This window comes from Anopheles nili, chromosome 2 (genome assembly GCF_943737925.1).
Source record: "Anopheles nili chromosome 2, idAnoNiliSN_F5_01, whole genome shotgun sequence".
Classification (NCBI taxonomy): Eukaryota; Metazoa; Arthropoda; class Insecta; order Diptera; family Culicidae; genus Anopheles; species Anopheles nili.
The window spans coordinates 65,142,000-65,211,312 of record NC_071291.1 but is presented as its reverse complement, the minus strand read 5'-3'; the positions used below and the strand labels follow the sequence as shown (position 1 = coordinate 65,211,312).

Here is a 69,313-nt window from a genome sequence, read left to right as displayed (position 1 = left end):
TATAGAACACGATAGGATCACAGTCACCGTGGCATTGAAGAATCTGCAATACAATTGAACTTGCTTCAGTCGTAATCGTAACGCTGTGGTAGAAGAATTGTTACAAACCGGCACGATATCCGGGCACTTCCGCACTCCCGGGAAGCTCTTGTGCATCGGTAACCAACAGGAGAGTGCCATCACACCGGCCAGTGGTTCCGAAAATGTCAACCCCGCGTAAAGAGCGAGCGCACCACCCTGAGAGAAGCCACCGAGCATGATCCGGTTCGACGCAATGCCAGCTTTCATTTCACTCTGTATGAGCTCGTGAACCGTTCGCGTTGCCCGCTTGATACCCTCTTCATCCTCGGGGTCACTGATCGAGATCGATTTCAGATCGAACCATGAGTTCAACCGAAAACCGCCATTCATCGTGACCGGCATGTTCGGTGCGGTCGGGCAGATCACCTTCATGTCCGGCGTCCGGAGTGATCCCATCGAATTAGCCCACCCATGGCTGATTTGAATAGAAAAATAAAGAGATAATTAAATTTTAAAGGTAAACCCATCAACAAATAATGCTATATTACAAATTCCCATAGGACTGATAAAATATGCGCTGTGAACGGTCTTACGGACAAGCCCACAACAAACCAAACTACCAAATGGGGGTTCCCACACGTCGCACTCGCTGGGGTGACAACTAAATTACATAATTAAATCAATGTGTCCACACACAGCACCACGAAGCCTGTTAGAAAGCGCGCCACCTAAACAAGGACTCTGTTCTGCCGCACACCATCACCGATATTCTGAAGGTCACTTGGTTCAAGGGGAACGACAGAAAACATGTCCAAGCACCAGAATGACCGTAAGGAGGGAAGGAGACAAACTGTATGCATTTTCCATGCATGTGGGCCGCGGCCAGCAAAACAGGTGACTAAAAATCACTGGAGGATAGGAGGGATGTAACGTTGAAAAATTGATTTTTCCTTCCTTCACGCCAGTTGTCACCATTGTAGTTTCAACTGTTTTTTTTTCAACTTAATGTTTACAAGGATAAAGCAGGATAAAGCGATGATAAAGATGCTGGGAATACTTGGAAATGAAAACATGTTGATTTTATCGTGCTATGTTTAGATTATGCCTAACACATACCCGGTATCGCCTAGACCGTGAAGAAAAATTAGCTGCAATGAAAAACAAAAAAAACATGATAAGAACAAGTTTCAAAACAGCACTCGTTTGTGAAAAAGTAATCACGAAAAATAGAGAGATAAGTAGCTTTTTATAGTAACTAACACACCCGGAAGCAACGGAAGCCCTAGAATCTCGTGATTAGACTTTGCTCTCACTTACCGTTGATGTATGTTTTGCGATGGATGGAATGATAACAGGTGCAGCAGCCATTCCGAGATGTTTAACACGTTGTTTAGAGCCTGATTATTGGGTTGAACGCGGTATGCTGGCTCTGCAGATACTTTGCGTACACGACCGTTGTCGTGCTTAGAAGCGAAATGTAACGCACAACTTTTAATACCAGCAAATTATGCTTGGCATATGCTGCACCGAGCCGGGTTTATGTTTTTCACGACACGCAAACTCCTCGTTCGGCGGACAAGGTGTTCTTATTTCATGCTCATAGACTTACTCTTCTTTTACTTCACTCCGCGATTACACCGCGATTGAAAGCAAAAAGTTTACTTTCCTTTTGCCTATGACTTCTGGTTATATTTAATACAATTTACACATCAAACCGTGAGTGGATAATTGCTTTTAAATTCCTTTTTTGCTTGAAAACTTACGAAATCTTGCACTGAGAAAATTACCGACGAACACAATAGCACAGATGAACGCACTATGACATTACAAACGTCAGATGTTTCTGAATAACAAATCATTTCAATTCATCTGACGTCAAATGCATAAACGTTGGAATATTGTTTATTAAATTAGTATTTAGTAATAGTATTATTTAATTAGCATAAATTATGCTAATATTATACAGCTATTTCAGTATATGTTAATTTTTTACAATCCATGATAAAAGTGTAATGAATGGAAGCATGCAAAATTGCATATTGATCTCATGAACCAATGCTGATGTTTTGTTTGCAAAACAAACATTATTCTATTTTAAACGTATTTTTACTAGCATGAGTTATTGCAAATGCTTTAATAAAGTTTCACCTACGTGAACTGACACTTTTATTAATTTTGCTGGTAATGAAAACGCATTAAAACTATTTTTAAACACCATGCATAGCGCATAACATACCACCACGTGGTAAATTAACAAACCCAATCATTCGTATGTTTTGTGTATAACTTCTGTATCACAGCTGTTGGAGATCAAGTAAATTAATTTAAAGCTATTGTACATTATTGTTTTTCTAATTAAGTTGAATGAATGCATAAATTAACTACCCCTTTCAAATTATGCCATTCAGTAAGCGTGAATGAAAGATGCACTTGAATGAGTTCCGTTGCACATGATGCATTCCATTAAAGTACAGTCTGCGTTCGTTAATCTCCGCACGATTCGCATGTGTGGTAAATCACATCGCAATGAGCTCACCGCAGAAACAGCGGACTGTGTGTTGAATGAAACCAAGTCCTTATTGCTAGGATTCTCAGTATTCTTAACGCGAACGAAACGGCTGCATAACCATTCGTTGGCACATGATGCCGTGACAAACGACACGCAACTGCACGCGCTGGAAACAAGCTAGCCGGTGTTGATGTCTAAAATAGGAAAATCCACAGCTGCCGGCCGGTACGTCGTTCTTCGTCTTATAACAGCTGAACGAAATAGTTTCGCATTCGCATGAAATCACTCGACGGTACGGTGCATTAGCGTCGGGTGCCAATCATGAGCAAAAGATGGTGCAGATGTTGGGCATCGTAATCTCGTGCGTTTCATTTATTCTGAGAGTGAACCGTGTCCTGAAAATATGAAAAGAAGTATGCTAACATGACATTGCGAATGGGTCACCACCGTGGGACCTTTATGCTGCGCAATTGCAGCTTGAAATTGCAAACGCGTGCTTGCAGCTAAATCCGTTGATTAGAAAATTGTTCCCCCGTTTGAATGAGACGCCAGACGACACATCAAGAAAATTTAAATGGCTGCTCGTGGGAAGAGATTACATAAAAGCTGCCACGAGAGTGTGGCGCATTGACTTCACGACACCCGGTGGATAAATTTGTCCACTGGACAGCAGGGTTGATAAGAAAATTGGTCACCAGGCGCTCGCTAATTTAATTTTCATGCAAAACCGTGGAGTCGATCGTTTGCATTGATTGTGTTGAATTTTCCAGTGTCTATTGTCGAATGGTTTCGGTTTCATTGAAGTTGATTTATAGCATCTATAGAACTGCTTAGAATGCACCTTCCAGATGCGCTCGGGAAGAGGAGATACTGCATATCACTTCACACGACAACGACAGCAACAAATTCGGAAGCCTGCCAATTAGTAGGAAACAGATGCACATCTGGACGTTGGATACTACCGAGCGGAACCCTCTTGATGTCGGTTTAAGTTAATTGATTTAAAATTAATTCATCCGAAACAGCAGCACTTCCGATGCCCGAGAAGCGCTAATTGAGGGCAATACGTCGACCACTCAGGAACAGCCTCTAACAGTGGGGGCAATAAATGTGACACCATGTGGCAGATAAATTAGCTTAAAATCTTACTGCCGATCGAGATAAGAAAGTTTCGTATTTTAAAAATCCAAATCCATCATCAGTTTTATGCCCACAAATCGATGCACCTATAATTATGACCCACCTCGTGATCGTCGAAGAAGTTCGACGATGATTTCGACGTTGTAACGGTTTCGCGCGAAAGTCGCGTGCAGTAAAATTAGAATCGGAAGTGCGGTAAAGACAAAAAGCGACAGGGAGAAGGAAGTGAAATAAAGGGGGCCCTTCCCTTGGGCTTCTTCGACGTAAAAAAAAATCCTTCCAACATCTCGTTAGAGCTCGGAAGCTGCCAACTACGGGTAAGAAAAAGACGGCAGCTGCAACACGGTTGACTCTGTCGGCGTTGAGAAATGTTGAGAAGCATGTGAGCGTTTCTGCCCCAGACGGAGCATAAACATAAAATATATGCACTGGTAGGCGAATCAAGGAAACGGGAGGTGACGACTAACCCCCCCAAAAAAAACCAAAAAAAGAAACCTTGCACACGCCATCAGAACGGTGCTGTCCGATTTTTCTTTCGCTCGGGGAGGATCGCTGCGAAAGATCATCCCAGACAGCGGTGGGGTTGTTTCATCCCCCATGCGATTGGACGAAACCGTCCGCGATGGTGTGTGTGTTTGCGATCGCAATCTTACGATATATGTGGCCCGCTCAAGGATCCTCGCGTACGTGCGTTTGTTTTGATTCTAGACGGTACCCGCTCTTGGCCGGTGTCGGTGACTGCCAGTTGTGCCCGGAGTGTCGTTAACGGTGACGGTTCTTTACCGATCGTGAAATCTTCCTGAACGTTTTTGGGGAGACACTTTTTGAGGTTAATCCTACACCATATGTGATCCTCCTGTTGCAGAGAAAACGTGTGCACTAGTTGTGTTCAGTTGATGTTTAATTAAAAGTGAATTGAAGCATACGATCCATGCAAAAACCTGTACCGTGTAGATCCATTTTACCGTTCGGTGATGGGAAAAAAGACGCAAATATTTTCTAACGATAACAGGAAGTAGGCAATTTGTTGCGAGAAAAACAAAATCCACTGTGTGTAACTAGCTCTAAAGAAGTGCAAAAATAATAAACACCCACACGTACGCCCACACGGTTGTGTGGGGGTGGAAAAACTAGCTTAAGAGCGATCATAACACACTCTCCGACACCGCTGATGGTTACAAGATGCCAAATGGTCGTCACGTGCACTGCGGAGTCGTAAATTCGGATCATTTACCGTCATCTTTCTTTCCTTGCAGGTCGTGTTCGTTCAAACGCGACTCGAGAAAGGGTAGCGTAGTTGCGTTTCAATTTGAATTTTCATGCCTGATGCTTGTATTAAATCCTGCCCCGAATCTTCGTGTTCGTGTGGATGACAAAATTGGCAACAATCAAGATTTTACCATAAATTTCAATTACCAGTGTGGCAGCTCTTTGCCGGCTGAAATCTGTGCCCCAAGCCTGGCCATCGCCCGGCTGCTGTTGGGTTGACGATTCTATGAATGAATGCTGCCGTCATCTGGCGGTCGAAGGGCGACGTCAAGCAAAAACACTCACAAAAAAATACGAGTCCCCTCGAAAGGCGGTTTGCGTTTGCGTCCACCAGAAGGGGGATTTAATTGACGACACCAAACCACGGCGATCGTTTCGTTGCGCGATCCTCTTCCATTCGGGGTTTGCCTCATCCGGAAATCCTCGCAGCGTGTTGTCAAGCGGGTGAGATGATTTATGCATACCGAGCCGCGGTTTCGCCGTCACGGTATTAATTCCAACCGACCTGGCAGGCCTTAGCGCTTCTTGGCGGCAGAATAATCATAAAGGCTTGGGCCCGAGGAGGGCCATTTCCTTTCGAAGTCTTGTTGCGTTGTTTCGGCGAGGGTTTGAAAGGGGAAGATTTGCATCCGATCTGGAAAATGCGTTTCAAATTTTAGCACAACATTATTGTAAAGTGTAAACAAGAATACTTTGTGTGACAAAAGCTGTGTTGTATCTTATTTAATTAAATAATTAAAGGAGTCATATTTATAGATGAGCAGACGCAATAGAAGAACAATCTGTAGTAAATATGCAGTAAATCGAATGGAAATTTGAATTTAAGTAATTCTCATAATTCCGTAACATCTCCCTAACAACGCTCCTTGACGATCGTGTTCAATTTCCAAGTGAATGGGGGTTCTACGTTAATACTTATAGTCTAGCAGGCTGTGACGCCAATGATCGAGAGTGCATCATTTCGTACTGAGAATATTTCACACGCACGTACACACACACACACACACACACACACACACAAATACACATCCAGTGGGATGTCTCGCGGCTCAGAAAGCGGCCGTTTTAGAGCGAGGAGGCGGAATTTAATTTTTACTGAGCGAAAAAATATATTTTTAGCTGACGTATGTGTCTTTTTGGTGGAGCTGCTGCTGTTTTTTTTGCTGCTCCTCTTTGGGCAGCTTGTTGCGGTGTTGTTTTTTTTAGTTCATGCTGTTGTTGTCATCTTGTTTTCACCGTACGTATCCCGGCGAAAAGATGAAAATCTTGAATGCACGTGGCGGCGCGCGGTTTGTTGTGGCGGATAAACAGATTGTTTGTTTCCCTCTTTATTGCATGGCTCGTTGGGTGCGTGAGGAAGCGGCAGGGATCTTGTTTTTATTTGCCTCCCTTTTGCGGGTCGTTTATCTGCAAGAATGATCGATGCATCTGACCGTGCCATCGTGTAACAAATTCGTCCGATCATCGAACAAATGGCAAACGGAGAGTGGAAAAAAAATTGGCATCTTTTTATCGCTCTTAAGATGTCGAAAATTACTTTACGCTAATTCGCATATGAGTTGCATCATTTAAATTCACTTCTTGGATTACGAGAAAATAGCGACAGTAAAATATGAACCGACATATTTGCTCCTATAGCGTCACCAACCATGCGCCTCCATCACGGTTGTTGCCCCTTGTTTTATTGTGCGCTTTTTTTTTTGTTCGAAACGGCTTGTTTTCCATGCACTGATAAGAGATGTGCGAAAGAGAATCGGCTTCTCTTATCAGTAAATTCGAATAACGAAAGCAAAAGAGAGCCATCGAACGAGAGCACGAGAGAGAAAGAGAGTGGAAAAGTCGAGCAAAATGACATTACCTGGCCTTTACCGGGGAAGGGAAAGATTGCGCAACACAAACAATCCGGAATCGGATTCCGATTTGGAGCTTCCACTTGGGGGTTATTTTTAATGCTGCGTCCCTGCCCCCACCAGCGAGCTAAGGGGAAACTTCAATTGGTACAAAACCGATCGGTATGCGCATGAAACATGATATTGAAATAATTTACCGCATGGCGAGAAATGCCTTCAAACCGGGTTACGTTGTGCTGTAACTGTACAAAAGGCGTATCATTTTCTCGACCATAAAACTCTCCCCCAAAACCGTAACAGACGCGTAACACCTGCTTGCTGGCTGTTTTCTGTACTTTTTTTTTATTTCTTTTGCTTGCTTTCTCTCAATTGCCTTCTGCGCTCTTCCCGTGCACTTGAATGCACCCTCGGCTGGAGTCGCTTTTGTTGTGCGTTTTTCCACGAACTACGCAGACTTTTCCACCAAATTCCAAGGCACTCCCGGACGCGGCCAACCGGGAGGCTACCACCGGTGCGGCACTCACCTGCGAGCCACTTTCGGATGCTGTGGATGCTGCGCTCGTGAGTGCCTCGTCGCGAGCTTTCGTGTGGCGAGCTTTCGTAGACCGTGCGCTCTCCGGCGTTCTCTCCCAAGGGGTCTGCTCCGTTCGGGGTTTGGTTGCTGAGGAAGAAAAATAGGTATCCTTGCCCGAGTGAACGCCGTGTGCTCTCGTGGAGCGTAGCCGGTTTTTCTCCATCCCTTGGAATGCGTCCTAGCGGCCGTTTAGAAAGCTCACCGAAAGCCGCACAACACATCTCACAGCAGCCATGTTGGGGTGCGTTCTCTCTCTCTCTCACGGACAGTCAGGATAGATGTTGTATGGGAAAAAGAAAAAAATGAACAAAAACTCAACCCCCGGAGAGCGCCGTATGCTCCGGTCCGGCGTCCGGAGAAGCAACACACTCCAGCGCCACCGAAAGCTCGCGCAGGACGTAGTGCAAAAGTCGGTGTGGGAACCATTGCAGGCACAGAAGAAGTTTTTCCTGCCCACAAGGCACAGGCCACATCGCACAGGGCCCAGCTGCGCCATTCGTCGGCAGGTGTGAAACACAATAAAAGGGGCCGACCACCGGACGCGTGAAGAAGGGTGTGTGTGTGTGTGTGTGTGTGTGGGGAGGGATGGCCAGGGAGTTTTGTGACGGTGGCCTAAAGTTTCAGTATCCATCCGCGTCAGCAGCATCCAATGGAACCGATTTTGTAGCCGAGTGCCGTTTTTGCAGTGACGCAGCAGGAAAGCGAAACCGGGCAGGACCGGGTTGTGGGTGATGAAAAGTGATACGTGGTGGGTGGGTGGGCAGCTTCCGTTTCGGGTGTGGGCGAAAGGACAAAAGTCTCCGATGAAGTGGCCAGAACAGCCTGGAGAAAGCGAACGTGACATGGGCGCTCCAGCGCCATTACGGGAGCATTAGCGCGCGCGTGTGCGAGTGTGTGCGCGCGTGTGTGTGTGTGCGCCGTGCGGCGTACGCCCTGTTTTCGAAGGTTGAAATTTTCGGTCGCCCATAGTGTTTGGGAGGTTTTGGAAAAGGGTGAACAGAAGGAAAACGAAAAGGATCAAACTCGTCCCTCCGGATGCTGGAACAGATCCAAATAGGCGGATTCGCAAAGCCAGCAGCTCCTTCGATTCCTTCGCACAGGGCGTAGACGTGCATGTGTATACGTGTTTGTGTGTGTGTGTGTGTGTGTACGTGCAGGACGGAATTTTCCCCCAAAAGCGAGTGAAAATTCGCCCCCTCACTACCTACACCAGCGAGCAGCGGGTGGTGAAGCAGCATCCTTCGGCACGGGTTTTCATCAGTTTTTACTTCCATTTTCCGGCCATCTCGGGCAACACCCCACGAGGTTGGCCATTTTATATCCTGCCATTGGGGGTTGTCCAATTATACCTCCCTTTCTCCAAAACTAAAAAAAAAACCCAGAGTGCCATGATGTCTCTGCCTCATGCGTGCGTGTGTTGAGCGAGCGTGTGAGTGAATGAGTGTCATCCCCAGGTTTGCATCGCGCGCGGCCCTCCGTGCAACAACAAAAAGCTGCCTCTGCTGCCCTTTTGCGTTTTGGGGTGTATGCGTGCGTGCGTGCGTGTGTGTGTGCGCCAGTTTTTTTTTCACATCTCATTCTCCACACGTCGTCCTTGCACGGTACGAGGACGATATGCTCGCTTCACGCTGCAAGCAAAAGCAAGATGGCACCGCCGATGCGACGATGTGCATCTCTCGAATGGGCGATGGGCGCGACATGGCCGTTGAACGGGATGGGGAACGAGAGTGAGGGAGGGGAAGGGAGGGGGGGGGGTTATTACGTGCAACCCGACCGGGCCATGTAAGAATGTGTCGCGTGTGTGTGTGTGTTTTTTTTTTAATTTCATTTTCTATTCTTTTGTTTTGCGATCTTTCCCCAAAACAGGCAGAAAAGATTTTCACGCGCAATGAAACGTTAAAGTGACGCTGGATTTGGTGTTGGTGTAGCAAAATCACAATCAAAGTGCCGAACGCTAGGCGTGGTGAAAAGTGAAAAGCGCTCGTTGATAACACACAAAAAAAAAAACGTAGAAAAAGGAAACAAAAAAATCATGCACCCGCTCGGGTCCGGAGCGTTGTCGTGGGCCACCGGAAACCGATGCGCCCGTTTCCGGTCACAGTGCGCGATGAAACGATAACAGATCGCAGCAGCCCGCCGCGAGTGGTGAGGTGGCCGTATCCCTAAAAGGGCCAGAAAATGCGTTCTAGTGTCTAGCGTCAGCCCAACTAGCCCAATACTAGGAGTGTGAAACGTGTGTGAAAAGAGCCCGTAGCTCGCTCAAACAAGCCAGCAAAAGGCTGCTGGAGAGAATTCCGCTAGCGAAGTGACATTTTTTTTACTCCACTTGGTGGAGCTGGATGTTATAATTGTACACTTGCACGAACGGAACGATCGGAAAAGTGTAGCCCTTCATTTTACACAAGCCCGTGCAGGATCAAGTGAAACCTCAGTCCATCCTATTGGCCCTTAAAGAAGAAAAATCCTCCCACCCCCCAAATCACCGGTGGCAGGATGATGGTGAGGAGCGGATCTATCGAGCGGGTGACGACGTGCGCGGTGTGCGGTATTCCGTCGCGGAAAAACGATCACGGTGGTCCGGATGTGGGAGCCCCAGTATTTCGTAACGGGTGACCAGTGACCGAGCAAAGTGCAAAGAGCCAATCCACAGGGCGTGTGGGAAAGTGCAGCGAGGGTGAGCTCCCTCACCTCCCCCCCAAAAAAAAAAAGGGCCAACGAGAGGGGTGGCCACGTACCCGCCCCCGCCCGTCCCCCGTCCCCCACACGTCAGCGAAAAGCGTACAAGAGGCGTAGCGCGAACAGTGGGGCGCGAATCGAGGGGAAATCGCGAATCGAGTGAAATTTGCAGCCACGGCGCAGCCCCAAAGCAAGGTCGGGTTGTTTCCGCTTTTTTTTTTTGCTCCATTCTCTGCGATCCCTGTTGTTGTCGGTGCTTTTTCCCGGCCTTCCACCGTGAGAGCGAGCGTAAGTGAGTGCCGAGTGAAGCGTGAGCGCGCGTGAGAGAAAGCTGCTGAGCGGTCGGTGGTGAGCGTGAGTCGCGCGTGAGAAGCCGCTGGTAGGGCGATGAGTGAGAAAAGCTTTCGGCCTTCGCGGGTCTATTGCGACGATTTGCGACAGGACTAGCCGAGGAACGGGTGCCCGTACAAGGATGCAAAGGCAACACCAAATCGCCACTAGCGACCCGCTAGCTGAGTGAGTGCGTGCGTGCGTGCGAGCTGGAGTGAGCGAGAAAGCGCGAGAGCGTGTGTAACGAAACCAAAACAAAACAAGTGCACCGAACAAGTGCAGCGAGAAGAAAATGAGGGAAATGGAACCCGGTAGAGGCGACTCCACACACAACCTGCCGCACAGTGAGTTTAGCGGCCGGTGCAGACAAAATGGTGGCCGCACGGGTGTCCTGTTCGCGTGGACGTTCGGTTGGTTGGTGGTGATTGGGTGGCTAGCTGGTGGTGGACCAGCGGTTCACGCCCAACGGCCCCTCGGGAATTCGAGCTTTGGTGCGTCGCACAACTCCTCGGGGGTTATAAACGTACATCCGGCGTTAACGACCAGCACCACCTCAACGGAGGCACCACGCTCGGTTCTGCCGGCGTCCGTGTCCGGGTTCGAGGACTCGTTCGAGGACGATAGTGCTGATATGGAGGAGCATGATGAGCACGACGAACACGGCGAGCACGATGAACATGGGGAGCATCCGCGGCATGAGCATGGTGGACATGGTGGGTTTGCGCCTCCACCACATGAAGCCAATGCCGGTGCGAGTCGGAACGGTGGAAACGATGGTGCCCCGATCGGATCCCGGCAACCGAACATCCGGCTGATCAATCCGTACTTTCCGACGCCCGCAACGGCACAGGGTGGTTCGAAGACGACGGAGCCACAGAACGGGCGACGGAATTACCCAGCTAGGCCAGGTCGACGTAAGAACTCGCCTATCAACGAGTTGTGGAAGATGCAAAATAACATGAATGGGATCGAAAAGCCCGGGGAACCGATTTCGTACGGTTCGAAGACGCACCGGCGGGGTCAGACGGTGCATCATGCCGGGGCGGGTGGTGCGTACGGGCAGGAGACGGAGAGTGGGGCTAGGGGTGGAGTTGATCCGACCGAGGGGACGGTTCCGCAGCCTGGACGTGGTACGAGCATCGATCGAGGTAGCAGAGGACGGTCCGATCCGGGCCGTGGAGTTGGCGTCATTATGCAGTCACCTGGGTATTACCCGGTTGGATCTTCCTATAGTCGGCAGGGTGACGACCCGTTAAGGACGTTGCGAGCGCGTTACAATGAGGAGGTAAGCAGATACTCATATCCATTTACAAAAGGACACCTTAGATCTACAACCCTGTACAAACAGTGACATATTCCCTCTCAGTGCTCTTGACCTACCAAAGAGAGTATTCTGACGATAGTGGTTCGTGTCCTTTAACATATTTTGGGACCTCAAAAGGACTTATTCTAAACGTGACACGTCTCCTGGAGGTTGTCTCTTTCAACTCGCTGCGCAATAGTGACGCCATCACAATAACCTGTACTCGAAGTAGTCATCAATGTAACCTGTTACAGCAGGAGAACCCATTCTCGTTAAACTCTTCTTCTCCGAATGTCAAGGCCTACTATCTGTTGCTGCTCCATCACGTACATCCTTACGCTGCTGGGTGTGAGATTGAGTTGCGATGGAATAATTAATCGTTCACACCTCAACGCCACTCAGCAGCTCAACCGTTCCATCGGAAGTTCGGTTGGCCTTTGACCAAAATTTTGGTCCCCCTCAGCCACACCTTGTTGGGATGTGTTTTTTTTTTTGCAGATTGCTGATGTCGGTTTGCAAACCACGTCGCAGAACTACGCGCAGGGCGACGAAGGGTGGGAGTTATTTTCGTAGACGCAATCGAAAATAGATTTGCCACGATTTTCCACGCGCTACCGCTGCTGGATCAATCGTTTGACGTACTGTGGTCACCATCGCTTCCAGCGCGAACGGATGTGGCGGTGGCGGTTGGACATTCAATTCCACTCTCCTGCCGAGAGCGACATGGAAGCAGACGCAAAGTTTGCTTTTTGTGTGCCGTTTCGTTTGCCGTTTCGACTTGCGGTTTAGTCGCGCTAAACGAGCGGTTGTCTAAAAATAGCAACCCTCCCGCGCCAATCCGGGCCAAGCGAAACGGAATAGAAACCGGACACGAGAGTGTTTTTACTTCCAACCTGGGGTGGAAGAAAATAAACATGGCTGTTTGTGATACCGTGTGGCTATATTTATTTGGCGATGTCCTTTTTGCTTTTCTGTTTCCGCTTCCGATAGCGATACCACAACTCCGTCCCGGACCAGGGCTCGGAGATGGACGAGATCTTGGGCATGAAGTGTAACTTCGAGTCGGAGTGCGCCTGGACGTGGAACGAGAGTGACCCGCACGGGTTTCAGGTGGTGACGGGCATGAACCTGACAGAATCCAACCGGACGGGGTTAATGCCGGGCCCGGGTGCTGATCCGGTTCACAACGCGAACGGACACTTTCTGCATTTACGCCTCACGCAGGACAGCCCACCGCAGTTCCTGTCTTCGCCCGTGTTCGGTGCGACGAAGGAGAACTGCTATCTGGAGGTGTTCCTGCATCAGAGCGCGATGCACCTTGGCAGCATCCGGATCGTGATCGAGACGGTTGGCAGCCAGCAATCGAGCTGGGTACCGGCGGAGATGATGGGTAACGATCTGCGCCGTTGGCAACTCAACACGTTCCGGATCGATCGCGTGTCAAACGAGTTCAAGGTGCTGTTCGAGGTGGTACCGAACAAGCTCGGTGGGCAGGCGCGTGGTCACGTCAGCCTGGACAATCTGCGCATGGTGAACTGCTTCCCGGACTCGATCAGCACGCACAACTGCAGCTCGCTACAGGTCCAATGCACGGCCAGCAAGGTACGTAAGCGTTGGATCTTGAAGATCCTTTTTGCTTGTTTTTGGAAGGATTGAATACGTTTCTGTTTCCGTTTTCAGGTGCCGGTGTGCATTAAAACGCCCAAGATCTGTGACATCACTGTGGACTGCGACGAGAGTGAGGATGAGACACTAAATTGCGGTAAGCATCTCTCTCCAGAAGCTCCAGAGCTGATCATGTGATATAACGTCATATTTTCGCCTTGCAGACAAGATCCCGTTCGGTGGACGTTGTGACTTCGAGTCCGGTTGGTGTGGATGGCAGAACTACGGCAACGTGATCCTGTCGTGGGCACGTCACTCTGGTCCAACACCGACGGAAAAGACGGGTCCTGATATGGATCACACGCACGAAAACTCGAACGTGACCGGGTACTACATGCTAGTCAACATGAACCAGCACGCGAATGACAGCGAGAAGCGGACGCTCGTTGGATTGGCCAGCAACGCGATCATGAACAGTGTCGTCTTCAATCCACCACCGCTTGTGCACACGAACGCAAGCTCGCCGTACCGGAACTCCTGTGTGGTGAGTGATCTTTGCGCGAGGCTACATGATCTGAAATTAACCCACTGCTCTTGTTCCATTTTGGGTGTTGTCGAACCGATAACAGGTACGCTTCTACGTGCACCAGTACGGTATGAACCCGGGCAGCATCAACCTCTCGAGTGTGGAGATCCGTGAGAAGGAAAACTTCACCACGACGCTCTGGTGGAGCTCGAAGAACCTCGGCGAGGACTGGGTGCGGGTTGACATCATCCTGCCGAACATCACGACCAAGTACTACCTGCAGTTTGAGGCGCGCATGGGCATGCGCATCTTCTCGGACGTCGCAATCGATGATTTCTCGCTCAGCCCGGAGTGTTTCGGGTTGAACATACCGGCGGAGCATCTGCAGGGTTACAACTACTGGGATCCGCGGATAGGCGGTGCCAAGCAACCGCACAAGGACTTTGTCGGGAAGTCATGTAGGTTTTCTTTTTGATGTTGCGCTTGTTCAAACTGGCAGGATTTTTTTTTAATGTGTCTTGTTTTTTTTCTGCAGTCCTGGAACTGAGCACCTGCGGAGCGAAGGGTCAGCAAGGACCAACCCCAGCCGACTGTCTGTCGTCGTACAACAACACCGAGGCGTTTAGTGCGGTGCACGTCATCGATAGCCATCCGTTCAAGGGCATTCAGACGTGGAAGGTCCCCAACGAGGGCTACTACACGTAAGTGCTCCAGAAGACCATGCAATGAAGATCCTCAAAGTCCTCATGAATATCATTTTCCGGTTTCACAGGATAATCGCCAAGGGTGCCGGTGGTGGGCTCGGTTCCGGTGGTGTTGGTTCCTCCCGCGGTGCGATGGTACTGAGCGTGCTTGAGCTGCACAAGGACGAGGAGATCTACATCCTAGTCGGGCAGAGTGGAGAGCACGCGTGCATCAAATCGATGGGATATCGGGATGAGTCGTGCGAGATGCGCAATAAGCAGCTCAACATGGACACCTGGATCCACTCGAAAACGCAACAGGTGAAGAACACGATCATCGAGGAGGGAGCTGGTGGTGGAGGCGGTGGCACCTACGTGTTTCTGGTAAGTGTGACGTGGAGGTCTCCCTAGCACACCCTTCTTAAGCTAATCTCTGTTTCCTGATTGGCTCTGTTCAGCTGAATTCCGCAAACACCGCGGTTCCCCTGCTAGTAGCAGGTGGTGGTGGAGGACTCGGTGTTGGGAGGTACCTTGACGATGACATCCAGCACGGTAAAAAGTACCTATCGTACAAACGGGACACGTCCGGATCGGCCCACGGTGAGTCAACGAGACAAGCCGGTCCAGGAGGTGGTTGGCGTGCTCAACCCGAGTTGGCGTTGGATTCTCACAACGGTGCGTCCCTGCTGGAGGGTGGACGTGGAGGACTTCCCTGTTATACACCGCGTGGTACCCACGGACAGGGTGGTTTCGGTGGTGGAGGTGGAGGATGCGATACAGGTGGTGGAGGCGGTGGATACTCCGGAGGTGACACGATGATTAACTCCACCAATGGTGAAGGTGGATCATCTTTCATGGCCTCGAAGCGGAACGTTCCGGAGCTTTCGATGGAGTTCGCCGGTGGAAGTAGTGGCCACGGTGTTGTACTCATCATCCCGGCGATCCAGGGTTGTGGATGTGACTACCGGTGTGTGGCTCTGGATGAGTATCGGTCTACGGTTGGGTGCATCTGCCCGGACGGGTGGACGTTGAAGCCGGACAACTACACGGCGTGCGAGTGTAAGTAACCGCCGAACGGTGAGCGACCATGTGCATTGATTTTACTCCAACAGTTTTCGTTACACTTCCAGTGCCCACGGAAACCGTGGAGATGAAGTACCTAATCATGTTCTTTGTCGTCGTCGTGCTCGTGCTTTGTGCGGCACTCGCCAGCCTGATACTGATACTCTGTAAGTGGATAAGCGCTAGTGCTGGGGTTGGTGAGCAATATTGGTGATATGGAACCGATGTAGAACGAGGAAACTCTAAACATTTGATTATGATTGTCTTCCTCAGTGCTAGGCTTCATAGCTAGAACAACACGGGAACTTTCGCAGATATATCTGTAGTAATTTCGATCTAGTTCTGGCTATGAAGAACAGAGCCGGAGAAATTAACCGTACAACATAAATTTTGTATAAAGGTTCCGAATGTTCCGCTGTCACAAATTGCAACTACCTGCACAGTAGGCTGTGTTTTCAATCACAAAAAAAAATGATACTAATACCTCTTTCGCCCTCCAGATAACCGGTACCAGCGCAAGCGACAGGCAGCCCTACGCCACAAGATGCTGCTGGAGCAGGATCTGCAGCTGAGCCGGCTGCGCAGCACGGCCGATGACTCGGCACTGACCAACTTCAATCCGAACTATGGTTGTGACGGCATACTGAACGGGAACGTGGACGTCAAGAATCTGCCGCAGGTCGCCCGAGAGAGCTTGCGGTTGGTGAAGTACGTCCGCTGGAGTTACGTTGGTGTCGTACAAGGTCTAATTGCTGCGTCTTTTGCTACTTCTTCCACAGGGCTCTCGGACAGGGTGCTTTTGGTGAGGTATACCAGGGTCTGTACCGCCACCGTGATGGTGATGCGGTCGAGATGCCAGTGGCGGTGAAAACTCTCCCGGAGATGTCCACCGGCCAAGCGGAGTCTGACTTCCTGATGGAGGCGGCCATCATGGCAAAGTTCAAGCACGCCAACATTGTCCACCTGATAGGCGTTTGTTTCGATCGACATCCACGGTAAGTAGGCGCTGGAATTGACAATCTTTTGGCTGAAGAAAGTGAATGCAAACAACGTTTTATTCCTCTTGGACAGGTTCATCGTGCTCGAGCTTTTGGCCGGTGGTGATCTGAAAAACTTCCTCCGTGAAGGTCGCAACAAACCGGTATGTCGCCGATGGTTCACTCTTCCCCGAGGTTTTACTGACGGCATTCTTCTTGTTTTGGCTTTTTGTCCCACAGGAACGTCCTTCCCCACTGACGATGAAGGATCTGATCTTCTGCGCGCTTGACGTCGCCAAAGGCTGCCGGTATATGGAGAGCAAGCGGTTCATCCACCGAGACATCGCCGCTCGGAACTGCCTGCTCAGTAGTAAAGGCCCAGGCCGCACGGTGAAGATCGCCGACTTCGGTATGGCACGTGACATCTACAGGTCTGATTACTACCGCAAGGGTGGTAAAGCGATGCTCCCGATCAAGTGGATGCCTCCGGAAGCGTTCCTCGATGGCATATTCACCTCCAAGACAGACGTCTGGTCATTCGGAGTACTACTCTGGGAGGTATTTAGTCTCGGGCTGATGCCATACACCGGTTTACCCAACCGAGACGTGATGCAGTTGGTGACGGGTGGAGGTCGACTTGACGCCCCCCAGGGATGTCCAATGGCAGTGTACCGCATCATGGCGGACTGCTGGAACCCGACACCCGAGGAGCGACCCTCCTTCTCGAACCTGCTCGAGCGGCTCACAACCTGCACGCAGGATCCGGAAGTGATGGACGCACCACTTCCGAGCTTCTTCCGGCCACCATCGAACGAGCGTGACACCACGATCATGCGCCCACCCGGAAATGATGACTTCTGCCTGCAGATACCGAACTCCTCCGACTACATGGTCCCGCTCCCAGGACATCGGTCGGTGGCGGAGAGGTTGTTGAGTGAGGCGACGGGTGTCACCATCCCGGACACCCTCATGACCTGCACACCACCCATCAACGCCCTCCCGAGGATGGTGAACGGACACGCGGTTGTGGTGGCGGGTACGTTGGTAGGACATGCCGCCCCTCAGGGCGCTCCACCCATGCAGGCCGTCGCCCCCGATGGCACATGCTGGGAAACGTCCTTCATCCGGCAACATCCGGGTCAACAACCCTGCCCAGGAGGTGTTCCATTGCCACCACCACCCGTCCTTGATCCCGCCCAAACGATCTTACCCCCGAACGGTGGTGGTCCACCCATGGTTCCGATGCCCGTCCCCGAGGTGGCTGATAAGCTGATCTCACTGGACACACCGCAACAAACTCCGACCGCCATCCAACCGCCCATCTCCTTCGGCAATCCACTTCCGGAACTCGGAGATGGACCACAACCGGTGGTTGGGCCGGGAGGAGCGGTTCCGATGACGAATGGGAACGGACATCAGCATGGAGGTGCACCTCCGACGATGGTAGAATCCCCCATGGAAACGGCTAAGCTGCTGAGTAGCATACCACCACCAATTACGCTTGATCCAGCCGCACTCAGCATGCAGCAGAACCACGTGGGTGGAACGTCGTACGCCAACATCCGCATGATGAGTAACGCTTCCGGTGGGCACGTGAATGGAAATGGTTCCGGTCACGGGCATGGAAACGGTAACAACAACAACAACAACCACGGTGATCATGGGGTGTTGGTGGAGAAGCTTGGCGGTGGTCCTGGCGGTATGGTGATGGGTGGATTGGCGGGATACGCGAATGGACCCACTGGGAACGGTGGTAATGGTGGTGGAAATGGAGTGCACAACGCGAACGGACACCATGGGCATGGACATGTGCACGGACATGGTGGGAATGGTGCGGGAGGACCGGATAAAGGAGCTAATGGGCAGGATCCTTCACGCCAGGCGGCTCCATTCACGATCCAGACGTTCAGTGAGCGGTACATCAGCCCAGAGAACCACTCCGAGATCAGCTGCTAAGCGGTATCGGTTTATGTTTGCGGGTAGGACACTTTGCGGTAAAATAAGGACATCCCCACGACACAGGGTGAGACACTCACACACGATACACGACACATCTGCGCATATATAATATAGAGCGGCATCCATTGGTGGACATTGATTGGTCACTAATTTGAAAAAGTATTTCGTAACGAAAGTTAATATACATATATATATATACCTATATACTTATAGACATTATGAGGGGCAGCACACAGCTCAAGCCAGCCTCACAGCTACACATAATGCAAAATGTGTACATAGTAAAGTGCGTGGTTGGTTGGGTTCGGGAAAGGGAATATATTTATACATAAAGCAACCAAAAAGAAATGCCCATTTGTTCCATGAGACCATCTCTTGCTCGAGCAGTAGGCAGGACGCTCATTCGTAGTCATACAAAAATCCATAGAAGCATAAAAAAAGAGAAAACAAACTCCCCAGAAGTTCACAATGTCAAACAGCTTACAATAAGGACGATTTGACAGCAGGTGGAACAGTTGACAGAAAAAAAAACTCACGCAGTACACAAAATTCATCACATAATCGGAGCCTCAAGCGAGGCCGAACCAGCAAAGCTTAACGGGATTAGAAGGGCGTTTGTTGGGGAATTTTTCCGTTGCGCTGCGGTTTAAATTGCGGTCGAGAGAAAAACGCCGCCACGCGTAGAACGTAGGACGATTAGTTAGGGACGAGCTTATCCCAATTTTTAACAACGACAAATTCACACCAAGTAGGCGCTTCCCAGCGCGAGCCCGAGTGTCATGGCTCGAGTTGATGAGTTTTTGTTTTATTGTTGTTGTGTGTCCGTAAGGATGATCTCTGGTGCATTTGTACGCATTTGAATCGTGTGTTTGAGATAATGGGTCGTTTTTTTTTGTCGATTTTAAGGTTTTTTTTTTCAAATTAATTTCCTTTACAAAATTGCAAACGTTGGCGTTGCGTTCTCACCCTCCGGGGGGTTGATTTATGGGGTGTAAAAAAAAAAGCTAAAAGAAATAATTAACCGTAAGTTTAAAACGATTTACTCAAGCGTGCGTGCCGGTACGCTTGGTGTATGTAATGGGTAATTCAAATATACAACCGTTACGTTTTCTGGCCGTTAAAGGTTGTGATAATTTAGCGAAACAGCGGGAAGCCATCGGTTGTGTTTATGGTTCTGTTTCGTTTGGGCATTTTAGTTTTTGCTTCTGTTCTTTCGCCCTCTGGCGCAATGGCCAAAAGTCGGAAAACCGAAACCGGCAAAGTGTTAAATTTGTTGTAAATCGTTGTTTGGAACCGCCGAAAGGTCCCGTCCCGTCCCGGGGCGTCGAATTTTCCGGTTCAGATTTCAGCTGTCGAATAAGTACATGAATAAGCGCACGTTGCGTGCTGGTAGAGGTATTGTTGATTCTATTTCCTGCAGCTAAACATTAAGATAACACACGTGATGTTTTTGATCGTGCCACGCCGCAGCATAGCTGACGAAGAGAGGCGATCGAGAACACCGCGTGGATCAGGTTAGTGAGAACGCTCCAGCCCAGAGGCTTCGGAGACAATGGGGAAATGTTTTGTGACTTAGCAAGGGTGAAGGTGTTTGACTTTCTCAGCAACAAAAAAAAATACACCCTCGCGAATGTACGAGCTGTTTCGTTGGTTCATTCGAGCGTATTGCAGACTGCGTTTTTAGGCAAAATTATTTCAATTTACCGAAGATTGTGAAACGAGAAGAAAAGCAAAAAAGCTCGAAAAGAATCCGGAATGAAACCTTTCTTCTTGCTACCCAGCTACGTCTAATTCGGTGTGTCTCTGTCAGGGTGGCAATGGAACGCCCTCAACGGCCCTCCATCTCATATACCGTCGTGTGAAATGTGTGTTAAATGTTACCGAATGCCGGTGATAGAAGTTAAGGGCAACAACGCCATTGCGCTAAACACCCCCTTTAAAGTACCACTCGCCATACGGGGGTTCCGCACCTTCCGTATGTTTAATTCCCGTTTTTTTTTCTCCTGCTAGCGACAGAACGCGAACGAGAGCAAAACACGTACACGTATAAGTAAGGATGAATTCTCCGTTGCCAAAATGTAAAACTCACGCTCATTAGGATGCCGCGGTAAAGAAGGGCAAGTAAGAAAGCCAGTTAAACTAACTGTGCCCCAATATTGGCGGTCGGCCGTGTGTGTGTACAACAACCATAAAAAAAACAACAACAACAAACATAAACGCGATAACAAATAAATGTAGAGCAAAATGAACAGGGACGCCAGTGGAGTGCGGTGAGAATAAATGTAACTTTGTACACAACTTGAACATTGCAGATTATTTTGATAGAATTGTACAGGATAATCAGTTTGTAAATCGACGTCCCCGCCGGTGTGGTGGGGGCGCGGGATTATGCGAAGTATGAAAAAAAAACAAAACCGTAGGATGTTTGGATGCGAAAAGTGGCGGGAAAGCGAACGATGGAGGCGCGCGTGACACGTGTTTTTTAATGTATACAAGGCAACACCTCCTGGAGTGGAGCGAGTTGTTACTAGCTACTTATAAACAAAAAAATAAATAAAATGGATGGATATATGTAAAAAAAAAATCCAGAGCCTTCGGGCCAGCGTGTGATTGTGTGTGGATGTGTGTATGTATGCGCGTGTGAGCATGTGTGTTAAGTGTTATTACATGGTTTTGAGGAGACGCGCCAAACCGCAAGGGTGGCGATAGGATTAAGGCAATTAAAATAAACTCTAAACTAAATGGCACCACCATCAGCTGCAGTAGTAGGCAAGCAGGATCCCCATCCCCCCCCAGAGTATAGATGTACATTGCGTGTTATCCACTTTATATTGTGCCGATTAGGACAACAACAAAAAAAAACAAACACACACACACACGAAAAGAACACAAGTCTGAGAGGGCACTCGGCAGGCTTTCAAAAGGGTGGGGTGAAGGATAAAATAACGCGAGAAGGATAAACTAAACCGGAAGCCGACTCCTCACGACGGTGGCAGGACGATGGCACGGTTGTAGTGTGGACGCCGTTGTGAAAATGCTTTAGAACTGGACGCTTTTTTCGTATTCAAGCTGTAGCGGAACTAGGCAAGTAGCATTATACAGGATACTGAACAAACAAAAAATCATAATGAACATAAAAAAAACGAGAGCAAACAGAAACGGACAGAGGAAAACAGCACAACCTCTTATACATAAACGAATATACATATACCCACATTCTCCCAAACATACACGGCCCAAGGGAATTGAATGGCGAACGGTGAACGAAAATGGCTTCCCGTCCTGGCCGAAGGATTGACTCTTAAGTTCGGTTGTTTCGGGGATCGTTTCGAAAGAGCTCCAAGCCGTTGCAGTAGCACAAGCGTAAAGCAAAACAAAAAAGGGTATGCCTAGCCCGATAAGGCTAATAAGGGAAAACTCACACCGCACAGTCTCAGAGATGAGATGAAATGGCGGTGTATCTACTGAAAGTTATCGACGTGATACACGATAGAGCAAAAAGCGGGGAATTGCTTCCGTTTCGGTGCCACCCGTCACCGGGTCCCTTGTAAAGGGGTTTGCGGAATAAACCCCGGGGTGGGCGCACACCCTTGGGAAGGGGAAGGTTACATTTTGATAATTTTAGCCCATACAAAAAAATAAACTTGATGGAAACCAGGGCCAGGAGCAGGTGCAGGCAAGTCGGGGCACTGTTGAAGGAGGAATGGAATGGATGCGACATTCAAGAATATATAAATAAAAAAATATATATATACACACATACACACATATATACATATACATATAAAAGTAAACTTATATTTATTTTTATATATTAGAAAAAACAACCAATACGAGCCAGGGCAGGTGAATGAGAGGACATTGAATGTTTGACAAAATCAAAGGAACTCCTGCGAGCAGGAATGTCGGAAAATCACGCAGTGAGACAACACACAACCAACCAAAAAACAGAAAACACTAACAAGGTATCCTAACGATAGAGCCATCGGGCGCCAACGAGAATTGAGAAGAATTGAGAAACAAAAACGCGATCGTAAAAGAACAAACTAAAAAACAAATGGAAACAAACCAACACAACATGAAATAGAGCTAAATGTAAGTAACGTATGAGAATAATCTTTCGTGTAAACAAACCAGCAAAGCTCCACCCGGACACGGGTGTGGAGAAAAATAAAGAAAGCAGAAGTAGACATGTTAAAACAAACAAAAAAAATATATATACATAAATAAAAGGAGAAAAAACGGATCCAAGTGGAAGTAAAACATGCTTTAATGACGTATGTGTACATATTAATGATCTAGTGGAACATTAAAACAAGAAACACAAGAAAACACTCAGAGATGAGATGAGGCGAGCAAAGCAAACGAGCGCCTGGCAGGACGGAATGCGCTACGGAACGGCGCGCGGTATGCTAGGGAAGACATTCCGATCCTTGCGATCGCTTGCACGATCACGTCAGTCAAGGGATTGTGTCGATCACGAGATCGAAGGTAAACGGGAGATGTCCCTGTGTGTTCTCGCGACAACCGATCGCTTCGTTACTGCTGGGATTTCGTTTCTGAAGTTGACGTCGATGTAGCAAATACAGAAGCAGGTGAAGATGATGATGAAAAACAAAACAACCGTCTAAATAAAAGAAAAAAAAGTATGTAACTAAAAATTGAACCCTAACTAAGCTCATGCGCAGGTGTTGCGAACGAAAAGATGATAAAAAGAACGGAAAAATGTAAGGAAAAATGTGCGGAGTGAAACAGGCATGAGACAGAAAATATTAATGTTATTTATTTATTGATATTTATGTAAAAAAAAGAAAAATAAAAATACAAAAAACAACAAAAACCAAAACGAATGGAGCCAGATGAATGACACAAAAACCAGTGAATACATTCACCTACCACTACTAATAGGAAATGGACTGAGGATATCTCCTTTTGGACGAATGAGCATTGCAAAAGAAAAAAAAAAGCCGGCACATTTCGGAAGGATGGAAACCAAACCAAAAAACGAACACACATACTTACACTTGAAATCAGCTAAACACGTTTAGGTGATCGCATAAGGAGGGGCGATGCATTGGAACATGAAGATGGACGAAATTCCGATCGAACACTCGAAACACGGACAGGACCTCACAGAGAGGTCCTACACACGTAACACACGGTCCCATCGTAGCAAAAGGAATGCTCACGCCGGGGGGAGAGAAATGTTGTACGGAATCTTATCATAACTGACTAATAAACAAATAATGACAAACGAAACTACCCAGTGCAGCTGATTTCGCGTTTGAGGGCAGCATTTGATTTATGTTATAATTTGATTAAACTTATCATTGTGATAACGGATATGTGACAGGTGTCTAAACGTCCGCCAATGGTCATAAATCATCAGATGATGGATTATGATGTCACGGTAGCGAGTATCGGGATGCTGCGCCTCTGCCACATCGGCAGAGAAAGATTCTTTCCAATCCAGGCATTCAAGGCGAGCGGTCACATTCGAAACAAGCTGGAGAAAGGTAAAATTCTGATACGTGTAAAATATATCAAATTTAAATTCATGTACAGTATTTCTGTGTTTTAACTAATTTTTATTTGCGCAGGACAAAGGACGAACAGCTAAACGATACACGATACCCCTAGAACTCCGTCAGAAGCAGTAGCTTGATCGTGATGAAAGGTTTTCCTGTCACGAGACGGCAACGCCCACAGTGACTAATAACTTTGTGAGATCACCCTACTTTCGCTTTGAAAGCGTTCAACAGGAAAAGCATAAAACATCTTTATGTTTCTGAGCAATTTTTAAAAGTAACGACGCTAAACGATCATAAAATAATCTACGTATAAAAAGCCTTCAACGTCCATCGAAAGCTTCGCAGTCTTTTGTAACACGTCGTGAAAGATATTTCGCATACAACGCCTATCGTTTGTTGGAGAGAATGAATGTCATTCAGGTGAACGATTCCAATGACGACTCGCGCAAGTCCAATGAATTTAACTGTAGTACAGATGGTGATAATTTCGAGGAGGTTAGTGTGTTAGAAAACCGATTTTGTTGAAGCTGGACAGTAAATATTCTTGATCCATTCCATCGTAGATCAGTGGCGATTTCAGCGCGCTAAGGGCCTATTGCTTATCGCAGGACAAGCTGTACGAGGATCCCGATTTTCCGGCCAACAACTTCTCGATCTACCGGTCAATGCCGCCAAGCGATGATCAACAAGTGATTGAATGGAAACGCCCAAGAGAGATCGTCGAGGAACCGAAATTTGTGACCGAGGGATTCTCGCGATTTGACGTGCGACAAGGATCATTGGGAAATTGTTGGTTCATCGCATCCTGCGCCAGCCTTACTTCTCATCAGCGATTGTTTGATCGTGTTGTGCCAGCGGACAATGGTCAATTCGAAGATGATACGTATGCTGGATTGTTTCGATTCCGCTTCTGGATGTACGGTCGTTGGGAAGACGTAGTGATCGACGATCGTTTGCCTGTCAAAGAGGACAACACGCTACTCTACATGAGCTCTTCGACGAAGAACGAATTCTGGGCTGCGTTGTTGGAGAAGGCGTACGCGAAGCTCCATGGTTCATACCAATCACTCAAAAGTGGCACCGGACTAGAGGGCATGGTTGATCTGACCGGTGGTATCACAGTGGACTACCCATTGAAGGGCGCCGAACCGGCGAACATGTTCGAGATACTAGAACGAAGTTTGGCCCGTAAATCGTTGGTCACCACCGGGATCAACCAGGACACCCAGGATAGACTGAAGTCCGTCAACTTGGTATCCTCCCACGAGTACTCTGTGACGAAAGTGTCTCGCTTCGACGCAAACCTGCTGAACCTTGGCCATGGCCTCGTACCTAACGTGAGGCTAATCTGCTTGCGCAACCCGTGGGGAAGCAAGGAATGGAACGGACCCTGGAGCGATAGTTCTCCCGCGTGGAAACTGGTCAACGACGAGAAGATAAGTGAGCTGAACATCGTCAAAGAGGATGGCGAGTTTTGGATGGGTTTCGAGGATTTTGTGACGTATTTCGACGACATCAGTATATGCCACCAGTGCCCCAATGATTTAGACGAGCTCCAGAACAGAAACTTCCCCTGGGAGATGCTATGCTACTCGGGTGAATGGAAGCGAGGATCCACTGCAGGAGGATCAGACGCTTACAGCTTCTGGAGGAATCCACAATTTGTCATCACACTATCAGCAAATTGCTCTAACAGCATTAAAAGCAACTCTCTTCAAGATGATGAAAATGTGGATTCAAACACTGCAGTAATTATAGGGCTTATGCAGAAGCACAACCGTGAGTTGGGAACAGAATTTTTACCCATAAGGATCCACGTTTTCCCGATACCTGATCATGTGGTCGTCCGCCAACGACTCCTGTCGAAGCAGTTCTTTGATGAAGTCGCACCAGTCAATGGTGGGGCTCGTTTCGCACCCGAGCGTGAGGTTGTCGCAAAATATTCGCTGCCCGCCGGCAGATACGTGGTGGTCCCGCACACCTGGAAGCCAAAGCTGGAAGGCGAATTTTTCCTACGCATCTTTGCCGAAGGATCAATTGTCAACACTTGCAATTGCGATAACGAATAGGAATGAATAGGAATTACGAAACTCTCAATGGTGTATGGAATCGGACGCTAACGTTGATTTGTTTTTGCATGTTTTATTCTATATCATTTATTCAAGCTAATATGCTGCCAGTATAACCGTATGTTACCAATATTATAACAATATCAATGAACGAAATAAAGCAATGTATCGTTAATCATGCTATCTTGTAATTTATAAGAAGTATAACACCCTGAGGAATGCAATATGTTTAACAAGTGTGACAAATTTCGGACCCCAGACACACAGTGATGGGCTTATCTGCTTTAAATTGTTTTTAAGATAAGAGCAGTCAAATAAAAAAAAACGCGCTCTCAGAACCCCGTCAGCTGCATAAGCTGGAATGTGGCTGTGGTTTTTCCTCGCACGAGACGTCTACTGCCGCAGTGACTCATGATCGCGTGAGAACAGATCAACGCCAGTCAGGTGCGCGGAACGAGTTTGCAAGTTGCGGTACTTTCCCTAGCACGTATTTTTATGCGTACGTCAGGAGAAGCATAAAACAAATCTCCGCGTTCCGATGCACCGGTTTAGATACAGACGCAACGCGATCATTAAACAGGCTACGGATAAAAAGCCTTTGCCGCGCTCCGGAGGCTTGGCAGTCGAATGTGATACGTCGCGAAGGGTATTTCGCATACAGCGCCTTTCGATTATTGTGGCCAGCGATGGATTTCATTCAAGTGTTTGATTCGGAGGACGACTTGTGTAGTGCTGATGAATTTAGCTGGGATGCAGATAGTGATTGTTTCGAGGAGGTTAGTGTGCTGATAAAGGCGTTTTTTTTTCCTACAAGGTTAAGTCGTGACAATAACTAGTTTTGATCGATTCTTTCGTAGAACGAATGCAACAGTAGCGATTTTAACGCGCTTCGTGCCCACTGCTTATCGCGAGGCAAGTTGTACGAGGACCCCAATTTTCCGGCCAACAACTTCTCGATCTACCGGTCAATGCCGCCAAGCGAAGATCAACAAGTGATTGAATGGAAACGTCCAGGAGAGATCGTCGACGAACCGAAATTTGTGACCGAGGGATATTCTCGATTTGACGTGCAGCAAGGATCTTTGGGAAATTGCTGGTTTCTCGCATCCTGCGCCAGCCTTACTTCCCATCCGCGGCTGTTTGATCGTGTTGTGCCAGCAGACAATGGCCAGTTCGAAGATGATACGTATGCTGGATTATTTCGATTCCGCTTTTGGATGTACGGTCGATGGGAGGAGATCGTGATCGATGATCGTCTGCCTGTCAGTGAGGATAACAAGCTACTCTTCATGAGCTCCTCGGTAGAGAACGAATTCTGGGGTGCGTTGTTGGAGAAGGCGTACGCAAAGCTCCAAGGTTCGTACGAAGCCCTCGATGGTGGCACTGGGCGTGAGGGCATGGTTGATCTGTCGGGCGGTATCACAGAACACTACCCGTTGAAGGGCGATGAGCCAGCGGACATGTTCGAGATACTAGAACGAAGTTTGGCCCGTAAATCGTTGGTCACCACCGGGATCAACCAGGACACCCAGGATCGACTGAAGTCCGTCAACTTGGTATCCTCCCACGAGTACTCCGTGACGAAGGTGTCTCGCCTGGATGCACAGCTGCATATGCTGGACCTTGGAAACGGTCTCGCGGTCGATGTGAAGCTTATCTGCTTGCGAAACCCCTGGGGTCAGAGAGAATGGACCGGTGCTTGGAGTGATAACTCCCTCGAGTGGATACTGGTAAACGATGAGAAGATGAGTGAGCTGAACATTGTCAGGCAGGATGGCGAGTTTTGGATGAGTTTCGAGGATTTCGTGACGTATTTCGACGACATCAGTATATGCCACCAGTGCCCCAAGGATTTAGATAGCTTTCAAAACACACACTTCCCCTGGGAGATGCTATGCCACACGGGAGAGTGGAAGCGAGGATCAACTGCAGGAGGATCAGACGCAAAGAGCTTTTGGAAGAATCCACAATATTTCATTGAACTGCTCGCGAACAACTCCCACACGGAAGAGCACGCAAGCGAACCAAGCATTAGCGTAACTGTAGGGCTAATGCAGAAGCATCACCGTGCGGCGGGAACGGATCATTTGCCTATGAGGATCCATGTATTTCCGATTCCTGACCATGTGCTCGTTGGTCAACGGCCCCTGCCCAAGCGGTTCTTTGATAATGTTGAACCAGTTAATGGCGAAGCTGACTTCGAAACATCCCGCGAAGTTGTTTCGCGTTATTCGCTGCCCGTCGGAAGATATGTAGTGGTCCCACATACCTGGAAGCCTCGGCAAGAGGCTGAATTTTTTTTACGGATTTTTGCCGAAGGACCTCTTACCAGTGTTCGCTACAGCGATGATGAGGATTGATTTCGGTGACCTCAAGGACGTGTAGGGGCTAACCTTAACACGTTTTGTATTATTTTATTACATTTTTAACCATTCAAACGAATCTCATGTTACCTCTTAGATTACGAATATTTTAATGAGTTTATAAAAATAAACTAATGTATTGTTAAATCTGAAACATCTGTGTTACGCTTCCATGTAATTTAACGTATATTATAATTCGTCATAAGGTCAACGATCGAAATAAAAGCAACGCATCGTTAATTCTGTAACATCTGTTTTATGTCTCCACGCAGTGCGTGAAGTGTACCACTGAGTGGAATGCGAATAGTTTACCAACAATGTTCCATCCCACGCGACGAGTGTTAACAGAAAACCTTGTCACGTGGTGCAGATTGTAAACCGGTTCACGGAGGCGGCCAAATTTCGGGCCAGACCCACAGCGATGAGCGATGGAAAGAACGTCCTCCACCAACCGGTCGGTGACATCGGGAATTTCTCAAACTAAATTTGTCCATCCTCCTGCACCTGTGGAGAGCACGCAATGTTTTCCCCCCACGTGGGCGTACAAGCACGGAAGCAACTGTCGCAAAATGGCAAAACAGCATAAAATTATCATACGCGTAAAATCCCTCCTAGGGTACCTTTGCGTGGGCATAGTAACCGCGGTGGGGAACTTTTCAAGTTTCTTGTGTTGGCCACCCCGCGACAATCTGACACTTAGCGTGAGGGTTTAGTATCTCACCACGGCACTCAGCCAACCGGTTCATATAGACCCGGCGCGGTAAATTTCGCTCGCAGTCCGCTCAGTAGCGCTTCTCCGTTGTGGCGCTAAAGTATTCCCCGGTCGCGGTTTAGCGCGTTCGCAAAAGAAAACAGTTGCCAACAGCACACACCCCATTCGTTTGGTTTACGTGCGTGAGTCATCTCGTCGAAAGGGAGCCAACCCAGCACCAAAACATCTGACTGACAGCTCATCGAACTAGAAAAACAAAGCATAAACCAGCGCCAACACGCGGCGCAGTTGCAGTGAAATTTGCGTGATAGCCCGTGAATTCAGTGAATGCTGCACCCTTTCCGGTCTAGGAAACTATCGATCCGATGCTGTGCTGCGCAAGTAATTAGGGATTGCGTGTAAAAATAGCCCTAACGGTGCCAAATCATTCGCGTTCGTTGTGCCAAACGTGCTGTGTTGAGCATATTATCTAGTCAACCTGGTTAGTGTTGTGGTTTTTTTTCTCGCGCGCGCGCTCTCTCTCTCTCTCTCTCTCTCGCTCTCGTGTGTTTATAAACGCGTGTACGGGTCTCGCGTCGTGACGTTTCGTGTTCGCGGGTGCGTTTTTTGTTTCGCGGTTTCAAGTGCGTATCGAAGGTTAACACGGTGACCGGCCTTGATCGCCCCGGACGGGACACATATTTCTGCCTTAAAAGGTAACCCTTTCGACATAAGCAAAGGCAAACCCTATCGTCCTCGACGATGGCGTATTACAACCAGAACTACAATTACCCGAAGAACTGGAACGCAAACGGGCTCGGGTGGATTAATCCGGCCGCGTTCGCACAATCGCCTCCAGCCTCCCAGTGGCCAACCGTTCCATCGCCGGTTTCCTCGGGATACTCCAGTCTCAATCCGTCCATTTCCGGCCAATCACTCTCGTATGGGTTTAACCCGAACGTCATGCCACCATTGCCGGGTAGCGATCCCGGCTATCCGCCTTCAAATACCTACGTTCCCTATCCTACGATGGGATTTGCCGGTTTTGGATCGCCGTCGGACTTTGCCATGCCGGACCTGCCTCCAACCGTGCCTTCCGTGCTCCTGCGGGACAGCGAACCTTCGCCCACGTGCGAGGAAATTCCGTTCCAATCTATCAGCATCCCGATCGCGGAGGGAATGTTCTCACCGGTAAGTAAAGTGATGCTGCGTGTTTTTGATCACAATCGAATCGACCTTTTGTCAACAATATCGATGGCAATCGTTTCCATACCGGGTAAAGCACTAACCTTTTAAATGACTCCAAGATCAACCTCCAGACATGATCACGTTTGCCAGAACACGCGTCTTTGTTGTCTCTGCGCGAAATTCATATTTGGTTCAAGGAAGTGACTTCGTTTCGGTGAAGCGGCGCGAAAAAGTAGACAGGGATATATTTTTAGCATCAGTTCATCCGTTACAACTCGGAGTCGCCCTGAGTGGAGCTCGACGTGTCGTAAATTTCTGCAATTTGAACCGCAAAAACAATATCTGGAAATAATTATTTTTCCCGCTGCACACGTGCCACTCTTTGTGACCGACTGCGTGTTGGTTCTTTGAAGCTCGTGTTTGTTGTGGCTTTGGCACAAATTTATTGGCGCGACGGCGAGAAAATATAGTTATGGGCCGTGAGGGTCTACTGAGTACACCAACAAATAAATTGATTCTGCATTTTGCGAGTAAACGAGGACACGTTAAATGCTAATGCAAATTTAATTTACCCAATTGCCAGCATCCGTGATCGAATATGTTCGTTGTAAGCTATCGCAGATGATACAAACCTTATATCTCTTATCTTAGCACGTGGTCCAATGTTATCTTTTTGAAAGTAACCGTAACCGTAAGTTTAATTTTATCGTCAATCGTAAGAAATGTTTCAAACACTTCATTAACTTATACGTGATAAGATTACCGGAATATTTTTTACAGAGAATGCAGATAATATTTTCAAGGTTATGTTTGATAAGCATACTTTACTGTACATTAAATATCGCTAAAAATATCGCTCGGGGAACACTTACCTGCCGTGTCCAAACATAAGTTGCGTCGAATGCCCCAAGGTCTCATAACTAGGTGAGTTACCCGATTTCATTCGCGTCATTCAAAGAGAGTATCATCTACAAAGGGTTTGAGGGCCTGTTGTTTTTTATTTTAGCGTTAATAAGCTGCCATCGCACGGCTGCCATTTTGAACATCACTTAATTATGCTATGTTTTTTATATTGTTATTTTTATGTTTTATATTTAAATTTTTATCTTTCCTTATATTTTAAAACATTACGCATTGAACCTTTGGTAATGAACAAATTCTCACCATATTCACTCACAACATCCTCACATTGCTTGCGTTTGTGGGTTCCTTAAGGGGTCGTGTAGAACAACAAACTCATTTGACAGCTGCCGTGTAGCGCTGCTAGTCGGGGTTTGTTTGGGCTCTTCGTGATTTTTGTCAAAAAACGTGTCTAGTGCGTTCTGGCTTAGGTAAATTGCAACACAACATAAAAGTACAAATTGTTCTGTGAAAAAGTGTGCATAGTTCTGTGAAGTTGTGAATGGAAAAGCGCTAAAAGTGCGCTATAGTGGCTCGCCAAGCGTGTGTGCGATCAGATTCCAGCTCATGTGGTGACGTTCTTCACTCCCGCATTGGATTTTTTTTCGCTATCCAATGCTGATCCCATTGCGAAAGATGATGTCATCTACTTCCCTTGCGGCAGCTTCGGTGTCGTAGTTGCCGTGGAATGTTGGAACGTATCCAACGATTAGCAATTAGCTTCAGAAAAAAGTCGTCGTTAAACCCAGGGAATCATCTAAGGCCATTGTAATCGCTGTAAATGTGCAAACGCTGCGTTGTTTCCATACGCGCGCATGCTGTGATGTGTTTTGCGCTAGATGTAAACAAATCACTGTCATTAACTCGAATCAGCCGGAGAAATTGAGCAACAGGAAAAGAAATTAGAAACCAAATATCGCCCCGCAAAAGTGCCTAGCAAATCGATTTCGATGGGGGACAAATTCAAATTTTTCTACCCAACGCCCAAGCGTTGGTCGTTCTCGTTCTGTTCGTCCCAGTGCGTGTAAAAATTGGTTTAAGAGTGGATTTTATTTATAGCCATCTTCCCTCGATTCTGGCCCTCAGCGTTTGTCGTGTGTTGTGTTTTCGACGATCGGTTCAGTTTACGTTTCTTATGCCGCTCCCAAGCCGTTAAAAGCAACTTTACTGCCATGCGCGAGGGACATGGAAGGGCCACATTTTCACCCTCCTGTAGCGTGGGGGGTGTGGGATGAGTCGCTTTCGGGACCGGAAATAGGTCATCGTCTCCCTCCCGGTCGGGCTTTCTGTAGCTGGAGGTGAAGGTTGACATGGGTGTTGGGCAGGGCAGTTACACACCGCTCCAGATCGATGTTTCAGTTTCAGCTGACTCTGTGGTCCGGGTTACGGTGAAGCATGTTGCGATGGTAACGCCTCCTTGTGCTACGCATTCCTCTACGCAAGCACGCCGAAGGGTGTGCTGCGCTGTATCAAGCGCTGATGGGGATCAACATTAGTCACGAGTTATAATAGTTGCCGCTCAAATCGATTAGTCATACCGCAAATGCCATGAAAGGGTTGTTTGGGGCTACGTAAAATTGCTATATTGATGTTTAAATTACTCCTACTATATCAATTACTGTACCGGCTCCTTTGTACCTGTTTTTTCGTATTAATTGTTTGTCTTATATATCTTGCTGATAAGCGTTTTCTCACGATCCTTGAAATCAAAGACCTCTTACAATGTTTTGCTACCGATAAGAGCTGAGTGTTATTTGATTGCGAGCTTATCTGGCACGCGACCGAAAATGAACTTTCGTTTCATACCGATGATGGATGGTCGATTTGATTTGCTATAATTTTGCGGGTATTATTGTAAAGCCCTGCTGAAATGGCGAGAACGTGCCACACTTTGCGAAACAATTGCACGAAACACTTGTTGCCCATCGTACGGTTGATGTATATAGCTCACGAGCGTGTCATTACGTCGATGTACTAATCATCGATTACCGTGCCCCTCCTCTCACGCAGTATTCCTGCCGAACCCGGCCACGTCACGATAGAATAGTTCTCCCCCCACCGACCACCTACCAGCCAACCAGCGCACCACCATGGACGAGCTTAAGGTACTGGATTCAACCACGAAGCCGCCGAAAATTACCCCGCCAATGCTAACACTCTCTAATCCGATCCACATCGCAGGGCCTCCTGGGCGGGGCCGGAAGGCAACTGTTCGACGCGGCCGGGCAGGCCATCACGAGCGCGGCCACCGAGTACATCGGCAACGTCATCAACGAGATGTTCGTGAAGAAGGAATCCGACACCAAGCGCTTCCTGCCGAGCATTAAGAACATGAAAGTGGTAAGTGGGATTGTCGCCCCTTCTCGCACCGGCTGCCCGCGAACCAAGCCACGATGCGAGATGACCGTTCAATGTCACGTTCATTGGCGCATCATAAGCAGCAACCGGTTGACGGTCACATCTGCGCTCCTCTCCCACGGCAACAATGAACAAAAACCGGGCCCGTCCAACGTGCGATCAACCATGCCGCGTTCCACGCCACGCGCAGGTTCCTCGCTAGCATTGGCTCGAATTAGCATCCATTCGGAATCCAAACATGAAGCGTGCAGGGCTACGACTCGGGGCTACGAAACAACATCAGTCATTCAGCGAGCAATATCGTTCTCGTTCTCGTTCATAATGCAATCCGCGCGCTGCGCAATCGAATCGCCTTGGAATGTTTTTCAACAAATTCGCCAGGGAAGGACCTTCCGTTGGGCGACCTTCCGAAAAAAAGGAGAATGCATTTGAGTGAAGGCTGGGCTGGGTGTTATGCATTCCTAGCTCTAGCTATGCTATTGCGGGGGGAAAACAAACGAAAACTTTGCAAACAACGTGCCTCGCATTTCCGTCAGCTGCTGGCGTTACAGTTACGGGCGGAATAGTTTCCCCAGGCAACTCACACGGAGGTGTTCTTCTGAAATGTTTGCTAATTTTTAGACAATTTCCTTCCCCGTTCTTCACGAATGGTTTTCTTTGATTGATAAGAACTGCTGTGCATGAGGTGAACATTAATGCTTTTTAAAAGTAGCTTTCTTCGCTTCTTCATGAATGAAATTAAAAAAAAATCATCGTTTAGGCTCCGTGAGAAACTTCATTCTTTCCTTGCTAATCGGTAATGTTTTTAATTGCCAAAGTTTTCTCGCACGAAGTTCATTTTGCCTTCAACGGCCGCGTGTTCCTCGGACTGCTGTTGCACATAAGTTGTTACTCAGCTAGCAATAGATAGTCCTTATCGATTATTGCACCTCGATTAACAGCCGCTCGGTCCGTTACGAGGACAACGGCAAACGACGGGGCGCCCATTTTCGAACCGTTGATAGAAAGTGTGATTTTCCCCCATCTAGCGTGTCAGTTTGGCTGCCGCCAGCAATGAGAAACGTTGAGCCACAACCGGGGTGTTCTTTGAAGGCGAATAGTGATTGGATAACACTTCGAGCGCTAACGATGTCTACCGAAGGTGAAAGGATTCATAAATCCTGCCGTGTTGGTGTCGTCAGCCGGCAGGAATGTGTTGCTCCCGGTGGTAGAGATGCAAAATTGGACGCATTGTCTCCCGACGGGCTCAAAAAGGACCCTGAAGTAAAGGATACCCTGCAGAGTGTTGTTGAAGAGATTGCGGAGGTTTTGCCACATTTTAGTCGCCGCGGACGACGAAGGCGAAACAAGTTTAAAGATGTAACTGACAAGGTACGGTCGCAAGTGCTCAGTACATACCTTCAAATCCTTCTTTCTCGCGCTCAAGACCGCTTAGATTGACCTTAATTGTATGAGAGTGCCGGATTGGAGTAAACCAAACTCCCAGCGTGCCGTAACATCCGAAGCTTTTACTGCTCCACATGGTATCGATGTATGCACAGCGGGAGAAAACCGGATGTACTGCCGGAAAAAGGTCAACCATGTTCATGTTGCCCTAGCGCGATGTTTACCCAGCAGTAGTGTGTGTCGGTAGTTGAAACGATGCACCGCTCCGATTTTCATCCACACCATCCTCATTATAATCATCATGATCATCATCATCGCCCTGATTGCAGGGCACATCATCGTAATCGTCCTCGTACGATTCGTCCTCACTGTCCTGTGCATTGTCGACGGTTACCCCAAATACCTCCTGCAGCAAACAATCATCCTAAACGAGATGAGAATCGCGTGTGCTGGGTCAGGATGTCTAAGAAAAGTCGATTCGATGTGATCTCTGTGTTTGACGTTTTACCGCCATTTAAACATGCACTAATTTAATCATTTTATATTTCATTCTTCCCCCCGAATGTAGCTTGGAGACAGCAGAGGTGGACATCGCTCCAGTTCCGATGTGCAAGATTTCTATCAAATTCGCCAGCAGTGCCTCGATAATGGTACATTGTTCGAGGATCCCGAGTTCCCGGCCACGTCGGCTTCGTTGTTGTACTCGAAACGTCCCGACCGCCACTACGAGTGGCTGCGTCCACACGAAATCTGTGACAGTCCGGAGTTTTTCGTCGAAGGCTTTTCGCGCTTCGACGTGCAGCAGGGCGAACTGGGTGATTGTTGGTTGCTGGCCGCATGCGCTAACCTAACGCAGGATCAGCGGATGTTCTTGCGCGTCGTCCCAGAGGATAACAGCTTCGAGGACGGGTATGCGGGAGTGTGCCATTTCCGCTTCTGGCAGTACGGCAAGTGGGTTGACGTGGTGATCGACGACCGGCTACCGACGTACCGGGGGCAGCTGATCTATATGCGATCCTCCGAAAACAACGAGTTCTGGAGTGCGCTGCTCGAGAAGGCGTACGCTAAGCTGCACGGGTCGTACGAATCGCTACGCGGTGGTACCACGTGCGAGGCGATGGAGGACTTCACCGGAGGTGTCGCGGAAATGTACGACCTGAAGGACCAAACGCCACCGAATCTGTATGAGATCATCGAGAAGGGCTTCAAGCGCAATTCGATGTTTGGCTGCAGTATCGAGGCGGACCCGAATGTGCTGGAGGCGGAAACGCCCGAAGGTCTGATCCGGGGACACGCGTATTCCATCACCAAACTGCAGCTGGTGGACATTGAGACGCCCGGCCGGTCGGGTAAAATTCCGCTCATCCGGCTGCGCAACCCGTGGGGCAATGAAGCCGAATGGAACGGACCATGGAGCGATAAGTCGCCCGAGTGGCGCTTCATCCCGGACGATCAGAAGCAAGAGCTCGGTTTGAACTTCGATCACGACGGCGAGTTCTGGATGTCGTACCGAGATTTTACGCGGTACTTCGACCGGATGGAGATTTGCAATTTAAGCCCGGATTCGCTGAGCGACGACCGGGGCAAGATACGCTGGGAGATGTCGATGTTCGAGGGCGAGTGGGCCATCGGCAGTACAGCGGGCGGGTGCCGCAATTACCTCGACACGTTCTGGCACAACCCGCAGTATGTGATCCGGCTGGAGGATCCGGACGAGGACGATGCGGAAGGCAACTGCACGGTGATCATTGCGCTGCTGCAGAAGAACCGTCGCTCCCGGCGAAACATGGGAGTCGAGTGCCTGACGATCGGTTTCGCCGTGTACCGCGTGACCGAGCGCGACTTAGCGCAGAAGCCGCTGAAGATGAACTTCTTCAAGTACAACGCGTCGGCCGCCCGATCGCCCTCGTTTATCAATCTGCGCGAGGTGAGCTGCCGGTTTAAGCTACCGCCTGGCACGTACGTGATCGTACCGTCCACCTTCGAGCCGAACGAGGAAGGAGAATTCATTATCCGCGTGTTCTCCGAAGCTGCCAACAGTATGATGGAGAATGACGAGAATGTCGGTGTCGGTGACATCGATGATCGGGTAAGTTGTCGCGCAATCCACACATATCCTTGCGTGACTCCAGGGACATGTATTAATGTGTTATCCTCTTTCTCTTCTCTCGTAGATTGCGCCGGATGTACCCGGTTATGTCCAACCGTCCCCGCAACGGCAAGCCATGGAGCGTCTGTTCCTGGACGTAGCCGGCGAGGACGGTGAGGTGGACTGGGTCGAGTTGAAGCGCATCCTCGATCATTCCTTCCGTGACGGTAAGTTTTCAGTGCTCGCTAGAGCACCAGCCAACCGGGTTGTCTTTTCCACACTCCTTAGTAGATGTCTGAGTGCACCGCACTTCCTTGGTTCCGGAAAGGTACAATCGTTAGATTAAGCGGGATATATTGTTTTCCTTGCATGGAGACTATTTGTTATTGATCCGGTAAACGGGAGCGTATCGTGTGCTGCCGGGCACGATTGTCAAAGCTATTGTCCAACAAATAGAGACAAATATGTTACTTTGATAAAGGTAGATAATTCAATAATTCCACCCACTGCTAAAAAGGAGACAAAATTTTGTTATCTCACAGTTCAATTAGCTAAGGTATAGAAGTACCTCTTATCCTGCTGCACAAAGTAACACGATTGGATTACAGGTACTATATATGAAGTAATCCTTCACTCAGGTGGCATATGTTTCTAATGAATTAGTGAATTTGTTAGTGTTAGTACAACGTTCAATTATAAACGGTGTTGGATAGAAAATGTGTCTTATCGAAAGATATCCCAAGGAAGTCGTTACTTTTGAGTAGTGCTGCTGTATTCACTTTGATAGTCCATTGATAATTGATTTCTAAAGTAGCGTGACTCGCATGATTCGTTACATTTACCTAACGTACTAGCAACAAAGCATGTCACGGTAAGCTGAGTGTCAACTAAGCTTTACGTCAAGACCAAAATGAACCAAACGTATCCAACTACTCTAAATTCGAAAAGTACATGTTAGTTACAGAAGTCATAAGATTAGATAACTAGAAAACCCTTTTTTATGCTCTGTTACAACGGCGTTTAAATTTATGAATTTATGATAACGGTTAAACTGATAGAGCTGGGGCATGCTTTAAAAAAACTTATGTTTTTTTGGAATAGAAATAGTTAATTTGAAACTCGACCTTCTGCTACATACTCCTTTGTATAATCCAAAATTGGTCTTACTTTTTACATTGTCATCATTGTCCAGAATCTGTACGTTAAATTAGAAAGCAAGCGATAGAGCATATGCTAAACTAACTAATCTGTGTTCGTAGCCCATCCAGTCCGGTTCTCATGATATGATTGTGTCCTTCTTTTCTTTTTTAATCGTCACTTGTTTCGTCACTTTTATAACCATATGAAAAACATATATTCCTTTCTCATTTTACTCATGTTCCTATTGAAAAATCGAACTAACTACCATTTTGAATTCGCAACCGACATTTAACGCCATTATCAACCCGCTCACCCATCGGTATATCTCTGTTACTCGTTGTGGTGTGTACGTGTGTATGTATTGCACCTGGAACATCCATACGCACGAAACCCGCCCAAAACCCCGTGTCCCTTGTGCGGGAAAATGTTATCTACGGTGACCTCGGCGATGGGAAAACGAAACGATCACATAAACCGGAACAACCTAATCGACGCACGTGTCCCCGGCATCCGCTGCTTTCCCTGCGCCATCCTGTCGGGCTTCTCGCTTCTAGATCTACCGAAAACGTCCTCCCTGAATGGGCTGAACCGGCAGGCGTACGCATCGCAGCAGAACGCGGAATCCGGCCCGGCAGGCGGTGGGCCCGGTGGCATCGAAGATCTGCTGGGCATGCTGATGAACCTGTGCTGCAAGAACATCCTGGGGGCGGGCGACGGCGATGGTGGCGGTGGCGGTGGTCGCGGACCGCATCCTTCCGGTCCCGCCCCGCTGGATAGTCAAATCATTACGAACCAGGCGCTGCACGGTGAGAGTACATTGCAATCTGTATACGTTTTCCGGGCGCGTTGTGTCCGCATTTGCCCTGCTTCGGTTGAACGGATTTCCCATTTTCCGACATTCGGGAACGCGCTTTGTCTCGTGTTGAGGTCTGTAGGGATTATGAACTGTATGTAGACGAAAAAAAAGTGCTTAGTCACAAGGTGTGACGTCCTTGTTTTTCCTTCCAATCGGTACTGTTATCAGGGTGTCAGACAGGTATATTGTGCTGGTTCCTAGTAATTTAAGTTTTTATCACAAATCAATCGAATTTCTTGGAAGGATACCTTCCTATCTTGGTTTCCTATCTTAAGGAAGACTATCGCTGATACTGTGCGACGTATTGGCAATTTTAAGTCAAGACACGCGTTGTTCAATGTTGTGTGTGCTTTCTTTTGCTGGCTTGCTAACACAAAATGCTTATCTTATAATGTTGTGTGAACATTTCTCTTTTCCACGTTCAGCTCAAAACTATTGCATACCGCGCACAAACGTATGATCTTTTTTTATGTTTGTGTTTTTTTTTTCTCTGTGTGCCTTGCACCAAACCATTTTCTGCCTGCCATGCCAAAGGAGGCCTGCTTTTGTGTATTGTGTGTTTTGTGTAATTTCTGTATTTTTTTCTCGCTACTCAATCTACACCGTAGGGCAGGTGTGTAGGGAGTATTTATTTTATAGTTTGATCTAATTTTAGCTTACACCAGGTACGCTTAGGTTGTAATATGCGTGGGATTTCGTGTGGTTGAAACACGCTTCACGGGCAATGTGGTAAACGGATTTGCGCGATGCAATAAATCGTTGTTTTTTAGATAATTTTCCAACTTAAGGTTCCTTTGAGCATTTGTAAACAGTTTTCAATTGAATCAGGATATACATAAGTCTAATCAGCTGTATCATAATCTTATCTTTTCATAAAGTCCTTTATAAAGAGAGGTGCAAAGTTCTATACCCCCGATCATATGTTGCTGCCTCTTCTGATCCCTCACGAAACATATTTTCATTCTCGTTCAAATGCATTCATTTTATTTCTGTTTCATTTAATTGTCGTGTTATGGCGATGCTCGGAATTATCAACAATTATTCCAATGCGGGCGATAGTTTTCTGATAAAATATAATCACTGCCAAAAAGCTCTGCATTAATGAACAGGTAAAATGACACTCGATGTGGCGTTGTTGTTTAGTTTCTTCCTACCCAGTTACTGTCTAAGATGCTTACCGTGGGTTTAGGAAACTACCAATATAGCTTAATGAACGATCTTTAAGTAAAATAATTGTGTATATTCGAAATATCGGAATGAGTTATCAAAATACGCACCAAATCAATGTTAAATTTTAATTGAAGAAAAACAAACCAACTCATGGGTAAGCATCTTGCATTGATGTGCAAGATCAATGTACTATTTTAAGCATGTTTTTGAGTTCGTTGATTAGTTCTAAGCCTGTTTTAAACTCTGATGTATGCAAAAAAGCCTTGTATGAGGAAAACATTTCTTCTTCTATGCTCCAGTTGCTCCAGCTATTCAATCATCCTATAGGTGTTTTACGGAATTTAGTACTCCGACGTGCAACGTAACATTTGCTTCGTATATTTCTAGCCACCATCCATGATCCAGCACACACATAGTAGCAACGATCGTTTGACAAGTATTAAGCCCATGATCGTCACCAAATCCACTGTGATTTCACGATCCCTGATCGAACCCTATAGTTGCCTATCCCTTCTGACCATTGCAGTTTTATGATTGCACGTTCGAGCTGTAAAGATCACCACAACTAACATGATCCTTTTGCTTTCCATCACCCACTTGGTGCCTTTTTTTCCCACACTCAGATAATATCTCCTCGGAGGGCTTCTCGAAGGACGTCTGTCGGGCGATGGTCGCCATGCTGGACGTGGATCACACGGGCAAGCTCGGATTCGAAGAGTTCCAGCAGCTGTTGACCGACATCGCCAAGTGGAAGGCCGTGTTCAAGCTGTATGACACCGAAGGTTCGGGCCGGCTCAGCCCATTCCAGCTGCGTGAAGCTCTCAACTCCGCCGGATACCACCTGAACAATCGCATCCTGAATGCGCTGGTGCACCGGTACGGCTCACGTAGCGGTACGATACCGTTCGATGATTTCATCATGTGCGCCGTGAAGATCAAAACCATGATCGGTAAGTGGCTGCTTGTTTTTCTTCTAACCTAACCCATCCTAACATAATCGTGCGTTCGTCTTGTACAGAAATCTTCCGTGAGCGTGACACAGAAGGCTCGAACCAGGCGACGTTCAGCATGGACGAATGGGTCGAAAAGACGCTCTACTCGTAAAGCTGCGCTGACGAAGGGTCTCTTCCGTTTTGCATTTTCTACGCCTTTAACGAACAAACAAAACATGAAACATTATCCTTCCACTGTGCTCGAAAGAAAAAAGAATCTATTGCAATCGCATCAGGGCAACTATCTGTTAGCGCATAAGTTATTATTTAAAAGCACCACAATTATTGGTTTACACAACTCGTGGTTATCATGGCGATAGCTTGTTCTCACCGTACGACGGTGTAATTTATTCTCTTAAGATCTGCCCGTAACGCAGAGAGCAAATCAAATTCCTCGAAATCATAAAAGCTATTTTGGAACTTTTCACCGAAATTTTCATGTGTATGAAACTTATCTGAGACGCGCTTCACACCAACGGGTCCGTTATTTCACCTTGCTATCAGTTTGGCTACCTAATCGATAGCGTAGCGTTGTGATGAAATCGATAGAAAACTAACCCTAAATTTTACCACCGTACTCGAAAGCGCGTCAACGCGCTACAACTGTACCCTGGTGTAGTTTATTATCTCAATACCTACTCGGAACGCAAAGGGGTGAAGCGAATTCCTCGAAATGATAAAAAGGCCATTTGGTAAATTATAATCGAAATCTTCGTCTATAGGATACCTACGGATAGTTTTCAAACGCGCGCTTCTCGCGTAAGAGTCCGTTCACGATCAGGCTAGTTTCGTTGTTATACCCTGCTATCGGTTTGGCTACTTAATCGAAACCGTATCGTTCGCAAACGCGGTAAATTTGATAGACGATTAACCCAAAATTTATACTACCACGCTCGAAAGTGCGGCCACCTGGACGCGCCCAAACCGCACCTTGATGTTCACGTTATTCAAGCGTCGTTCATGTTTTAATTTTGTTACAATAAAGTTGTATTTATGAACTCTGCAGCTAATTTACCGAGAGGTTTTCGTAGTGCGTAAAATCGTTCATGGTGACATGGCGACCTGCAAAGGTGCATAGAAAACATCGTCTAGCGTTCAAACCACCAGGCGTCTCCATGCAAAAATTGGCGACAAAACGTGATCAGGAAGGTTAGTCAGGGAGTAGCGTTAAATTTCGTTTACGTTTCAATTACATGTTCATTTACATTCATTTACTTTTCATTTACATTACACTGCGCATACATTTCGGTAGGGTAAACACTACTCCGGTACTTAGTACATATGTCATCGCACCGAATGCCGTGTTGTGGGGATAAAACTAAAACAACACGACACGGGGAAAGAAAATATTTACATTCATCCTACACCCTGTGGCTGTGTCTTCCGCGGCTTTGAACAACGATTTATCGTGCCCGTACGAGTGACGGGAAATATTTCGAATTGTTTAAAAATCAACTGCCTAGCTCGTACGGTACATTGAAGCGAGTAAATTTATCGCTCTACCCTGTGCCGTGGGCCCTTTTAGAAATAATTCGTCCATTGACACATCCCATGGGGAGAGGGGTTGTAGGGCGTGGGTCGAGTTATTTTTGCGCTCGAAACGCTCCGCCATACGGTTGCTGGCACATTTGCCAGCAGATGTGCGCGTTTTTCTAGCCAGATTGGCGATCGCGTAAAGGGAAGGCTCGCATGTGCGCTGAATCACATCGATGCAGATGTTTGCGTTTGAATACGATGCTAAACATTACGCTGGCATATATTAGATTTAATATAATAAATGAAAGCGTACAATTCCCCTATTGTATTCAAATTTCAGAAAATTTTATGATTGGTAATATTGCTGAAATAACTTTCTTTCGACCAGAGCGTCTTCAGCCGTTCGAAGGTAAAATATTCTCCTGCCATCGAAGGAAAACTCGTAAAAGAAACTTATATTGCTGATGTTTTCCTTCCGGCACGCCTTTAATGTTCTATTTGCGTCATGAAGGAGCTCCTGGTTCTGGTTCGCGTCCCTCTAATACCTCCTTCCCATCCGCCATTGACGTGCGATTATGACTGGCCATTTTGGTGGTAGATTTTCTCTCTCAGTGGGGGCTTCCATCGCGTCAAGCGCGTCGAACTGTGAGCTCATCCGGCGATCTATCACCGGTTCCTTCACCGGTTTCATCTAGCGCATTGCTAACTATCTATCGATTTATCGATAAAAATTTCAACACCACCCCCGCCTACTGAGAGGCCTTGATTTTGACAGATAGCACAGGAAAGCCGACCGGCGTCCCGTGGCGCGTCAACACAGTGCAATCGGCCACATGTTTGCTCGTACCGTATTTAAGATACTGACCTTCGGGTTCAGGCCACACGATTTTCGGAAGCGAGTGAAATTTCCCTTCGCAAAACTCGCACAAAACAAAGCCCCAAACCACCAACCGGCCATATGTGTTCACCACCGGAACCGCAGTGACACGCATCGACGAGGAACGACAACGTTCGCTGGGAGCGGGTTATTTAAATTTAGCGTATGGCGAACAAGCAACCAGAGGTCTTCCTCGCTAAACTGCTCTGTCGAATTCACCACACTTCTTGGCCTCGGATTTCGCCAGATGAGTTCTATCCCGTTTGCGTTCTTTTCTAGCTTTGAAAATATGAAAACCTTTCGGCGTCTCCATCCATCCTTTGTGCCAATCCGATGTCAACCAACAACGCCACCCCACTGGCGATGGAGATGGCGCGAAAATGGAAGAAAAATCACGAACCAAAACCGAACCCAAAGATGGGGCGAACCCCACGAACGAGTCGACGCCAACGGCCGCAGGATGCAGCGTATACGGTCGGCTCCATTCATTGGCATCCGAACCAGCCCCCCAGTCGGGCGCCAGGATGATCCGTGAACTTGAAACGAAGGAAAGCGGCTGCTGGCAAAAGGAAAGGACAACGGAACGAAATTTATGACAGTCGCATGTCGGCTGTCGCCACTCGGTTTCGGGTCTTTTTTGTTGTTGTTGTTGTACGGTAGCCAACAATGCATCGGGGGAAGATTTTGTGCAGAAAGCATGTCTTTGTAAGAGGAGCTGGTTTTCGGTAAAATTGATTGCGATCAAAGTGACCATGGGATAAGGAACGTGTGGGCTGTTGAGTGCCTTATTAAATTGATAATTAATTTCAATTGGTGCCTACCCAAAAGCAAGTGTTAGTTTAGAGTAAGTGTAGGAAATCGATCCAATCGAGAGTGGTATTAACTAAAGAATTTTCTTAAACATCTCCAACAAAATCGAGCTAGATATCTGTGGGATTAATATTCGTAGCTGTCAGGCCATCGATGGAATAGTTTGGCCCAGTTTTCCGTCAATCGTAAATTTCCCCATACTCAGGGCCATAATTGCACCGGGTAAGCCCGGTGGTGACTGTACCACCCTCAACGGAAAACCCACCACCTGGCAAGTCACCCAATATGAGGTATTAGAAACAAAAAATCTTATCCACCGCGAGTACAAATGAATGTGACATCTCTTTTTATTTTGCACAAAAAAGAGACCCATTCGGCGGATCTATACGCAACTCACGTTTACTTTTTCGGCGGTTCGGCTTCCGCGGATAGATAATCGCCGGTTAGAATCGGTGGCAAACGAGCGCCGCCTAATCAGGAACCGCGCGATAGTGCGTTCAAACGAAAAGGGAAAATATAATACAAAAAAAAACAAGCAAATACACATACACAACGGAACCACCCGGGCACCATAAAATCGTTGACCCGTGGGGGAGGGGGGCAGGACAAACCGGTGGCCAGTGGGGGGCCACACGTCAAACAACCGCGACCACGAGTCGGTTCGTCGGATCGAGCGCCACAAGCACCCGAACGATGAATGCTTAAAAGTATGCGCACACGAATCGCAGGCCGCCATTCGGTTCGCGAACGTACGCCGGATCGCAAGGAACCGCGCGCGGAAAATTCGACACGATCGTCCGTGCGGATTTTGTGCGATCCGCTGGGAGCGTTGCTGCAGCACGTGGTTTGATCCTGGTGCAGGGAAGAAAAATCACCTGCCTCGTGTGAGGACTTCCAGTGGTGTTGGTGGTGACAGTGGTGATAAACGGAAAACCTAGCACACCCCCACTAGGATGCCGGTTATCGCGCGTGGAAATCGGCCGGATGAGGCACTGCTGAAGGCAACGCACACAACCGGCCAACAATCGCGGCAAACGCACTACACGATAACGTCGACGAGTCACAAACCGACACTTCATCAATCCCGGACGCGCTTCCTTCCGATCGAGTTTGATCGTAATGGCGTAAGTGAAGTGGTGAAGGTGTATTTCGGGAGTGTCCGATGCGGGACATTGGCGTGCACAAGTGCCGTGTCATTACGGGGACAACAAACGGGCCGTGCATAAAAACTGTGGGTTTTTTGATTTAAATTTAGCCTCCCTTTCGGTCGGTGTTTTCTGGTCTGGTGCAAGTGGCAAGAAGCTTCCTGCAGGTGTACCGTGGGCATGTGTGCAAAAGCGGTGCATGCAGAAACATGCGGAAAATGCGTTCAATTCCGTTCAATCGTGCTGCAGTTGTTAGAACGGTGCATTGCGCCACCAATGGTCAACCTCGATGGATAACCTTCCGAAAACCGGTGACCGTGACCGGTAGGAAACGAAACCTCAGGAACACAATCTACAGCACAAACAAGAGCATGCTAACCGGCTCTCGGATGTGATATGGTGGTGGAACGGAACAGCAACAACAAAAAAACCAGAGCAGCAATGAAGAAGAAACAAATCGAGGCTTCGTGAGAAACATGCGGGCGCCGAAATTTGGTACCGTCTCTTGTGCGGCCGCTAGAACGTTACGGAACCGGTTTATGTTGGTTTTTTGTTTATCGCGGTCTTCCGTGGTGTGTTCTGTACAATGCGTTCCCTTTCACAAGGAAAAAAAACCGCACGAAACACAATCGAGCGAAAAAAAAATATTTAAAGCCACTCGCGGATGCTGAGGATGCGATTAAATGGGGATGTTTGGTTTTGTTTTTTTTTTTTCGTGAAGTTGTTTCTTATCACAATTTTTGCGATCTGTTCGTAGCGCGCAAATTTATTCGCGAACGCTCTTGGCGAATGATCACCCAAAAAAAAACAACCGGTACGAACAAATGGGACCAAGAAATGGAAGACAATTATCATTTTGTCCCTGGTTCAGTTGTGCCTCACGCATGGGAGCTATTATGAAAATGTTTCATCAAAACAAACCCCATTTATAATTCATGAAGAACCATCGATTGCTTGCCACTATCTCAGCGAAGCTTTACGAACCGCAGTTAGCACGATCATGCTAATCAATATGGCACATTGATTAGTAACTGTGTAGTAACGCAGTAACCCGGTTGGGGAGGATCGTGCCAGTGCAATGGATTTTTTTTGTCTACACTACATATTTCAAATGCTGCGCTTTATATCAGCTCTGTAAAAGAACGGGAAACTCTAGGTGGGAATTTCGATGTCACGGTTGGGAACGTGATTAAAAATTAGGAAATTAACGCCGGAAAATCCCTACCTACTGCGACAGTTCAGCTGAGTCATTCGGCTCGCTAGAACCCAATGCAAAAAAGAAAATCCACCAACGATTGCCTCGAACAAAGCGCTTTATTGTAACTTCAACGCGGAACAAATCGATGTTGTGTTTTACTCTTCTTTTTGTTTGGGTGAGCTTTTTATGCCGTCATGTTTATCATAAACAGGGAAATGCGGGTTTCATTCCCTTTGGCTCAACAAGTGGTTCACGTCGCTTATCGGACGGAGTTCGATAAAGCCGTAAAGCAGCAGCTGTTTGCCTGTTTTTTTGCAGGCAGGAAGGACGCTCGTCACGTCGTCACAGACAAATCGATATTGTGCCGTCTGGGAATGGATGGGAAGCTTTAGTTTTGGCTACCGACCTACGACACAAAGAAAGTTCGAATTCCCTTGTTGTCGTCGGGCTGGATGCAGTTTTATTGAACGTGCGTTTGCCTTTGTCGAAATAAGCGAGGTATTTACCGTCGTTCAAGAGCAAAATGGTAGATAATAGCGCGCGATGGCTGAATGACTCGCGTTCAAGGCCAATTGGGAGCAACGGATCTACAAATTAATGTAACGCTTTTCACCTTCATTTCAAGGTCACTCAACAAGCGTTAATCTAAGTTGGTTGCTTTTTTTGGCCAACTTTGAGATAAATGTTGGAAGCAGGAACACGTTTTCGGGATTAACTGAGAGAAAGTTAACCGTGCGAAACAGTTGCAGAAGTTTCAGCATTGCTACAATGCGATGGTTTACGACATAGAGAGAATTTTCTTATAGTTTCCTTTTGAATGCAAATAGTTCAAAAATTGTAAGCTGAATGAACTGATCAGTTCAAGGATCTTCAAGGATTAACATAAAATGTATAGATATCGACCGTGAAAACAGGAACAACAGTACTGCGAAGGTCAAAAAGCACAAAAGCTTGACTGTCCGTAAAACGGTCACAAGGGACTAAGCGGATAGCGAACTTTAGGGCATATCCTAATTAATTAGCAGACACGGTCACGCGAACGTATCCGGACACTCCCCGAAATCGTTCACCTCCGAGAGACCGGCCGGCAAATATTAACGTTTCCCCATTTCGTTGTAGAAAGCTTTCCCAACGCCCGACCCGACACGTCCGGCCGACATTCAGGACTACTACAAGCTCCGTATGGAATGTCTACGCTCGGGAAAGTTGTTTGAGGATCCAGAATTTGCGGCTGACGACTCGTCGCTGCACTTTTCAGTCATCCCGGGTCAACCGTCGGCGTACAAGTGGTTGCGACCGCACGAGATCAGCAAGGATGCGGTGTTCGACTCCGATGGGTTCTCGCGGTTTGACATCCAGCAGGGAAAACTGGGCGACTGCTGGCTGTTGGCAGCGGCCGCCAATCTCACCACGTTCCCGGTGCTGTTTAGTCGCGTCGTGCCAGACGACAACGATCAAATTCAGGGCGGTCGAAAGGGTGTAGACTATGCCGGGATATTTCACTTCCGTTTCTGGAGGTTTGGCCAGTGGTACGACGTAGTAGTTGACGACCGGCTACCGACGATTCGCGGACAGCTCGCCTACATCAAGTCCTCCACCCAGCATGAGTTTTGGAGCGCCCTGCTAGAGAAGGCGTATGCGAAGCTGTTTGGGTCGTACGAGGCGCTCTCAGGTGGATCAGCGAGTGAAGCCATGGAGGACTTCACGGGTGGCCTCACGGAAGGATACGAGATGCAGGGCGCCCCCAGCAACCTGTTCGAGTTGATCGAAAAAGGTTGCAACAATTACGCGATGTTCGCGTGCAGCATCGAAGCAGGCGCTGGTGAGATGGAACAAGAAACCCCGCAGGGTTTGATAAAAGGACACGCGTACTCCATCACAAAGGCGCAAGCCGTGGACATCGAGACACCCCGAGTGAAGGGCAAGATTCAGCTGCTGCGTCTCCGAAACCCTTGGGGCAACGAAAACGAATGGAACGGAGCATGGAGCGACAAATCCCCCGAGTGGCGGTTTATCACGGAGGACACTAAACGCACGATCGGGCTAACGTTCGAGGTGGATGGTGAATTCTGGATCTCGTATCCGGACTTCCGGAAATACTTTGATCGTGTTGAGATGTGCCACCTCAGCCCTGATTGCCCGATCGCGCTACAGGAAAGTCGGTTTGCTTGGAGACAATCGGCGTTCGAAGGTGAATGGGTGCTGGGAAGCACGGCTGGTGGATGCCGGAACTATCTGGACACCTTCTGGCACAACCCGCAGTACGTGATCCGGTTGGATGATCCCGATGCCGATGATGACGATCAGATGTGTACGCTGATTGTGTCGCTGATACAGAAGAACCGACGTTCGAAGCGGAACAAAGGCATCGCATGCCTAACGATCGGGTTCGCGATCTATCGCATAGATGATCCGGGTGATCTTCAACGGAAACCACTGCCGCGGGAGTTCTTCGCCAAGCATCTGTCTGTGGCGAAGTCGACGTTCATCAATCTGCGTGAAGTAACGTGCCGGTATCGATTACCTCCCGGTTCGTACGTTATTCTGCCATCGACGTTCGAACCTAATGAGGAGGGCGAGTTCATGATACGCGTGTTCTCCGAGTGTGCCAGCAACATGCAGGAGAATGACAATGAGATCAGTGTTGGCTCACCGGCGGTAAGTATAGGCATGTTGGAGTTCTGCACCCCGCATGTTGTTACTCAGTAGGCTGTGAGGTTATGTTGTGAGAAAACCAGTTTCCATCAGTACTATCTCCATGTCAGATAAGCCTGATGCAAACGGTGGTACAACGAACTTCCTGGCTAGCAATAGCTTAGTAGATGAAGCATCTTATAGCACATGCATCATTCTTGTAAATAACACTGTTTCCCAAGGATTCGTCCACTAAACCACGGGTCGGAGTTGGTCTTCCTTCAAAACCGCCTTCGAATGTAAGTGTCTTTTGTGGAGGAGTAGCCTACGAAAATCTAGCTAGACATTTGCACGACGTTTGCTCTCGTCTAGTTCGCTGGATCTACACTAATCAGTGATCTGTTGTTGCCTTTTAGGAAGTCGAACCGGCCGTCACCGATGCCCAGAGGGCCACTATGGAGCGTCTGTTCATCGAAGTAGCCGGAGAGGATGGAGAAGTGGATTGGATGGAGCTGAAGCTCGTACTTGATCGTTGCTTCCGCGAGGATATCGCGAAAGCTTCACGAGGAATCTCAAGGACATACCAAACGCGCGCTCTCCCCATTGAGAAGTCGTCAGTTTCTGAGACTCGGACCGCGACACCGCAATCAAGCTTTGATCGAGCTCTCTGCGGCGCGTGGGCGAGGCTGCATGAGCTGTTCCGGGACATCGCTGGCGGGGACAACAGAACAGTTTCGATCTCAAATGGAGCGACCGGATCAAGCGAACAGGCGGAGCTAATGCAAAGTGAAAACGTTGCATCTGTGCTTGGTATGAAACCTTTTAAGAACTCAAGTTGATAGTACAGAGCACTGATGGTTGATGGCACCCTTTTTTTCAGCCGAACCATCATCCGTCGGTTTCTCGAAGGACGCTTGCCGCTCGATGGTCGCCATGCTGGATGAAGATGGCTCGGGCAAGCTTGGATTTGCTGAGTTCCAAAAGCTGCTTGCTGACATTGCCCGTTGGAAAGGTGTGTTCAAACAGTTCGACAGTGATCAGAGTGGCCGGATCAGTCCGTTCGAGTTGCGAGCAGCGCTGCAGTCCGCAGGATACACCCTGAACAACCACATCGTAAACATGCTGATGCACCGATACGGTTCAAAAGAGGGTGAAATTTGGTTCGACGATTTCATCACTTGCGCCGTCAAGATCCGCACCATGTTTGGTAAGTAGAACGATGAAAGGAGGAAGCACATCGTTTCGAAACGTCCTGCTAATAACCACCGTCCTTTTTCTTCGCCGCCAAAACTAGACATTTTCCGAGCCCGTGACCTGAGCAACCGAAATGAAGCTCGTTTCACGCTGGAAGAATGGATCGCTAAAACGATTTACTCGTGAGCTGTTCTGGTGTTGTTGGTGCTAGTGCTAATTCATTATTGAAACGGCAGAATCAAATATACAATTTATGTGTATGATTTGTCCCATAACTTTCTCGGTAACTTAGGGTCGTTTTTGCTTTTACCCGAAAGACTCCACAACAATGAAGCTTTAAAAATAGATAGTGATACCAGTGGTTTTGCTATAGTTAGAAGACTTCTCGAGTTTTATCTTAAGGCTTCACCTAGGATTGCAATTTTGCTAAATAAAAGAGTAGCTATTCCGATTTGATTAATATTTCTGCGAATGACAGATATTCCTATTCCCCACAATGTTTCTGCCGCCGTACTACTTCGTTAAATTTATATCCAAAGATTGCAATGTAAGTTGGTCTCGATGTTATGCTTTTTTAATACGCCCTACCAAACTACCTTAAATATTGGAAAGAGTAGAATAATGAAAGTAAAGCACACAAACACAAAATTGGACTTAGTGGTTCTTAGAATCACACTCCATGCATCCATCGGTTGGTAGGTACCCTATGATAAGTTGATAAAATTCATAAAATAAATATTGATATGCTTTCCAGGACGGCTTAAGATATATCGAAGTGTCGTGGAATGTGCGCACCAAACACAACAGAAGCACGATTGTTACCAGACCATCGAGTTTGCGGTGTTCGCCTGCAGCTGTAATTTTCCTGTGTAATCCAGAGCACTGATGTTTATCATGTTTCTATTGATAAATTCTATTTGTGTTATTTAATCAACAAGGTAGGTAAAATAATTCCGTGTATTCGTCTTGAGGTCAGATGTTTTTTTGATGATAGTATCACAAAAAATACCTTACAATACCAACATTTCGTTAGAAAATTCTATGTCCCTTCGTGGTTAGGTAATCTCTAGAAAAAGTTTTCAAATGCGAAATACTAACTGAGAGATTCCAATTCTTTAGCCATTTTTCTTGTTGTATATGAGAGGATTGATAACAAGATTTTATTATTTTATTAAAACACTCGCTATTGTTTTATTCACATTGATTGCTATGTTCGATTTATTTGCCAATACTAATCGTATAAGAGCAACATAGAATGCCGTACATAATGTTGCCCGATCGGTATCTGGTCGCATTAGACAGCAAACCTTGTCTAGGCTTCCTTATGCAAGACGTCTGGAATTGAGAAGTATACATGGTCATTTCGGTTGATTGTTACGGTGATTGACACATCGTCTTACCTATCGCATGGCGGCACTCAGCCGCACAGAGCACATAATCTATTAGTTCAATCTGCGGCTGGTTTAGCTCTACCACCAACCGGTGCAGCTTACACAATATCCGATTGTTGATGTTAAAACCGGACGATCGAAGAGCCTGTCGAAGTTCACGGCGATCTAGCGTGCCACTACCGTCGGTGTCGTACAATCGGAACACCGTTTCCCACTGGTAGACATCACGAGCGATGGTGCGGAACTGCTCATATCCTAGAGTGTCCTTTCCGTCGGCAATGCGGCTCGTCACGAGCAGCACGATCCGTTCCAGCTCGTTTTGGCGTGATTCACTTCCTCGCAGGGTTCGTTCCTCTCGATGATCCTTCCGTGTGACCGATCGCATCCAGAAGCAGGCGCACAATTGAAGCAGACACGAGTAGAACTTCCGTAGAGACGAAGATCCAGCTGTACGCTTATCTTTCGGTCCCGATCGCTCACTGCTGGTGGCGATTTTACGTTGATCAAAGAACTGCTGCCACAGGATGTCCTGGAGCTGGATGAAGTCTATCAGTTCCGTCGGACCGGCATGGTTGTAGAAAGTGTTCGCGAGCAACGCCCAGCGTGGGGTTTCGTAGAACTGACCCTGACACTGCTCAGTGAGTCGATCATCGAGTGTGCCGAAGCACAAAATTGCATCATTTTCGCACAAGGTGTTGCCACGTGCTGTGAAGATCCTCAGCAAGTACTCGCCTTCCTCACGTGGTTCAAACGTAGACGGTATGATCAAGTACAAGCCAGGATCGAGCGTCAACCTGCAGCTGATCTCACGTGCATTGATGAAAATAGACCCACCAACGATCGCGTGATCATGCTGCTGGAAAAACTCTTTCGGGACCGGTTTCTGTCGGAGATCCTCACGCGTCACACGGTACACGAGGAACCCGATCGTGAGACTTGGCAATGCGTCCACCCGGCGGTACTTCTGCATCAGGGCAATGACGGCACCCGAGCCGCTAGTTCCTTCCTGCACATGGATCGTGTACTGCGGGTTCAGAGGGAACGTGTCCAAGTACGAAACGTTTCCTCCCGCTGTAGTATCGCTGATCCACTGACCATCCAGTGCACTCACTTCCCAACGGTACCGGTTTGGAGTTGGCGTGGCCGTTTCGTCCTCAACACTGTGCATGTCCGGTGAGAGATGACAAACTTCCAACCGATCGAAGTGTGCCATGAAATCGCTCAACTCTATCCAAAACTCACCGTCGTTTTCGATCGTAAGTCCGATGCGCTTTCGATCCGCCGAATGGAGGGCTTTCCACTCACGGGACTTATCACTCCACCGGCCATTCCACTCGACACCGGTGCCCCAAGGATTGCGGATGCGTAGCAATCGAACGTGGGCACCGTCCTGCTGCATTCCTGGCACGGTGTGCACCTTGGTGATGGAGTATGAATGTCCTCGCAGCAGCCCGTCTTTCGTGGACACGTTCTGCCCTGTTGGATCACTCTGCAAAGAAACCTGTTGTAACTTCCGGTATCATGCAGATTTGTGGACTTAACCTACCTTGAGATTGCACGCGAATAACGAACCCTGTTCGAACCCACCGCACAAAACGTCCCAAAGGTGTTCCACCCTGTCGGTCATCTTTTTGGGTTGGTAAAACTCGGTCAATCCCCCGGTGAGATCCTGCATAGCCTCACGTGCTGTCCCACCGTCCAGCGCCCCGTACGATCCGTAGAACTTGGCGTAAGCCTTCTCCAACAGAGCACTCCAGAATTCGTCCTCATTCGCGGATCTTCCGAACAGAAGTTTCCCCGCGGCATCCGTCGGAAGTCGATCGTCAATCACCACATCGACCCACTGGCCGAACTCCCAGAACCGGAAGTGGCAAATCCCCGCGTACCGATCACCCGTCAGCTCGTTGTCCTCTGGAAGGACGCGCTTGAACAGCCACGGGTGGGATGTTAGGTTGGTCGCGGCCGTTAACAGCCAGCAATCGTTAAGTGCTCCCTGGCAGATGTCTAGTCGGCTTGCACCATCGACAAAGAACCTGGCTGAGGGCGTAATTTCTGCAGGGCGTCGCCATCGGACGGTTGAAATTTTGCTCATTGCAATGGACGCGTCCGTCGCGGGAAAGTCGGGATCTTCGAAGAGGGTAAGCTGGGCGAGACATTGCCGACGGAGGGTGTGGAAACTCTGGTGGGTTGGGGATGATGCCTCGTATTTAGGCTGTCGAAAAATGGGGCAAAGAAATGAGGTGAAATTGCTATTATTTGTCTCAACAACTCCTATTCGCTTAACACACAATTGTAGTGAATGTGAAAATCAACCCGATCAAACATTCCAAGTATCGATCACACACGTGCCATTGCAATGTTTGCTCAATTGTTAATACTGTTTACGCTGTGTTCCTATCCTACGGTGCAGTTCGTTGAACAAGTTTTATAAATCATTTACCTTTACACATGGAAAATTCAGTCTTGGGAATACCACAGGACATTCAGGGCATCTGTTTTGAGAAACACAGTTTCTATTCACAGTACTAATTTCTATTATTATAGAAATTGAATTTATTTCGTTCACATTTCCCTTTTGAACTCTTTTTTGAGCGGATATTTGTTATATTATTAATTCATTGCATTGATTAATTTAAAGCCCCAATCCCTCCCATGATTGCGCATTACTCATAAAAAGGCTAAGCACTAAAGACCGATTGTGTATTTTTTTGTTTTATACTCGAGATGGCACTGTGCGATAAGCCTCAATTACGGCAGCCCTGACCGAGTATAGCATTGACCTTTTCGTAATAAAAATCGGTTCAAACAGCCAATTGATAAAAACCGTTCCACTGATAAGCGGTTTAGCGTGGGGTTTTTTTATCACTTTCTACCCGAGCTGCGATTACTGAAAAAGCAACGCCGCGATGGGCGTAGGTTGTTTTCCGCTCACTGACAATTACCTCATCGTTTTCGAATGTAACCGGCAAAAATCTGGTTGAAGTTCGGACTCCACCAAACGCCGTCGTAGACGTGCTCCTGTGTTGGTCAATTTGCGACATACCGGCGACCGTCAATTATTAACCGTCTATTTGAATATGCCACATGCTCCCAAGGGGCGATCTTATTATGTTCACTGTTCACACACTTTCTGTTGAGAGAATTAGGATCGCACCAGCCGATCGGTTGTTTTTCGTACGATTGTAAGTACAGAAGTGTTTCGCACGGCGCGTCTATTGGCACTACGCGCTTATCAGGCAGTTCCCTATACACAGAACAGGCGCGTTTTAGAAACTAGTTCTCGTTGACGGCGTAGAATATGGAACCGTTCGTTTCCTTAGGAGACGTTCTTGAGTGTGTCACGCCTAAAGCGTGGCAGAGTCTACACTTCCGTCGGCACAAAGCCGGATCACCTTGGGGAAGCCACAACATACGCGCCTATTGGCCCTGAGACCCGTTCGGTCGGTTGCCTATTGGTGCACCGTGCATCGGTGCCGGTGGAAACGGTGCACCATATGGAAGCCCTTTATGGACCCGTTTCCTATGCGATATCCGTATGATACGTTGAAACCTATTGCGCCTCCATCTAGGCAGGTGTTTTATTGCACTTCGATAAACGCCACGCGGCTGGCGATCGGTTAGAACTAGCGGGGATCGGTTATCATACTTGAACTCTAGCTAATCAAACTACACTACGGCGGAAACCGAGACGATCCACAACACCGACCGCAACCACGACCACGGTCAAATAATGTTGCCGTTGTTATGAGCAGTATAAAGCGCGAGAAAGAGCGAATGCGTTTAGCATGCGAGAGAGATTTTTTTAGAGAGTAGCATCACTCTCGAGAATAGGATAAGGGTTGATTATCGCGATGACGGCCCGCGCGAAGGTTCGCGGGATGCATGTTACTTGAAAAGCACTATATTGCCTAAAAAAGTTTCACTCCTTTTTGCGCGCATTTGAGAATCAATTAGAAGAGGATATGCAATTACCAGGAATATCACTCAAGTATCACATGTCTATTGTGGCATATACTTTCATAATTTGAAATTGGTACTTTAAGTAATGGTAATTTTATCTGTTCTTCTAAAATATAGAATCTAGTTATAAAAACATGGTTGGTTTATATTGTTGGAAAGACATATATTTGATATTTTATAGCAAAACATAATAGATAATTATAATTAAAATTCAATTGTTTGTAGCCAAAAACCTTTTTGAATTAATAAGTTTTCTAACTTAATTTTTTAATCCAGCATATTTTTTTTCAAATATCAAGCTTGAGAATAAAGCATCAAATAAAAGGCTAATAGCAATAATTTTGTCTTGTTATGCTTGTATTTATGTTACGGTGTTTAAATGTGATAAATGTTGCTATTTTTATCTGCAAACAATAATTATTTTACAATAGTATGTTTAATTAATAAATAATAATAAAGTTCCTGTATATTTTATATATTATATTTAAAAATAGCAAATTAACCTATTATTGTTCTAACATGTGCTCTTCTGTCTCAATATCTATTTATATTAAACGTTCGCCTTTAAATCATATCATACGACAGTAAATATAATTTCATCTAATAAAACTACAATTTTATTTTATTACAATTTTTGATAAGTATAATTATAGTTGAATAATATAATTTAAATTTTAATTTAAGTTTTGACAGTGCCCATCGTGACACGTGACAGCGAAAGCTGTCAATTTGAAAAAAGACAGCACACAGCTGGCATTGGGTTGGACATTTAAATTGCGATGCTGTTAAATCGCTTTTTCTTAGTCGAAAGAGGTGCCCAAAAAGTGTACTTCGGCTTATTGCAATCCTGTAAAAATATTTCAAAATGTAAAATTTTTATTTTAAACAGAATATGTCGTCGGTAATTATCTGTAAGGTTTGAAACACGTAATGCACGGTGCCAGTGTGCCATCTGCTGTCAGATTGCTCATGTGTGTTGGTTAGCGCCGAGGTAGCAAGCCGTGTGAAAGCAAGAAGGCAACATTTGCTCGGGATCGGTGAAAACAAAATGTCTACTTTTGCGGAGCAGCTCGTGTCGCCGCGGGTATTTTGAGAGCCTTTTTCCCTTCACGGTGAATAAAAACGGTGATAGTGCGTGAGTTTCCGTATGTGAACGATATTTTATCGGCTGCGTGGCTGACTTTTTGGGCCGGGCGACCAAAATCGGTGTTTTCGTGGTGTTCCCCGGGGCAGGCGTGTGCACAAATCGGTGGCTTTTTTGGGGTCTCCCAGCTTGCAGTTCTGTCCTCACTCGTGCGTTGTGTGTGATGTGCCCGTGTGTTCGGTGTGGATTCGCGCACTCACTCTCATCCTTCTCCATTCATGGTTTCCTTTCTGTTGGTCATTCATGGTTGATGTGGCGCTAGTGTGATATTTTCACCCCGCAGGAAGCCCCGTTGGCTGTTTTGGGGAAAACTGCGGGCATACAAATCATCTTAACCAAGCCCTTTTCAAGAGGCGCTGCGAGCCTGGCCCAGGACGGCCCGCCCGCAAAGAAAAGCGATGTGTACGTTTGTGAACGTGTGTGTGCGCGAGTTTTGTGTGCTTACGTATGCATGTGTACGCGAGGCTCCGTTGGTGCGGAATCAGGCCGAGACGGTTTTGCGGTGCCCATAAATGGAACCAAATGCCGCCACCGCCGCACAAGCCGTCAGTCTCGCTTTTCTAGTGCATAACGATTAAGCATATCCTGCTGGGAAAATCGACATTAGTGTATGAGGAATGGCTACGAAACTGAAAATCGAAACGTAGCCTGCTGGGCCACGTCCTGGACCTATTCTTCGGTGGTGTCCCCGTCAAGGCAATCGAGTAGTCGCCGTGTTTCGTTGCTGCGAGCAACGGGGCCGATTTTTTCTTCCCCAGAAAAGGGAGCTGCTTGCCCGCACTCACACAGGCACACACGCGCGCAGTCGAGTGTCGGGGGGAGTGCTGTTTTCCGTTGGAGAAAAGATTACCTTCCCCATCGAAAACGCATGCACACGTACACGCCAGCACACACACGTACTCGTGTGGATGGTCAAGCAGCAGCAGCAAAGCACAGGCAGGCTGCAGAAAAGCAGAATCCAACCGCGCCGCGGTGTTTACGGTGCTAGTGTGCGTGAGATCATCGGAGGTTTTTGAGGCCTCACGAGAGAACAGCAAGTGATGAAGGAAAGAGAGAGAAAGAGAGGGAAAGCGAGAAAGGGTGAGCGAGTGAGCGAGAGCTAGGCAGAAAGGAGCCAGTTCATCTCACTTGGATTTTGGCTCTTGGCGTAACGTGAGGGAAAGAGCACGAAAGATGCTAAACGTTGAGCCCTTTTCGCTCTGTCGTGTTCCCTTGCTCTAGGGCTAGGGACGAGTTTTCCTCCGGATCGATACGCGGAGTTTTTCTCCCGCCGATTGTCTTGTTTGCTTTGGCGAAAAAGAAGAAAAAAACAACCAACTCGCTGGTGTGGATATGTGACAGCCTCATCTCGTCCTAGTGCACTTTGTCCACGGGTCCTTAAGCGAAATGTGCATTTTCCGATCGCGCCGGATGGAGTAGGGATGAGAATAGGTGGGAAACGATGCGTAAATGTGAGACACGCCAGCGAAGATGCACTCGCTAAGAAACTAAATTGCTTTCCACCTGGCTGCCTTCTAGAGCAGGGTGTGCGTTCTTTAGGGGTTTTATAACTGCATTTCGAGCGTATTCCGCGTGCGTGGGTTGAAGTATTCTCGTGGGTGTGGGTGTGCGCGTGTGTGTGCTACTGCCCTGAGGAGCGTGTGGAGCGAAAGGTGTGAATCAAGCTGGCTCCCAAAACCCAGGAACGAAATCGGTTGACAACGGACCGACAAAACACCCTGTCCGGTCTGTCGCGCCTCAGCAATTATTTTAACATCTAATGACGTCGAAAGAAGAGACAGGCGAAAAAGAGAAGCAAGCAACTGGCTCCGCAAAACACCGAGATATGGACACCGTTTAAGCCGCAGTTGGAAAATGCATTTTCCGGACCCTCAGTTGTGGTAACGAACCCCATCCATCACTCGCTCCAAATGACCGTTATCAAAGCGAAAAATGAAATGCATTGTTGGCTCTCGAACGGCGAGAAACACTGTTGCGCCGAAACGTTCGCTCGTCGGACCAGTAGTATGCGAAAACCGTCCCATCCCGGCTCAGCCGCAGCCCGCTTATGTGAAAGCAGTTGAAAATGATGGGTTACATCGGGGGAAAACCTCACGCCCGACAACACCGTGGAAAGTAACACCGCTCATGCACCACTCAGCTCCGTATCGTTCGGCTCGGGTGACGGAAAAATCTGCAATTCAAAACCATGGTCCTTCGCGGCAAGCGCAACAGATAGCCCGGTGTTGTAGTTTCGGAAGCAACCAAATATACAGGTAAATACATTTTTTCGCAATTTAATTTCGTTTGTTTTCAAAATGCAGACAAATTGCACGAATTGTGCTTATTTAAGCAGTTTAATATTGGAAGTTATTGCTGCAACATATATTTAACTACATCATTGTATTTATGGATGTCACTAAAAATTAAAAAAAAAATCTGACCAAGCCAAAAACATCCTAAAGGTTCATAAAGTTAGGTCATGCCACAGAAGACAGTTCAAATTACTTGATGTAATGAAGAACCTGTGTCATTTTTGTTTGAATCACTAACCAATCAATTTTAAATTGCTTGAACTTGTACACCTTGATCAGATTGTGATTTTACTGCCGTGATGTTATCTCATTACGCTCAGAGAAGTAGCGGTTATATTCCCTTGTTCCCATCCGCGAAAATGGATTTTCTTTGCGTGTGAAAATAAGCGCATCCAACCCTCTTGGCGCCGTGCGATTTAGAAGCGCCACACACGACGGGGTATAGACACACCGAAAAGCGGTCACGAGGGCATATTTCCACGCCACATCGTCGTGAAGCGGCGGTAGTGGCATTGATCTGTGGCCATTCCATCGTCTCCGGGTGGGAGGTTACCGTTTTTAGGCGTCCTGAGCCGGCACCACACTCCGTTAGGTTCGAAGGAGAAGCAGTAAAAACCGCCACACCCGTGGGCAACCTGTGAACGCGGGATTTATCGGGTCCCAAATAGGGCAACGGGAATAAAGCCCAAAATAAATCGGATGAATCACATACGCGCGTAAAGTTGTATTTAAACGCCGGCGTGTGTCTACGCACATCCGGACTGGTCTGGCTTTGAAATCCACGGCACTGTTTCGCGCTAATCCATTCACGCTCTGTCAGGAGGATTGCACGAGAGAGAGAGAAAAAAATGTTTTACGGGATTGTGTCTAATTTAAGACGGTTCAAAAAATGTGTCATAATCGCTCTAGAGGACCATATGTGTTCGCCTTATTGCTACGACAGATTATTTTGCATCATCCTGCGATGCCCATGTGTGCTAGAGAAGCTTCATCTAATTGGTGTGTCGCCTATGGCTCAATGTGCCCGTTTTTATATTTAATATGATTTATAACAGCTGCACGAGACACCTTTCAGCATAGAAAGTCCTATTGAAATTAAGTAAACAACTGATTTACAATTACGCTCTTATAACGCTCAATAAACATAAAAAGTATGGTATATAAAATCTTGTTTTGGGAGGTTTTTTTTTTGGTAAAATCGAAACCCTTCCTGCTGCTTCGAAAATTATCGTGCAAAAGCATAAATTCAAATAGCTCGGACAGCGCCAGCTGCGGCTTCTACTCCTGCCCAGCACATACGGGAAATGGGACGACAACTCCGACCCAGATGTTGTTGCATCATCCGCACGCATCGTCATCGGGTGCAACCCCCGGTGCAGAGAGCAGCAGAACCCTGCTCCCGCTTTCCCAAGAGCCCGCGCGTCACCGAAATATAAATCACACCCCTTGCGTGCGGCGTCCCGACCTACATTTTCGAATCCATTCGATTAGGTTGTCTGTCGTTGGGTCGATTTGATAAAAACACACACACCCACACGCACGCTGCCAAGGGTGGGATAAGGATAACGATCAAAGGGCTTTGTTGGCTTCTTTTATGCTGTCAAAAAAAGAAAAAGAATCAGCATAAACCTGACGCAAAGCAAATGCTCACACTGACACACCCTCACCGGGGAGGGTGGGAAAATTTGTATAATAACATTTTCATCTATCAATTTCCTTCGACCTCCTCTGAAGCGCGGGGTGCAAAAGGAAAAGCAAAAAATTGTATCCACGGATAGGTCTTCCGTTTGATGTGGAGCAACAAGCCGTCCGTCACTGCATGGTTGGTGTGTTAGAGCATGTTGATATGTGTGTGTTTGTTTGGTTTTCCCCCCTTTCGGTGGTTTCCCAGAGGCTCGTTCTTCTGCCAACCCTCGAACGCGGTGCCCAGGTGCGCCTGAATGTGCCATGTGCCGTACGAACAACCCACGTTTTCCCGCACATAAGAATTCTGTGTCTCTGTGTGTATAGGTGGTCAGCATACACTCTTCCCCAGAGGATATGCTCCCCCACAGACGGCGGATAGTTTGCGCGATCGGGAAGATGGTCGAATCCACGGGAGAGAATGTTTGTTTCTGCCGTTTGCCTTGTACACGAGCCCCGGGCTTCTTCTGGGGTTTTCTTTTCGCTGTTTTTCTTCCACAGTCGGCTGCTCTCCGCATCAGCATCTACCCCCCAACCTGCTTTCAAGGGTGTGCTTTCAGCGGGCTCGAGAAGGGTGAACATTGGTGGCCGTTGCGCTTGATCGCATCACCGCGCGAACGGACGCGTTTCGTTTCTCAAAATGTTCCCCAGACCTGCGTGCGTGGAAAGGAGTGCCAGTGTGTGCGTGAGTGTGAAGGTTTATGAGTCATTGCTCTAAGTTTTCCGGGCTGTTTCGCCGTTCTTCTTATGCTGCTCTTCCGCTCGAAGCATGCGAGGTTGGGAATGCTCGTGCTGTATAATGTTCTTTTAGGCCGTCTTCCGTTTCTGTTGTGTTACCGTCCGAAAGGGAAACGGCACAGAAGAAGCACCAAACGCCCCAACCGCGAATAACGGCCCACCGATGGTATCGAACGTCAAGAGAACGTAAAAAACCCCGGCAGAAGAAATGGCCACACGAAAATGGCCTCTTGGCAAACCAGACCCAAACGGCGCTAGATTATTAGACGGATGGATGTGTTTTTTTGTGCGTGTGTGAGCGCTTACTGCAACCCCAGGTGGAAAATCTAATGTTCTCTCTCATACTTTCATACCCGCTCCTTCACGCCCTCTGTAGACTCTTTTTTGTTCTCCTCCGTCAGCGTGTGCTTCCTGTTGCTTGTGCTTGTTCGATGGCAGCGTTGGTTTTGCATATGCACGAATGTTAATGTACGTCTCATTTGTACATTGTCAGCGAAACGTTCAGCAACGTTCACGTTTGGAAAACCGCATCTAACGGCATTTATGTTGGGTGTGAATATATTTTGGGTGTTATTGTACAACGAGCTAATGCAAAGGCTCTTTGTTTTGTTCAGATAAAATCAAGAGGACGAAAGGTGAATTGGTGTACAAAGCGCGACATAAACAAAGAGCTGTCAATTGAGTAAACCCGAAATGGCAGCTGAATTTTGGGTTTTCTATGATACGAAAATGATTTAATGTTTGGTTTAATTTATCAACTTCATCATAAATAAGAACCGTTGCTGGGAATGAATAAAGAAAATGTATTCACTGTTTGTCAAATTTTTTGAGTATTATATGCATTGTCCTTATGATTTTCCTTCCAAAAAATTGTTTTTTTGGGGCATATCGTTCAAATCGTTTAGAATATTTCTATATATTTATCTCGATAAATCACCAAGAAATTAGCATTTGACGAGCAGACACCCAACGAATCGTCGTCACTAAACGACGGCTTTTGGCCCAGATGTGTCACAAATTATGCCAAGTTCAATCCCTGTCAGATGGATAACGAGCGAGACGAAGCCGTGCTTCCTTCATGCCGGCTTGAAATATTCGCCGTCACCGTTGTTAATTGGTTCCCCTAGAAAAGAAAAGACAAAACGGTCGGGTATGCGCCGATGTCGCACCATTTTCGATCTAATTGAATTGATTCCATCGTACCCTCCGGGTGGAAATGACATTCCGAATTTGCTCTCGCTCTCTCTCTCTCTCTCTTTCTCTCGTTTCCATTCGCTCGATGTGGACATGCTGAAAGCCCGTACAGGTTGGCCGTCATTTTCATTAGCAATCGAAGATCGATCCTCTACTTCGGTGGGGTATGCAAAACGAGGAGAAAATCACCCCGCGACTCAACCTTCGCTCGAGGCCGGTTTTCTGTCAGACTAAGCAACGACAGAGAGAGCAAGAGAGAGAGAGAGAGAGAGAGGATGTAACATTCGTGGTGACGTACAAAGCGCCACATGCGCCCGTTCTGTAGGGGGAGTGGGTCACCGAAGGGTGAGAATGGTGGAACTTATCACCCACAAACGCCCCATTTAGGAGCCGTACTGCCCGCTCGGTACCGTTCGCGTCGTGTTTTGTCAGCGGGCGTTGTTTTCCAACCCTGGTCTGGTATGAATTTGCGACGCTATTTTCTCCTTTGACGTCAGCGGAAAACTCACGGTCATGTTTTGGGACTGGGATGAGAGGGCTTTCCACTCCTAACCTGCTGATGTTAGAAAAGTTACCACAGGGGTGAAGGTGGGGTGGGGGAGGAAGGGATGTGGAAAACTCGGGGCAGTGAAAATGAGAGAGTCAGAGAGAGACGGAGAGTGAGAAAACCGTTCACAGGATGGGAGAACAGAACAAAACTAAAGGGTGCACAAAAGAGAGAAAGAGAGAGAGCTAGAAAGCGGAGTAATGCGTTTCCGTTTGAAGTTACAAATAAAACGTTAACTGCCCTCGTACTCAGCTGCTGTTCATCTTCTACTGTCTCTCTTCTGTTACACTCACAACCCCCGGGGGGAAAAACCTGTGCGTTTCTCTTTCCCGATCGCGCCTACATCAACGGCGCCTACATTGAGTGTGTTGCGGTTAGTACTTGAACCTTGTGCTGTACGGTGAGCTTCGGCTTCGATTCGATTTTTCGCTATCCCCGTACACTTACCCATCTACCGCCCACCCATCACCCCCATTTACATCCGTTTTGGTTGCTTGGTTTTCCCGCGAACCACCCGGGAAAAGTCTCATCGCACGCCCAGCTTCGGCTTCTCTTTTTTACTCTCGACGATTGAACCGATGCTGCTACGAGATATGACGTAAAAGTGGAAGCTCATCTTGCACCCACTTGCTAACTCTCCGCCCTTTTCCCTGCCCTCCGCCATCCCCCAGGGTGGTACGCGCAACCTGCACGACTTTGCAAACCCCGGCCGAAGCTGAAATTGTACGAGAGAGAGAGAGAGAGAGAGCATCTCGCGCTGGCATTTGCAACATTTTCACGCGGCCCCCAACCCGGTTAAAGGAGCGCATGCAGCTGAACTTAGCATCTTCCTTTTGGGACGGTTGGTGGTTTCTCGTTTGGTTTGTTGTTGCAATTTTTACCTTTACAAATGGCGACAATTGATGCAGGGTTGGTAAAAAGTAGCATATAAATAAAACATGCCTGGCGCTATGTAAATGACGACAGGAAAAAAAAACCCGCCGAGGGATATTCCATGTTAATTCACAATTTTGTTGTGGCATTTATGAATTTTTTAATAAAGTTTTTCATACATTTTTGAAACTTTCGGTGTTGTTACTTTGTGATATAAATTTTTTATTGTACTTTGTTTCGTCCATTTCGTATGTCTTGGGGAGTAGTTAGGGCTTTTCCCGCTGAGCACAGTAATCCGATCGAAATTGCTCGTACTTTTCCCTTATTTTTCTTTTCGCCATCGCTTTTTATTCCTCCACCAAAACACACCTTTTCCATCAGGCAAACCTGTGGATGCGAGTTTTCTTCATCGCGCGTTGGCTAGCGTGAAATCGGAATCGATCCCTCGTTTGTCCGCCTATCGACCGGAGCGGGAAAATAAAATATATATTAATAACGCCGACCGACCGCGAACCGTATTGGTTTTTTGGGGTGGCCGTGAAAAGCGTGGGGGAGGAGGGAAGGGGGGGGGGCTACCATGGGAGATGGAGAATGGGGCCACTGACCTCCAGTTGTTTCCAGTCGACCCTTCCTCGAACTGTGTGGCCCCTCCTGGGGTCGTTTGAATCGTTTCGTCGTGGCCTATTTATTCTCGGCTCGATTAAACAACGCTGTTAAGCGCGAAGGCACAAAAGAAAAAAGAATCGAAACCGACCCGAGATGCTCCATCAGCCCTAGATTCTTTTGCGTAGATGTTTAATGCATTTTCTAGCGTATGTGTTTGTGTGTGCGCGAGATTATATTAGCTTCCTGCTTTATTTTCTTTCAAGCTCTATGCTTTACCCTGACTAGATGGAGAGCATACGGATGCCGTATCGTACACACATACACACGCACGAGATGGTCACACATTTCCATCAAAATGTGATTGTTTTTTCGATTTTTATGGCCTTTGTTTTCTTCCGTTTTTCCGATGTTTCCCCGCGTGGAGCTCGCGTGACCTAAATGCCCTGTGATAAATGGTTTGAAGGAGCGTCTCGCGAACGGTGTCTAGAAGATGGGACGCGGGCAAATACTACTGCTCCTTTATAGCTCCTTTATGCAGTGATTAATCTGCATGATCTCATGCCCTCGCATGAAAGCATGGTGATTGCTGTATGTGTATGCTCCGACGCCTCGTTGCCTGTCGAAGAACCGATAGCAAGTGGCTCCTTTCCGTTTCCGATAAGTCAGAGACATGAGTGGCACAAAACAATCACCCCAATAATGGCTGAAAAATAATTCCCGCTCGGTGGCGAGCGATGCAGGGCCTTTTTTTGTCTTCATTAAGCACCATCGATGCTCATTTTGCTGGCGTTTATCAGCCAATCGATGGCATTTCCACGCCCCCATTGGGCTGTGGGGGGGGTGTTTTTCCTTGCGCGCTCGCTTTATGGTTTATTCGGATCGCTTCTTTAATCGCAATCATGCGTTCGATATGAGTTATAATATCTGCCTGCCCTCGTCGGTGGTGCTTAATAATAATATACGCCGCTCCTGTGCTGCCCTTTTGTTTGCTTAGCTCTGTAAACACTCGTTCATAAACCGGGCGTGCGATGTCAAAGGAGGTGCGGAAACCGACGATCCCATTATCTTTCCGGTAGAGTCGGTTGCGTAAACGCGAAAGTGCTGACTTCAAGCGTTGGAGACCGGTTTTCGATGTTTGTTTGTAATGCTACCAACCCCCTGGCGATGGACTGGTTGTGAGTAGAGGTGGAGGTAGATAAAATCGTGTATTAAACAAACAATAAGTTTCGTGTGAAAAAGTATTATCTCATCGAATTGTTTTCGAAGATTATTTTCTACCAAAAATGACACCACAAATCTTGTCATTCTTATAATTGGCTACCAGAAATTTTCTTGTGTGCGAACGACGTTCCTTTCAATCGCACATTCCCTGCATCCTGGCACGTTCGTGCGGTGTTTAGATGGAAAAAAGGTGAAGAAAAAAAAACAAATAAACCTAGAGGAGACCTGATTGCTGTTTAGTTTCCAAGCGCACGTTTTGCAAGCATGGGAAGCAACGTAGAACGGGGTAGTTATTCAAGTTCGGCTCTCGATGGCACGAAAAAAGGAAATGCATTCGTGACAAATGGCCGTGTGTGTGTGTTAAACGCTCGCACGGCTCCGGTTTGGGGAGGTAAAATGTTTACCAGTAATGAAAACATTACAATGTTATTACTGTTCCAGTGGCCACTCGAGTTTGTGCTTGGATTTAATGTTTGGTGTTATCAGCGATTTTTCCCCTTTCATTTTCTTCCTTTTCCATTGGTGCGTTTTCCTTCATCAGCGAACGAGCGCGCGCGGTTTGTTTCGATCGGGCTTGATTTATAATTTGTGAACTTCGAACGTTGTGCTAACAACAACATAGAGAAACAAATCTAGGTGTTTTATCACGTACCGTGTGCTATGAGGTTTTATTATACGCGCAATTCGTTCGACAGTTAAATTTAGTATTTGATTATTTAATTATTTCGAAATGGTAAACAATGTATACAAACAATTCGATAGTTTGTAATGTATAATTTATAACTTATTGCAGGGCTATAGTCAGAATTGATTAATACCCTTGATTGACTATAGTATTGAAATGTATGTCTCTAACGTATTTTAATGTTAAAAATAGATATCATTAAACTGTTTTTAACTGAAGTTTTGTTTCCAAAAATATTTTTTAACTACAACCGTATGTCAAAAGTTTGTTAACCAAATACTGAATAATACTTATCTTTGTGAAGGCCGTGCTTACTTTATACAAAAATTAGTACGAGTTTTCATACTCCATTTGAGAAATATGCCGCAATAGCTCGATTATCACTCGCAGCTAAAAAAACAATCAAAATCAGAAAGTAACGAAAGTGACATTCCGTTCCTGTTCAACAACAACGCGCCATAGTTTCGCTTCTAAATGCTCGACCAATGTTTTTCTGCCAGAAGGGGTGCGTTTTTTGATTTATGCTCACAGGGCAAACCCACCCTCTGGGAGCCACCCATAGAACCGTTACATCGACACGAGACGCCTACCGCTTTTTGCACCGTTCTAATGGTGCCCCCTTCCGTTCTCGGTGGCACCGTTTTTTGGTTTCTAACCCCCCTGGAACCCATGGAAAAAAGGTGTGTTCTATATAATTTACGGCTTAAAATGCGGGTTTGCGGGTTTTTATGCTTTATCCGCCCGGTGATGGGAGGGACAACAAAAAATCCCACCCCCACCGCTCAGATAAGACACCCAGAAAGAGAGGGGGTGTTTGTTTTGAAATTGCAGCTGGAACGACTTGGAAATAAATGAAACCGGATATTAATGGTTACAGTCATCCCCGCAGCATATACTTCTGGTTGCGAATGCGAACGTCTGGCAAAATCGCTTTTCCTCGTTGTGGGGTTAGAAGTCTGTGCTTTTTTTTTCATACATTTCTTTCCGCTTTTCGCTAACGGTATACGCGGCCAGCTTTTGCCAACTTTTGCCACATGACTAATCGGTTGGATGGAAGGTAACAATATAAAAAACAGGCCCGCAAGAAACGGCGTTGAATATGGAAGAAGCTTTCCACCGGCAGCAGAAGAACACGACGGTTCTGTGCCGTTGCTTTCAACGGACGGCATGAGCTTCTTTGTACTGCTACTGCCGTGAGGCATTTCTCCGACACAAAAACCGTTTCATTCCATTTCCAGCTTTCCACTAGCTGGTGCTTTTCAAAGTTTGTTGGCTGCGAAGATAATTTGCGCCCAGATCTCGGAGGTCTTGCACAAGTGCACCTTCCCGACGGGGTGAATATTGATCCATTTATTAGAGAACCCCAAACCACAGCAACCTGAAGCAGCGGGTCGGCTGAGCTGTGGCTTTCGTGGTGTCGAAGGGTAATTTTTAACCAGTTTCTCAACAAAAAACCGCAACAGGTTCAGGTGTAGGATCTCAGGGACGACGCTCGTTTCTTCATTGGCGTGTGTGTAACCGCAACTACAATGATCGCAGAGAATAAATAGGATAATGCTGCTGACGTACTCATGCGTGCTTATGAACGATTAGAACATCGTTTGGTAGGTATTTTTGACATTGTAATAACTTCAGAACCTGTAAGCTCGGCTTCCCAGTAGAAGATGTCTTATATTTTAAAATTAAAGCATTGTGTTCTACTAAGATTCACGGCTGATTGTTACTGTTAAATGGTTTTAGAAAATGTTTATCCAAACAGCATACTCCGATACCTGACCCAGAACGTCAGCTTTACTTCTTGTGCTCACCAGACTAGCTGCATTCGAAGGCTGCCTTTGAGCCTGCGGTCAACCGCAACCATGTGACGTCTGATGTCTCGTCTCTTGCTTGGTGGTTTCTCGAACGATACTTCAGAAGATGCCACCATCATCGAACCTCCTCTGGCCGACGATATCATCCAGTCTCCTAGTCTCCTTGCGCAACCAACAAAATGCGTACACGCGAGTCGCGTAATGACGCGACGGCTGATTGTGGCGTTGTGGCCGATGGATCTAAAGTTTCCATGTTTTTTTAATCTGGCCCCGTTTCTAACAACACTACCACGATGTGGTGGGATGAACACACGCGTGCGCGCCACGTCTGGTGCGTTACGCAAGTGGTGATTTTTCGCCGATTTAAATCGTTCTTTTTTCAAGCATCGAAAGAAGCAGAGGGTGATACAAAGAGGGATCAGTAAGGGGTACGAGGGGATCATGTCGTTGGAAATTGAACGTTACCTTGTTGGATTTGGATAAAATTTCGACCATGTCGCGTGATAACCCGCATGTAGGTGTTATTGCGTAGAGCATGAGTGTCGAACCTCTCATAACTGTTGGTTTTAAAGCTTGCTTAAAAACGTTTTGGATCTTTAATCTTTTTAGGTTTAA

At 47.3% G+C, this 69,313-nt stretch overlaps 8 protein-coding genes across 8 annotated transcripts in view; 6 read left to right on the top strand and 2 right to left on the bottom strand.

The window, feature by feature from the left end:
- LOC128720127 (acyl-protein thioesterase 1) overlaps nucleotides 1-1,481 on the bottom strand; it is a 3,502-nt gene extending 2,021 nt beyond the window's left edge. The window contains exons 1-4 of the mRNA XM_053813773.1: nucleotides 1,339-1,481; nucleotides 1,138-1,169; nucleotides 109-496; nucleotides 1-43 (exon numbers count right to left, since the gene is read on the bottom strand). The exon at nucleotides 1-43 is cut by the window's left edge and continues 113 nt beyond it. Coding sequence (XP_053669748.1) covers nucleotides 1-43; nucleotides 109-496; nucleotides 1,138-1,169; nucleotides 1,339-1,389 — 514 coding nt within the window. The 5' untranslated portion in view covers nucleotides 1,390-1,481. The remainder of the gene's footprint in view (nucleotides 44-108; nucleotides 497-1,137; nucleotides 1,170-1,338) is intronic.
- A 9,189-nt stretch (nucleotides 1,482-10,670) lies between these two features.
- LOC128730658 (tyrosine-protein kinase receptor) lies at nucleotides 10,671-19,076 on the top strand. The gene is made up of 13 exons (XM_053823733.1): nucleotides 10,671-11,654; nucleotides 12,663-13,274; nucleotides 13,353-13,434; nucleotides 13,502-13,821; nucleotides 13,907-14,261; nucleotides 14,339-14,504; nucleotides 14,576-14,870; nucleotides 14,945-15,545; nucleotides 15,617-15,715; nucleotides 16,049-16,256; nucleotides 16,328-16,543; nucleotides 16,620-16,689; nucleotides 16,766-19,076. The coding sequence occupies exons 1-13, from the start codon at nucleotides 10,671-10,673 to the stop codon at nucleotides 18,479-18,481; spliced, it is 5,724 nt and encodes a 1,907-aa protein (XP_053679708.1). The 3' UTR covers nucleotides 18,482-19,076.
- Nucleotides 19,077-24,420: 5,344 nt separating this feature from the next.
- Nucleotides 24,421-26,231, top strand: LOC128728396 (calpain-A-like). Its single transcript, XM_053822022.1, has 2 exons — nucleotides 24,421-24,510; nucleotides 24,579-26,231. Exons 1-2 carry the CDS (start codon nucleotides 24,421-24,423, stop codon nucleotides 26,082-26,084), a joined length of 1,596 nt encoding a protein of 531 aa, XP_053677997.1. The 3' UTR covers nucleotides 26,085-26,231.
- Nucleotides 26,232-26,770: 539 nt separating this feature from the next.
- LOC128728385 (calpain-A-like) lies at nucleotides 26,771-28,444 on the top strand. The gene is made up of 2 exons (XM_053822010.1): nucleotides 26,771-26,860; nucleotides 26,942-28,444. Exons 1-2 carry the CDS (start codon nucleotides 26,771-26,773, stop codon nucleotides 28,442-28,444), a joined length of 1,593 nt encoding a protein of 530 aa, XP_053677985.1.
- A 1,456-nt stretch (nucleotides 28,445-29,900) lies between these two features.
- On the top strand, nucleotides 29,901-30,918 carry LOC128728374 (MAPK-interacting and spindle-stabilizing protein-like). The gene is made up of 2 exons (XM_053821999.1): nucleotides 29,901-30,329; nucleotides 30,910-30,918. Exons 1-2 carry the CDS (start codon nucleotides 29,901-29,903, stop codon nucleotides 30,916-30,918), a joined length of 438 nt encoding a protein of 145 aa, XP_053677974.1.
- Nucleotides 30,919-33,234: 2,316 nt separating this feature from the next.
- Nucleotides 33,235-42,227, top strand: LOC128720522 (calpain-A-like). Its single transcript, XM_053814196.1, has 7 exons — nucleotides 33,235-33,331; nucleotides 33,408-33,566; nucleotides 35,539-37,059; nucleotides 37,145-37,286; nucleotides 38,754-39,005; nucleotides 40,849-41,175; nucleotides 41,244-42,227. Exons 1-7 carry the CDS (start codon nucleotides 33,317-33,319, stop codon nucleotides 41,327-41,329), a joined length of 2,502 nt encoding a protein of 833 aa, XP_053670171.1. The 5' UTR covers nucleotides 33,235-33,316; the 3' UTR covers nucleotides 41,330-42,227.
- A 3,106-nt stretch (nucleotides 42,228-45,333) lies between these two features.
- LOC128721636 (calpain-B-like) lies at nucleotides 45,334-51,069 on the top strand. Its single transcript, XM_053815409.1, has 6 exons — nucleotides 45,334-45,504; nucleotides 47,843-49,381; nucleotides 49,600-49,656; nucleotides 49,774-50,167; nucleotides 50,238-50,564; nucleotides 50,652-51,069. The coding sequence occupies exons 1-6, from the start codon at nucleotides 45,334-45,336 to the stop codon at nucleotides 50,735-50,737; spliced, it is 2,574 nt and encodes an 857-aa protein (XP_053671384.1). The 3' UTR covers nucleotides 50,738-51,069.
- Nucleotides 51,070-51,754: 685 nt separating this feature from the next.
- Nucleotides 51,755-54,983, bottom strand: LOC128728363 (calpain-B-like). The gene is made up of 4 exons (XM_053821988.1): nucleotides 54,885-54,983; nucleotides 53,489-54,154; nucleotides 51,952-53,431; nucleotides 51,755-51,886 (listed from the first exon to the last, which is right to left on the bottom strand). Exons 1-4 carry the CDS (start codon nucleotides 54,981-54,983, stop codon nucleotides 51,864-51,866), a joined length of 2,268 nt encoding a protein of 755 aa, XP_053677963.1. The 3' UTR covers nucleotides 51,755-51,863.
- Nucleotides 54,984-69,313: the final 14,330 nt, after the last annotated feature.

Coding starts and splice junctions, on each gene's coding strand:
- LOC128728374 (XM_053821999.1), top strand. CDS start 29,901: ATGGCGTATTACAACCAGAACTACAATTACCCGAAGAACTGGAACGCA.
- LOC128730658 (XM_053823733.1), top strand. CDS start 10,671: ATGGAACCCGGTAGAGGCGACTCCACACACAACCTGCCGCACAGTGAG. Junction 13,435..13,501: donor GGATGAGACACTAAATTGCG/GTAAGCATCTCT, acceptor TTCGCCTTGCAG/ACAAGATCCCGTTCGGTGGA. Junction 15,546..15,616: donor CAACTACACGGCGTGCGAGT/GTAAGTAACCGC, acceptor TTACACTTCCAG/TGCCCACGGAAACCGTGGAG.
- LOC128721636 (XM_053815409.1), top strand. CDS start 45,334: ATGCCGGTTATCGCGCGTGGAAATCGGCCGGATGAGGCACTGCTGAAG. Junction 49,657..49,773: donor CTTCAAAACCGCCTTCGAAT/GTAAGTGTCTTT, acceptor GTTGCCTTTTAG/GAAGTCGAACCGGCCGTCAC. Junction 50,565..50,651: donor CAAGATCCGCACCATGTTTG/GTAAGTAGAACG, acceptor CGCCAAAACTAG/ACATTTTCCGAGCCCGTGAC.
- LOC128720522 (XM_053814196.1), top strand. Junction 39,006..40,848: donor TACGAACCAGGCGCTGCACG/GTGAGAGTACAT, acceptor TCCCACACTCAG/ATAATATCTCCTCGGAGGGC. Junction 41,176..41,243: donor GAAGATCAAAACCATGATCG/GTAAGTGGCTGC, acceptor CGTCTTGTACAG/AAATCTTCCGTGAGCGTGAC.
- LOC128728385 (XM_053822010.1), top strand. CDS start 26,771: ATGGATTTCATTCAAGTGTTTGATTCGGAGGACGACTTGTGTAGTGCT. Junction 26,861..26,941: donor ATAGTGATTGTTTCGAGGAG/GTTAGTGTGCTG, acceptor ATTCTTTCGTAG/AACGAATGCAACAGTAGCGA.
- LOC128728396 (XM_053822022.1), top strand. CDS start 24,421: ATGAATGTCATTCAGGTGAACGATTCCAATGACGACTCGCGCAAGTCC. Junction 24,511..24,578: donor ATGGTGATAATTTCGAGGAG/GTTAGTGTGTTA, acceptor ATTCCATCGTAG/ATCAGTGGCGATTTCAGCGC.
- LOC128728363 (XM_053821988.1), bottom strand. CDS start 54,983: ATGTCGCAAATTGACCAACACAGGAGCACGTCTACGACGGCGTTTGGT. Junction 54,155..54,884: donor TTACATTCGAAAACGATGAG/GTAATTGTCAGT, acceptor ATTTTTCGACAG/CCTAAATACGAGGCATCATC. Junction 53,432..53,488: donor TATTCGCGTGCAATCTCAAG/GTAGGTTAAGTC, acceptor GTTTCTTTGCAG/AGTGATCCAACAGGGCAGAA.